Genomic DNA, 72089 nt, shown 5'->3' on the forward strand with positions numbered 1-72089 from the left:
GCACTTCCTTTGATTGCTTTTTGGCTCACGTACTCGAAGTCAAATTCAGACAAGAACATCTGCCATCGGGCTAACCTTCCAGATAGAACAGGTACACCCATCATGTACTTCAAGGGATCTAACTTGGAAATCAGCCAAGTAGTGTGGTACAACATGTATTGTCGGAGTCTTTTTGTGGCCCAGACTAAAACACAACAAACCTTCTCGATTGGAGGATATCTAACCTCGCAATCGGTGAACTTCTTGCTTAAATAGTAGATGACTCTTTCCTTCTTCCCAGATTCATCATGTTAACCTAGGACACACCCTATGGAGTTATCGAATATGGAGAGATACAAGAATAGAGGTTTGCCCGGGATATGTGACATCAGGACAGGAGAGTGAGACAAATACTCCTTTACTTTCTCAAATGCAATATGACATTTTTCATCCCACGCTCCAGCATTGTTCTTTCAGAGAAGACGGAAGATTAGATCACACTTGTCGGTTAACTAAGATATGAGTCGTGCTATATAGTTCAATCTACACCAAAAAACCTCTAACCTCTTTTTGCGTTCGTAGTGAAGGTAGACTCTGAATAGCCTTAACTTTATCAGGATCGACCTCGATGACTTTTCTACTGACCACGAAGCCTAATAGCTTCCTGGATGTTACCCCGAAGGTGCACTTGCTAGGGTTCAATCTCAGTTGGAACTTCCTCAATCTCTGGAAGAGCTTCATCAGATTCTCGACATGTTCATTCTCGATTTGTACCTTGACAATCATGTCGTTGACATAAACCTATGTATCATGTCATGGAATAGGGTCACCATAGCTCTTTGATATGTTGCCCCAACATTCTTCAGTCCGAAGGGCATCACCTTGTAGTAGAAGGTTCCCCACATTGTGACGAACGTGGTTTTCTCCATGTCTTCAGGATACACATTGATCTGGTTATATCCTAAAAATCCATCCATGAATGAAAAGAAAGCATTCCCGGTTGTATTGTCTACCAACGTGTCAATGTGAGGCAGAGGAAAACTGTCTTTAGGGCTCGCCTTGTTAAGGTCTTGGTAATCGACACACATACGAACCTTCCCGTCTTTCTTCGGAACTGGAACTATATTGGCTACCCACTCTGGATACTTAGCCACTTGAAGAAAACCGACATCAAATTGCTTCTTGACTTATTCTTTGATCTTAAGGAACATTTCTGGTCGTATCCTTCTCAGTTTCTGTTGCACAAGTTTGCATTCTGGCTTAATTGGTAGTTTATGAACTACCATATCTATGTCTAGTCCCGGCATGTCTTGATATGACTAGGCAAACACATATCTATATTCCTGAAGTAAGACTATCAGGTTTTACCTTGCTTTCGTCGAGAGAGTTATGTCGATTTTAACCTCCTTTCTGTCATCTTTAGTGCCCATATTCAAGATTTCGATCGCCTCCTCATGTGGTAGTATTTGCTTCTCTTCTCTTTCTACCATTCTCAACAATTTCGTAGGCAAGCTACACTCCTCTTCAGTGTCACATTTATCAAATTCCCCTAGACAAATGGTCGATTCAAAATCCACTTTCGGATCAAGATCATCAGTGCATACATTATCGTTATCTGGGGTCCTGAAGGAACAAAGAAGATATGTGTGTGAGAGAGGAAATATCCCACACGAAACAGTCAAAGAATTAAATTTGAAAGAGAATAGAATAGAGTACGGAAAATGAACAATGAATTCAAAAAGAGATGAAAATAAGAAAACTTGTTTACCATGGAAAGGGAAAAAATGCATCTTTTATTGAATTTAAGCAAAATGTTTATTCACCCTTATAAAAGATCACCTATTGCCCCGGGTATAGGCAAATAGGGATAGTTCGAATATTACTCTGAAAGACTCTTGTAAACCACAGGTAGTTCTTCTACCGACCAACTGCTAGGAACGAACCCAGGTGGCAGAAGGCATATCTCGGATCTATCTTCGTTGTCAACATCTTCTGTGGTCACGGCATTGATGCTTAGATCTTCCAGAGCCACTTCTAACTCAGATGTGGTGGTTTCAAACACATAACCACCTGACTTAAATGTGTAGTAAAGAGGTGGGAATGCCATGGGTTCCCGTTGAAATTCACCTCCAGTTAACTTGACTAGTCTTCTTTCTCGGTTCTTCTGGACTTCCTTCCTCTTTTCTTGGTAATTGGACTGAAAACCGAGCCCAAACTAATCTAACTTCAAAACAGGAAGGACTGGATTGATCCTTCCTTGTAGCAACTTCTCAAATCCTCTTCCAGTCTTTGCGCCTCGTCCCAAGGTTTGCTTGATTTCTATCTTGGTATATTGGGAGAGTCGGGGTTTAGGAACCCTTTTTCCTTCTGCCACGAATGTGGCATTCACGAATTCTAAGGATCAGAATGAGCACTCTACCGTTTCCTCATCTACTTCGATGTATGGGGCTACCATGGTCACACTTGTCACTATATCTTCCTCAGCATTGATAATTACTAAGGCCCCGTCAATAACAAATTTAACTTTTTGGTGCAGCGAAGAGGGTACTGTACCTGCTTGATGAATCCATGGCCTTCCCAAAAGACAGCTATAAGACGGCATGATATACATCATAAGGAACACCACATCATAGGTGGTTGGTCTGATGGTCAACGGCATCTCGATCTTACCGACTACCTCTCGTTTGGTCCCGTCAAATGCTCGGACCACGTTCTGACTGGCTCTCTTATGAGAGGTATCTATTGGCAGCCTCTTCAATGTCACCAAAGGTATCACGTTCAGGGCCGAGACGTTGCCAATCAATACACTCGGTAAAGTGTACCCCTTGCATACGTAGTAATATGCAGTGCCTTTATTCAGCCTCTTCCTCCGAATGAAATCTCATCATCTGAAAATGAGATGAGATTATCAGCTTGAATATTATTCACCAGTCATCCATCTTGCTGACTGGTATATCTTGTGGCACGAGTGTATGATTAATGACCTTCAACAGTGCTTCTCGGTGTGTCTCTGAGTTTAAAAATAGTGCTAGCATTGAAGTACGCGTAGGTAAGTTGTGGAGCTGTTCTACAATGATGTACTCGTTGTGCTTCAAGATCTTGAGGAACACTTTAGCTTCTTCCTCCTTTATAGGTTCATTGACAACTAGCACATCTTTTTTGAATGACTCAAGTGGTCTTTGCCCCACTTTGCTATCACATCCTTTTGAAGTACTCACTTGACATTCGTACTTCCATGACACCTGTCGATTGTCCTTGTATTGAAAAGGCCGAGGTGTTATGATCACCACCTTGGTTGGTGTTGTTATTGTCATATTTACCTTAGGGGTAATTATCAAAGGACTACCCCTACCAAATCTTCTGTCTGATGATTAGCTGGTGGCACAAATATATGCTTCTAAAGAATCTTGAATTTCTTCGTAAAATTCCAGCTCTTTTCGGTCCATCATGAGTTGGACTATTGATCTGAATTCTGGGCACTCTTGCACATTATGCCCCTCTTCGTTGTGGTAACTATAATGGTTATCATCTTCAATCCTTGTTGCACATGAATGGGGTGTAAGAAGCCCCGCCTTTACCATTTGGCTCCATATCCAAGCCAAATGAGTTTTAACTTACGAAACACAAGTTTTGATTCTCTTGCCATTCTCGATGGTGATTGTGTTGATTCATGTCTCCTGATGATTAGGTAAGGGATTCTGGGCGACGTTCGGTGCTCCGGAGTTGAAATGGATCCAATTTTTGTTCCACATTCGTTGTATCAGTCTCTTGAATGCGAGACAATTTTCAATTGAATACCCCTGCACACCTCCATGATATTCGCAGTGGGCGTTCTCGTCAAACCATTTCGGATAGGGGGCTTTATCAGATCCATAGGATAGGGTGACACCGTGTGAGTGTGGAAGAGTTATTGATATAACTCTTTATATGTAATGGGAATGGGATCGAACTGTTCCATTTCCCTTTCTCTTCTTGGTTCTCTCTGTGTTTGGTTAGAAGTATTGGATGGTACAACTGCAGTTGTTTTTGAACTTGAGATCGTAACACCTTTGCTAGCGTTGTAGGTGATGACATTGTTGATCTTGCGGTCCTTGTTCTTCACGGGAGGCTTTCTACTGGAGTCACCTCCCTCAATCTTTATTTGCTTTATGACTAATTCAACCATCTCACCAGCCATAACCAGATCTGAGAAACTTCCCGATGTGATTGCCACCAGGTACCCGAAGTAAGGTGTCTTCAGGGTCTATACAAATAGCTTTCTAGTTTTCTTTTTATCCAAGGGGGGATGAACTTGCACAGATAAGTCCCTCCATCTCTGTGCGTATTGTCGAAAACTTTCATTATGCTTCTTTTCCAGGCTATACAGCATAACTCGGCCTGGTCTCATATCATTGATATGTTTGTACTGCTCTAAGAAAGACTTGGCTAAGTCTTTCTATGTCTTTATATGAGTTCCGCTGATCTGGTTGTACCATCGGATAGCTGAACCGAACGAGCTCTCCTGAAAACAGTGGATCAAGAGTTGGTCATTTCCCCCGTACCCTGTCATATTCCGACATAACATAGTGATATGGGCTGAAGGACAGCTGTTCTCGTCAAACTTCTCGAACTCCGGGTCCTTAAACTTTGGTGGAATCACCAAATCTGGGACTAGGCTCAGCTCTATTGCGTCCACTCCATAATAAACATGGTCTCCTTGGACCATCTTCATCTGATCTTCCAACATTTTGATCTTTTCTTCCATCTTTTTTGCCTTATCCTCCTCATCGAAATCTGGGATATTATAATCATCCGGACGATTGTCAGGATCGGTTGTGGAAGTTTGTAAATTTGTAACAACTTTTCCTTTGGTGGCAAATGAGTCACATTGCAGTCCAGGTAAGATCCCGGATGAGATAACCACCTGTGGGGTCGGTGGTATAGCTATCCCCTCAGATGCACCTACTCCGGTTGCACTTGTCTGTTGTTGTAAGCCAGACAACTTAGCCATGATTTGATTGACTAAGGATTCCTGGCTTTTCTTAATGGACTCCATGGTATTTTGACTGTTCTGAGCCATTTTGTCCTCCAATGCTTTCTGCAGTCTTGCATGTTCTCTTTGATCTTCTCGATTTGTCTCTTTTTTGCTCGAGTATTATGCGGGTGATGCGTATCTAATGCTTGCGGTAGTAAGCTTGGTGTCTGAGACATGTTTTGTTAGTTAATACGAATGTAGAAACATGGAAAATATAAAATAAAAAAACATAAAATATATAAAATGCAAAGTATGCAATGTATGATGTATGCAATTTGGAGGCATTGATCCAGAAAAGTGTTCATTATTATAAATAATCTTTATTCAGACAAAAATGTTTTATCTTTTAAGAGACATAAAAACAAATTAAAGGTACATTCGGACTAAATCCTCTAGACCCCTAACAGCTTCTAGTAGGTTGATACGAAATACAAGTAAATATTTTGAGCAAATTATAGCCGAAGTAATAGAATGTTCGGGGCATTTTTTGGCAATATTTCGAGAGGAAATAAAGAAAAATGACTCACATTTTTTTGTTCTTGGCTTGCATGTAGTTGATGTTCTCTCCTCTTCGTTTCTGATTAAAAAAACACCAAAACCATGATTCCAAGCCTATGAATCGGGGTGTTTTCAAGATCTGCTTCCGTAGATCTAGCCCCCCGAGGCTTGTGTTTTTTGAAAAACATTCGGATTTTTAAAACAAGGGTACGAAAAGCATTTAAAAAACAAAAAAATGATTTTTTTTCCACCGATCATTTATTTAAAAGTAAATAGGTTGATTGGGTACCTTATTTCTTACCTGATCTGCATCTTACCAGTGATGTGTTGGATTTGGGAGTTGGTTACAGTCAAGGAAGGGTTAGCACCCTTGAACTGTCCTTTCGGTACTATGTAATTTCCAGTTGTCTTTATTAAGAAAATTATAAATTTAAATCAAAAAGTTAAAATGACAATCCAAAAAAACTTACCACTGATTGATTAAAAAGTGAACCCTTTAAAAAAGGTCGAGAAACACATTAGAGGAGAAAAATAATGAAAGTAAATAAATAAAACAAAGAAAACACATGAACAACGCGAATAAACAAAATGAGAAAAAATAAAAAAATAAAAGAAGTAAAAATAAACAAGGAAAATGAATAAAGCAAAGAACCCAATAATAATATAACAAATAAATAAATGAAACAACAACAAAAATAAATAAGGGGAAAAAGAAAAAAAATGAAGACCAAGAGAAAAAAATTAAAATATAAAATTACAAAAAAACAAAGAAAATCAAAAAAATAAAAAGGGTAAAATATAAGTTAAAAGTAAAATAGTAATGATAGTAGTCATAATAATAATAATATATATATATATATGTTAATGGTAAAAAAGTAAATAGTAATAATAATAGTTATATAAATACATATATATAATAACTTTAAACGAGGTATGTAAAAAATATTGAAATAAAAATAATTAATATATATATATATTAATAATAGGTATATAAAGAACGTATATGTAACAAAATAAATAATATAAATTAAAATAAAGGTCAAATTGAATTAAAAAGCAAGTTAGGTGACCAAATTAGAAGGAAATTGGATTTAAAATAGAATAAGGGGGAATAAAAGAATTGAAACAAAGGAGACTAAAAATGGGTCGAACACGGGTCAATGCGCGGACCCAACTCGGGTTAATGGGCCGAGAATATAAAACATTTTGTTTTCTTAATTTTTTATTTCTCTCATTTGAAAACAGAATGCACCCTCCCTATTCAACATTTGCTAGGGGTGTATTCGGTTCGGTTTTTTACCAAAAACTGAACCGAACCGAAATAAACGGTTTTTTAATATTTAAACCGAAACCGAAACTGAATAGTTAAAAAACCGAAAAAACCGAAACCGGTTTTTTCGGTTCGGGTTTTTTAACGGTTCGGGTTTTTCGGTTCGGTTTTTCGGTTTTTCAATGAAAAAATCACTTGAAACTATAATTTTTTTTACAAAAATTGTCTATTCGGTTCAATATGGAACAAATGGGTTCTATATGAAAAACCCGAACCGAACCGAATCAAAAAAATGAAGCCTTTAAACCGAACCGAAAACCGAACCGTTTAAAGCCAAACCGAACCGAACCGAACCGTTTTACTCGGTTCGTGTCGATTTTTCGGTTTTCTCGGTTTCGTTGCTCACCCCTAACATTTGCTCTCATCTGAACCTAGTCGTAAATTTCCAAATTCCGATAACCCTGCCGCCTCGCCGGCTGCCGTTCATAGGCGGTAAAAAATTATTGTTTTTGTTTTTCAAATGCTTTTGTACCCTTGTTTTAAAAATCCGAATATTTTTCAAAAAAACGCAAGCCTCGGGGGCTAGATCTACGGAAGTAGATCTTGAAAACGCCCCGATTCATTAGCTGAAAATCATGGTTTTGGTTTTTTTTTTAATCAGAAACGAAGATGATCGAACATCAACTACATGCAAGCCAAGAACAAAAAAAAGATGAGTCCTTTTACCTTATTTCCTCTCGAAATATTGCCAAAAAAATGCCCCGAACGTTCTGTTACTTCGGCTATAATTTGCTCAAAATATTTGCTTGTATTTCGTATCAACCGTCGCTTACAAATAGATGATTACATGTTATTTATAGCCTCAAATTTGGCTATTTTTAGAGTCTGATTTGGACTAAACTGCTCCTATTTTAGTGTTTAATCCCGAGTGAAACTCGGTTTTGTTGGTTGATAAGAGTCGTGCTAACACACACCTGTGGTGTTTGGTTTGAATGTGCGAGGAGTGGCTGTGGAAAGTGGCGGGGATGAGAAACGTGGACATGCGACGCTGTTGACCATGGCTTGTTAGGTTCTGAAAACCCTAGAGGGGTCTGCTGTGGACTGTTGGATCTCATCTAGATCCAACGACCATTGTTGCTGGCGACTGAGGCGAGAGATGGATGAGCTAGGGTTCTTGCGTGTGGGCTTGTTGGCCTAGGGTATAACGGGAGGTTGGGTATCATCTTATTTGGGCCTCTGTTGGGTCCTGTAAATGTAAACTAACACCTGAATTAATGAAAATATATATTTATAGTTGTCGCAACCGTCTTTCGGGTGGGCCCCAGAATTGGGCTTCGACTTAGAAAAATGGGTTAGGAGTTGCCACCGACCATTTATTTTATAAAAAATAGGTAGATTGGATACCTTAATTTTTACCTGATCTGCGTCTTTCCAAAGATTGTCGGATTCGAGAGTCAGTTACAGTCAAGGAAGGGTTAGCACCCTTGAACTACCATTTCGGTACTATGTAATTTCCAGTTATCTTAAATTAAGAAAATTATAATTTTGAATTAAAAGGTAAAAATACGATCCCAATTACTTACCATAGCTAGTTTTAAAGGTGTACCCTTAAGAGAGTCAAGAAATGTGTTAGATAAAGAAAATGAAAACAAATAAGATAAAGAGAATAAATAAACGTGAATAAATAAAATGAAGATAAAGAAAATAAAATAAAATAAAATAAAGAAAAGAACAATGAATAAATAAAATAAATAAGATAAAAAAAGAATTATAGTAAATAATATATATATATATGTAGCAAATGTTTAAAAAAAACCTATATCAAAGTATTAATAAAATAAAATAATATATATATATATATATATATATATATATATATATATATATATATATATTTAAACAACTCCCCCTCATCGAAAGTGGGGAAAAAATTTGCTTAGATGAGGACAAAGGGGACCCAGGTAATGATATTTTAAAGGTTAGGTTAGTGATATATATATTAATAATATATACATATAATAATATAAATAATAATAAAGACAAGAGTAAAAAATAAAAATAAAAACAATATAATATAATAATAATAATATATATATATATATATATATATATATATATATATATATATAAAGTTATAAGATATAGTACGTGAATAAAGAAATAATCAAAAAATAATTAATAATATATATATATTAATAATATGAATATAAATAAAATATAAAAAAATATACATATACATAAAATAAAATATAAATAAAAATTGGGTGGTCAAATTAAAAGAAAATCAGAATTAAAGATCAATTCAGAGCGAAATTAAGGTCAAAATTGAAGTTTTCACAAAGTAGGGGACCAAAACGAAATCTCCCATTTAATACGCAGAAACATGCGTGTCCTTCCCGAGTCTGGGTTAACCGGCGGGTCGCCAGTCTGATCCATGGGTCGAGTATTTAAGTTAAACAAAAAAAAATTAAACCTTATTCCTCTCATTTTCAAAACAAAAAGCCCCCTCATCTTATCCTTTTTCTCTCGGTGTTCTTGTTTTCTTGAAGAACACATGAACACTACCGCATATTCCAGATTCCGACCACTGTGTCACCTCGCTGACCGCCGTTGATCGGCGCTGACCGTCGGTCATTGACGATAAAAATTTAAAAAAAAAATCTTTTTTCGAAAGTTTATCTCCTCTTCTTTCCGAAAATCAAAGAAATTTTCTAAAAAAATTAGCCTCAAGGGGTAGATCTACGTTTAAAGATCTTGCAAAGTACCCCCCGTTCATCGTATTAATGGGTTTTAAACAGAAAGAAAACGAGACATGCAAGCCAAGGGAAATCGAAAGTAAGGTAAGAACAAAATGCTACCTTTATTTATTTTCGAACTTGTTACAAAAAGGCTTCGGATTTGCTTGTGATCTTGGCGTATTTTTTTGTATTTCGTAATGATATCCCCCCTTACAAATGGTGTTGATTACATGCTTTTATAGGAAAAAAATTCTATTTTTAGGTATTTGAAACCGAATAGAACACTAATGCTATTTGTTTTATTGGTGATGGATGGGTGTTCCACACGCTCACGCTTGTTGCCGAGATGTTCGGTTTGTTGCTAGGGCGAGAGGATCAGCGGGAGTTACGACGCTAGCTGGCCAGAAACATGTGGCTTGGGGAGGCTTGACCCAGAAGCAGATGTGGCGCTTGAGAGGGGCTTCGAACAAGCGACGTGCTAGGGTTTCATGATGGTTTGTTGCTACTGGGCTGAACACGTAGGTTTGGGCCTGACACAGAAATGTAAAACGTGTTAATTATACAATATATATATAATATAAATATATGGGATCATAAAAAGTGTGTCTACAGCTGCCCCTCTTTGCCCATAGTCATGTAACGGGGATAGGGCAAAGATTAAAAGACACACTTTCTATATAACATCATCCATATAGGGGTCAACCCCCATCGAATATCTTCTATTGTAGAGTTGAAATCCGATGCTGAAACTGGTTTGTCAACTTAAATCACAAAATGACTCCCTTGTTGTGAGGTTGAGTCAAAACTGGAAAATTCTGAGCACGAATCCTTCGTCGTGAAGTTGAAATCGAACTCAAAGCTTTGACCAGTAGCTCCTGGATCGTCTTCTGACTCAACATACTTTGTCGTGAAGGTGAAACTTGTCCTGAAGACTTCAGTATTGCTGTGTCATAGATGACTCCTTCGTCATTAAGTTAAGTCAATCCATTTGTGAAGTTAGAATCGTATATGGCCCCTCCGTCGTGAAGTTGAGCCTTGGAATTGGATATCCTTCATTGTGAAGTTGAAATCCAATGTAAGTTGCGTTGTTTCGAGGCCAATATCTTTTGTTGGGAAGTTTAAATTGACTCTGAAACTGGGAATTTTATTGACAGACACTCATTCTTTGAGTTGGATATCCTTCGTCGTGAAGTTGAAATCCAAGTAAGTTGTATTGCTCCGAGTCCAATATCCTCCTCCGTGAAGTTGAAATTGGTTCTGGAACTGGGAAATTGCTTGTTGACAGTCAGCTGCCCCTTCACTGTGAAGTTGAGCTTGTGCTGTCCTGAGTCTAATATCTTTCGTTGTGAAGTTGAAATTGACTTTGAATGACATTGAAAAGTTGTTTATTGACAATCAGCCGCCCCTTCGTTGTGAAGTTGAGCTTGTGTTGTCTTGAGTCCAATATCCTTCACTGTAAAGTTAAAATTGGCTCTGATATTGGGAAGCCCCTTCGTCGTGAAGTTGAGCCTCAAATGGCACGATATCCTCCATTGTGGAGTTGAAATCGTGGATATGTAGGTACGACATCCTCCGTCGTGGAGTTAAAATCGTGGATGGCCCATTCGTCATGAAGTTGAGCCTTGACTTGAATATCCTGAGCCTTGAAGTTGAAATCCAAGTAGTGTATGTTGCGGGTGGACACGATTCCCTTCGCCATGAAGTTGAAACCGTGGTTGACCCCTTTTATTATGAAGTTTGATATTCGAGCTAGATATCCTTCGTCGTGAAGTTGAAATCTACTATCGAGCAAATTGTGTCGTTTTGAGTCCAATCTCCTTCGCTACGAAGTTGAAATTGGCTCTAGATAAAACCTGCAAAGATATGCATATATGTGATGTTATAGATGCAATGCTCTTAGGTATGCCTAAAATGCATATGTAACATATGTTATTCTGGGGTTTGGATAGAAATCTCAATCCCTGGTTGTCAGTCTTGACGACTCCTGATGCTAGAATCTTAAATTTCCAATTCTTGATCTTGGATTCTTCAACATGCTTAAATCTGATGTTCAGAATGTTGAACTGTGAAGGGAATAATTGCGTGAGCAGTCTTCATTTTCTCAGTTTGTCTTCATTTCCACCAGGGTGTACTCTTACAAACCTCAACCTAAGATAATTTATTTTCCTTGCTCCAACAAATTTTGCCCCTAAAATTCGGCTTCTCTTGCCCCAGCTTCAGTCTTGAGCTTCAGAGAGATATTTGTTGATTTCCAAGACATGCTTCCAGAGAACTCATCTTGTTTGAAAATGTTTTTTTCCTTTGAATTTTCAAAATTTCGAAAAATATCAAAAGGAGTTTTGAAAAATATTGCATCCTTCTAGCTTTCACAGTTGAAGCAAATCATAAAACAAGAGTTTATTGAATATCAAAAGAATCAAATTCTCTTTTAAGCTTTGATAGCTGCAAATCTTTGACAAATATCAAGACCGAAAAGTTTTTTTAGATGTGGGTTATTTAAATTAAGGTTTGTTTCATAGATTTGGTCATCGCGAAGACCAAGGCATGCCCATCTTTCTTGATTTGGCATTTTGATCGGAGGCGAACAAAATAACACAACTAGCAAAATCAATGGCTAGACCTTTCAGAACACTTCTGTTTCAGTTCTCTGAAATCTTTCATTTGTTCAAGCTTCGTAAGCTCCTCTAACAAAGGTAGTGTAGAAATATTGGTCTAAAAATGAGATTCTTGAGTGCTCGTGTGTATTTTACTATAACATGTGTTCCTTAACTCCCTTAGTCCATTTTTACCGAAACTCCTTATTTAGATTTTCCATTAAATGGCTAGCTGGATCCATAAAGCAGGGCATTTTACCAATTGCTATAGAGGGACAGCTCAATATGTAAATACCTTTATCAGGTTAGCTGAATCTTATCCATAAAGTCGGGGCGTTTAACCAATTGCCTTAGAGGGACAGCTCAGGCTTTATTGTATAATATAATCACCTTTATCAGGCTAGCTGAATATTATCCATAAAGCCAGGGAGTTTAACCAATTGCTCTAGAGGGTCAACTCAAACTTTATTGTATATAAATAATATTATAATGTGGGTATACGTGTCCAATTTCTTAAGTTTGTTAAGAAGAACCTGTTATAGTCTAGGTGTTTTTGAAGGTAAGAAAATCTCATCGTTAGATTTCAATTCCCAAGCAACTGACCTAAACTAGATTCACCTACTTGATCATTCCATCTGAGAAGATCATGATCATCATTGAACGTCTTAAACAAAAGTATAAACCAATTAGTTTTGCAATCTCATGTGCTAGTTCCCCCATTCTGTTCGCTCCTAACACATACCTGAATACCAAAACTTTGATGGACTCTTCATGAGAAGGGAAAACTAGTTCGGTCCCTGTAAGAGAAGAACATGTAGTCTGATGTATCTTTTAAATTAGGACCAAGGGGCCTTTGTTTTGCAGGGTTCAATCTTGTCATTTGTCAAAGACTTACAACCTTAATTATTAAAAAGCTTTTAATTCAGGTGATATTCAAGGAATTTCAAGTTGTAAATTTGGTTTAACATTCAACATAAATTCATTTAAATATCCAAAAAGAGTTCAAAAATAAGTTCCAAATATGAGAAAATTCAAAAAAAAAAAATTCAAACAGGATGCCACGAAATGAAATAAGGCCTCATTTGGGTACCTTACTAGTTGGATTAGGGTTTTTATCTGCATTGGCTCCCCATTCCTCACTGGCCAGGGCTCTTTTTGATATACCCTCAGACACATTCCTCATTGGCTCCCCATTCCCCACTTCTTCGTGATTTATCAGTATTTACTTTCCTGGTTGCTGGAAATTGGGCTCAAATTTAGATCCAAAACGACTTTCCTCGGTGGTGATAGTTTTGGTTGGATCCCGAACACATATCGCAACTGTAATTGGCGTAATATTCATCAAGCCTCCTGAGTTTCCTAGAATCCCTCTTGCTTTCAGAAAATCTGATATAGGTGTTGAAGCTACGTCTATTCCACTAATTCTTAAACCCACGGGCCAATCTCGAACCATATTCATGGGAGCTCCTTTACTTGGATTTCTTTTTCGATCCTCAGGCGCCTTAGGTTTTTCGTAGGAATCCTCTGTTGAAGCAGTTTGAGGTGTATTCCTGGCTACAACTGTCCCATCCATTCTCAAACCCACAGGCCAATCCCGGATTACATTCACGGAAGCCCTCATGTTCGGATGTTCTTCGCAGGCATTCTCTGTTGAATTGACAACTTCCGAGTCTTCTACCTTGCACTTCTGGATTGCTTGTTCTAAAGGATCCTCAAAGTTTACAGGAATCTTAGCTGGGGTTCCATATTAGTTTACCCAAGGAATCTCCTTGTAGGTATATTTCTCATTCGAGCGCCACAGTGGTTGGGTATATCCCGGTGTAATCAATCCGACTGAGAGTATTTATGAACGTAATTTTTCAAGTGAAAAGTGGAAGAGAGGGAACTGAAAACCCTACACTTTGTTTTTCTTCTCATTTCATCCCCATGACGAGAGACTACTAGGTAATGACTTCATAGATAGAACTTGAGTGTCCTCTCTTGATGACTGAAAAGGGGTAGAACCTCTAATTATGAGAGGTTGATCCTTCTTGGCTTTCTTGGTCAACATTCGGTCATATTCTGTGACCCTCTTCTTTGAGTGAAACTTATCTTTCACAAGGGAAAACTCATTTTCCATAGTTGGCCTAGGGGAACCTTCTATAACCACATTTGGATTTTAGGCCGGACCTGAAATATCTGGCTCTTCAGCTTCATCACCAGCATTCATAGGATCCACTAGTGACTTCTCTCTATGGATCACAACATTTATCATATACATAAACTTGGTCATATGTTCTCTAGATTCATCCTGAAATCTTTTTGTTTGATCAATCATCTCTCGTTGGGTTTTCATGAGTTGATCTTGAATTTTCTCAATCTTACTAACACACACTAGTATCTCATTCATCGTTGTGGATCTTCAAACACACTTCATGTAATCTTCAATTTGCGTTCAAAACTTGTTTGTTCCCTTTATGAGACATCTCATGTTAGAAATGAAAAAACGAGAAAGAAAATAAAAATAATGCATAATATGCGAGAATGCATGATTCATGAAATGCTAGAGGCATGGATCCAAAAATGTGCTTGTTATTATAAATAACCCTTATTGGGGACAAAAATGTTTTATCTTTTAAGAGACAAAAATATCTTGACAGCTTCTGACATATTGACTAGTCTTCTGCCTTCGTCTGTCACCGATTGAATAACTTGTCGAATCGCTCCGGCTTCTCTGGATGAACCGTGCAAATGTTGAGTTACTTTTTGTACTGGCCCAAGAGGTCTCGAATGACTGCATTTCTGGCATTTATCTTTTGTTGAGCCTGTTCCCAACGAATACATCATTGGAGTCTTCAATTCATAGGAACTATATGAAGTTTATTTGTCTGTTTCTTGAATTCGTTAGTAAGGGTCTCCAATTTCAGCTATCGTTTTTCCATTGTTGTCTTTGAAGGGACTCCCTTCATCTTGCCCCTGCAACTTCTGCCAGTCAGTTCTTCCAAGATAGACTTTCATTGTGCTTGATGTAGACCCAGTTCATTCTGAGTCCTTTATAATGTAGTAGAGTGATGTACTCTTCAATTGTGGGCACCACGTCTTCTGGATTGAATATGACACTTAGTCGCCTTGTAGACTGCCCTCTGAATTTTCATCTCTTGTATTACAACCCCTTTGAAACCGAATAGAACACTAATGCTGTTTGTTTTATTGGTGATGAATGGGTGTTCCACACGCTCACGCTTATTGTCGAGACGTTCGGTTTGTTGCTGGGGCGAGAGGATCGGCGGGAGTTACAACACTAGCTGGCTAGAGACGTGTGGCTTGGGGAGGCTTGACCCAGAAGCAGATGCGGCGCTTGAAAGGGGCTTCGAACAAGCAACGTGCTAGGGTTTCCTGCTGGTTTGTTGCTGCTGGGCTGCACACGTGGGTTTGGGCCTGACACAGAAATGTAAAACGTGTTAATTATACAATATATATATATATAATATACATATATAAATATATGGGGTCATAAAAAGTGTCTACACTTAGATATCGACAAATTTATCTTATAGTCTTTTTATCATTTTATCAGTTTAAATTTTCTCAAAACATTTTTAGAATTTATGAAATTAAATATAAAAAAATTAATAATTTTAGAGTTTGGATATTATATCATGAGAGCAGATACGATTTCTCACATCCCGTAAATTATCTCGTATAATAACTTGAAACTGCTGTATCAAGAGTTGAAAAAAATGACAATTGGGCATCAAAATATTCCATAATGTCAATTAGGAGAATTATTGGGTAAACTACTCCAATGGTCACTAATATTTGGGTAATATTCGTTTTCACCATTAATGTTTCAAAAGTTATAAATCGGTCACTAATGTTATCGTTTGTTAAAAATTGGTCACTCGACATTAACATGCTTGACGAAAAATACATGTGGCCTATTAACAGCAGTTAACGTGCTTAATTGGATGGTATAATTACATAAATAGTATATGTTATTTATATATTCTTTCAATTTGATCCTAATTTTAATAAATTAAAATATATTTATTTTTAATTCTTATAAATAATGATATATTTTTATACAAAATAATTAAATGTTTTTTAGTTATAAAAAAATTAATGTGATGATATTATTATTATTATTGATATGATGAAAAATTGATAAGCACATAGGTCGTGAAATTGTTTAGAGAATGGACTGAACTGCATCCGAAGTGACTCGTGATGATATCATTGGCACTAAGTAAATTTTTGAAGCCCCTCCCTCTTCCATGATTTAAGAAAAAACTTAATTTCCAAGTAATTTTTTATCCAAAAATTTAATTTAATATTACTTGAAGTGATTTGAAAATATAAAATTCCAATATTCAAGCTAATAATAATATACCGACAAAAGTTCCATAACATGAAATGATAAATTTGTGAATGCACATTTATGTGTTTCCCAAAAAGATGTTATACCGAAGCAAGCGGAAATACATGAATACCAATAATGTTAAGGGGCTCTCAATAAGACGACATAAATCTATTTATGAAATATTTTCAAGCATTAGAAATCGAAACTCCTATGACTTTTTTGCAGATAGAGGCAATTGGAACTCAAAAATGAATTAGCTATAGGCACCGATTTACACCACCTAATGAATTTATCGTGATTAAAGCAATGTGGTCGTATCATCGGATATAACACGAGCTGAAAATTTGCTTTTCCTCATGTAGAAGCCAGACCTTCGGCCGATTTATTTTTATTATCTTGAATCTATCATTCGGATGGATTCAATTTGTTTCTTATTGTGGTTGAAATGAATTCTATCACGAATCTATAACGAACTAGTTCGACTTGACGATTATCGGAAGAAGAAAATCTCCATTAGTTACCCAATCTACAAAGCTCTCGGAATATTCACCGATGATATCATCACGAGTCACTTCGGATGCAGTTCGATCCATTCTTTAAACAATTTCACAACCTATGTGCTTATTAATTTTTCATCATATCAATAATAATAATTAAATTTACAATTTATGTTGTGATAAAATTTAATTTAAAAGATTTAATGACAAATTAAATTATAAGACTATTCAGAAAATGAAAGACTTAATAAAATTAATTTTAAAAAATTTAAAATTTAATAAAATTTTATGCACCGAGTGAAAAATTTTCTTCACAAACAAGATTTTAATATTAGTATTTATTTAAAAAGAATAAAAAAAGTTTGGGAAAGAAAAAAATGTTAATTTTATTAAAAAAAAGGTTAATTTTTTATTTTTATAACTAATTTTAAATTTTTGATTTCTTTTTTTAAAAAATATATCATTATTTATAAGAATTAAAAATAAATATATTTTAATTTATTAAAACTATGATCAAATTGAAATAATATATAAATAACATGGACTATTTGTGTAATTATATCATCAAGCTAAGCCTGTTAACTGCTGTTAACAAGCCACGTGTGTTTTCTGTAAAGCATGTTAAAGGCGAGTGACCAATTTATAACAAACGATAACGTTAGTGACTGATTTGTAACTTTTGAAACATCAGTGGTGAAAACGAAAACTTACCCAAACATTAGTGACCATTGGAATAGTTTACCCAGAATTATTCGATGGATATTGTTTACAAAATGTTCAGTATCTAGAGCATGACAAGTCTCGATTACTACCAAGGTTGTGAAAGCTGTTATTCTACAGCAAAAAACAATGGTCTTATTGTAAGATTCATGATGTTGTCCTAATTCGATTACAAGAACATCGCTTTATTTTATTTTTATTCTTTTGTCTATTTGACCAATACCTTTTCGTCCTCTAACAGTGACTGAACATTCTGAAGCATACGATTTTCAAGTTACTGCAAGTAGAAAATGCTCCTCCAAACCACCAAAAGCTCTTTGGAGAAACTTCTCGACGATTCCAACAAACTCGCCGACCTTTTCCTCGTGGGGCAAGTGGCCGCAATTCTTAATTACTTCAAGCTCCGAATGAGGGATGACTCGCGACAGTCTCTCGGCATTCCAAGAAGGAACGATTCGATCGGTGTCACCCGTGACAATCAGAACTAAGTTTCATTGAGACAGTAAAGAGTGAAACCACATTCTGCCTATGCATATCAACAATAAAGCCACATAGCAGACTAAAGAAGTACAAGAATATAGGATCTGCGATACCAGTAGCATTTAGATATTCATTTTTGCTAATCCATTGGCTGATTCACGAATCTTTCACAGGGCGAACATTCTTTCGAGTTCTTAACAGCTAAAACATGGATTTAAAAGAGGCCTTTTCAATTCACCATCTTTCCTGATCTTTCCTATTCAAAGTTTATAATACAGAGCAAGAAATTAGTACCAGGGCAGGAGATTTCGTGCAGTCTTTTTGACAGCGGTGGCTACGTGTCAGACTCGCCTTTCAAAAGAATCGCTGCGGTGAATTCGACAAGAGCCTTATCCCCACCCTTAGTTCTCAGTGGCTGCATAAAAAATCCAGATTTAACCACTACAACTTAAAGGCAACAGAAAATAATAAACACCAGCCATCTAAGCATTCATCCATTAATAATAACAGTATAGAGCTTAGTGTGTATCTCCTTGGTATAGCCATCTATGATGTGTTCATTGACTTGTTTAGAATCATAAAACAATCATAAAACGCCATTCTTACAGCAGCGACACCGAATTTATCAATTATGATCCTTACCTACAAAGATGATAAATAGTTCGCTTTACAGCATACAACATATCAAATCGAAAAAAAGAAAAAACCTATTAAAAACCGCTTTGTTTAAGCAACAAATAGATGAGATAAACATCATGGTTAACACATAATTGCAGGGCAGTATCAGGTTGTTTGGTACTTGTAATTTGATTTGCAAGAATTAACAAAATCCACTTTCATTGGCAAAAGCCTCTAAGCAATTCAAGCAAGGCACATAGCAAAATTTATCCACACACAAAGTCAGTACCAGCATTACACCGAGAGCAGATCGAAGAACAGAAGAAAGTGCTTCTTATACAGAGAGTTGAGCATATTTGCCATCCAAGTCATCATTTGCATTATCGCTTGTGTGACATACTTGATAAATTTGAACAGCCTTTCAAAAACTCAAACCTCGGCTTTGGTAGATTATTTGAGTCTGATCCGTCGCCTTTAGTCTCGACAACCTCATGCTTAGGAATAGAACGAGTGGCAAATTTGCTGGGGCGACAAGGATCAAAGCAGCAACTCGTTCAGGAGCTTCAAAATATGCATCAACAGCTACAAGAGAACCAGCAGAGTGCCTGGTATGCAAAAATAAAAGAGGTATTAGTGGAACTTAGAGACAGAAACAATCTCTCCTGTACAATTTATACTATTAGTACATTTTCTCAAAAGAGACAAGGATCTAAGTTGAAGAAAAGGCTTTTGTATGAATGTATCAATGGAAAACAAGAAAACAAAGACGAGAAAGACACATATGGCATACCCCACCAGAATTGCTTTCTCTGCAACCAAGAAATCATTAAAGTACAAGGTAGCAAGCACAGAAAACGCCATGGAGTAAGGATTCAGAGGTTTCACATCATTAGCTTTGGTCCCAAAAGTGTCAAGTCTTGAAGTTAAGCCGAATGCGGGTCGATCAAAGGCAAGAACTTTGGAGCCTGTGAGGTTAGCCAAACGCTTCATAACTTTGTTCCATGAGAAAACAGAAGCTCCAAAACCGTGTAGAAGAATCATAGGAAGACCAAGCTTTAAGGAAGGTGTCTGTGTCTGTGTCTGGTCTTGGGCATTGGAGTTATCTGAAGAATGCAACTCTGGGTCATGAAGCTTGTGATGAATTTCAACCCCATGAAACTCACAAAAGCAGCTGTCTGGATCAGCTAAGAGTTTTGGATCCAACAGTTCATCTTGGTCAATGCCTGCTATTCTCTTCTTTCTCTCCTTCCTCCCAATATCCACTAATTCTCCTAAGAATTTCAATAGTATGGTTCGAGACTTTACTATACGTTAGATAAACTAAAATAAACTGATTTTGAGGAAACAACAGAACTGCTTAACGACATATTTTAAGAATATCGGTTTGAAGAAGCAGCAGCAGCAGCAAAAAGAGGGAAAAAGGAAGGAAATTAACGCACCTGATGAAGAGTATTCGGCGCCGGCGCCGGAGCCGGATCCAGAGAGAGAAAAGGCATGGGTGACGGTGGTCATAAGAGTTGCACGGCGGCGACTAGAATTGGGATGAAAGGAAACGTTATACGTTTGAAGACTATGGGTGTTTCTGGTGATGGCGATTCCATTCTGTAAATGCTGAAACTGGCACTGATACCGAAACAAGTATCCTCTTGCACTCATAATTGAGGGTATGGGATCAACGATCATGGCAGAAAAAAAAACATGAAATTCGAAGGTGATTTTTTTCAAGATTCAAAAGGTAAAAGCCATTTCCAGCATTGCTTGTCAGAAGTGCAGGATACCAAATCCGGAACAATACTGGTCCATGAGTCCATGCCTAAGAAGTACATCTCATTATTTTGAAAATGTGATTAAATTTATTTTAATATGTTAAAAAAAATTATTATTTTTATATACCTATTATTTAAAAAAAATTAAAATTTTAGACCTCATTTTTTTATTTCTTAATCCGTCGCTTCTTATTAGATTTGAGGATCAAACTTTTACACCACATTGTACCCTTCCATAAAAGTATAAAACATTCACTGCAAACAGTCTATCCTTCTTTATCTTTTGACTGACCAATAATATGATTATGAATTTGTCAAACTATAAATTTCATCGCTCAATTTTGATAAAATTTCTGTTTTAATCATTAAACTCTAAACAATTCGATTTGATAATTGAACTTTTCAAAAAAAAAAATTCCTATCATTCCGCCGTTAATTAACGGCATCTTGATTAGACATTTATTTTTTAAAATATGAGAATACCTCAAAACATTATTATTTTTCAATGAGAAAATACATAGTTTCAAACTCTCTTTAATTTTTGGATAGTATAGCATATTTTTTTAAATTTAAATAAATAAGAAATAAAGAATGAGAAATTAATTATATATCATGATTTTACGTTAATGAATAATATAAATTGAATAATATAATTGTTATCTTCTAATTTATTTTAAATTTATAAGATATCTTATATTTCATTTGTCATTGACGAATCAACCATTACCATCCACTATTTTCGTCTCCAGATTTTAGTGTTGATTATTTCATTATTCAATTATCGTAAACTAACAAACAAAGTGTCGAGAACGGGCGATGAATATGAATATATGTCACGAACGACAAATACGACAGACAAACAAAAGATGTTGTGAATTAGACTTTGTGACTCTTACGGTGAGAGGAAAAGATTTTATAACTATGGTACCGGCATGACATCCGAGACCCTTAAATGCAATTATAAATATGATAAAAGTTTAATATTTAGAGATTATTTTGAGAAATTAGGAATTGTAGAAATTTTTTAGATATTAAGGATTTTAATTCTTATTTTGAGAAAATAAAAGATAATTAAATTTTGTTTTTATATTAAATGTTTAAGAAACATTTAAAATAATAGGATAATAAAATATAAAACATATATTTTAAGTTTCTAAGCTAAAAACTCTAAACACCTAAATGGAAAAAAAAATTAAGCCTAAATTGATTACGGCTCTTCTGATTAAGTAGATACTGGGTCAAATTAAACCCCGTGATTTGTTTGGTTAACTAACCAAGGCCTATGCCCGAGCAAGCACCGCGCGGCTTTCCACTACAGTTTTCCCTATAATTTAAGAACTACGCCTCAAATTACATAATCGACGGTTAAAGAAGAGGAAAAACTTTGAGAAAAAGCCGAAAGCAAGGAAATGGGGAAACAGCCGGTGAAGATGAGGGCGGTGGTATACGCGTTGTCTCCGTTCCAGCAGAAGATAATGAGTGGGCTGTGGAAGGATCTGCCGGGCAAGATCTCCCACAAGGTCTCCGAGAATTGGATCAGCGCTACTCTTCTCCTCGCCCCTCTCGTTGGAACCTACACGTAGTTTCCCTTTCTATTTATATTAACAAAATACTATTATAATATAGTTATTATCCTTTTTAATTAGGGTTTCCTGCATATTTTTCGTTTCCTTTAATTGTGGATCTATCATCTATCTGTTCTGCCTGTTAGAGTTGCTTCTATTTGTTTGATGGATTTTATTGTTGATTTCGCCGTTTTTTCTTTCTTGTATTTGGAATTCAATCGTACCCAATTGCTCTTCATCATGAGGGTGAAACCAGTGTAAAGGATAAACGTCATTTATATCAGAATATTGTTATCAACTTAATGTTATCCCTATATGATTTATTTCCAACGTTGTCGACCTAGTTCATTTGTTTATATAGGTAAAATACTGTCTCTATTCTTGTTAGACTAACATCTTAAATCAGTACACTGTCAAATTTCGAACTTTTGATTTTAGGGTTTTATTGAATGGAGAAGATAGCTACACTCTGTTGCTTGATTTGCTTCTCATTTGGTTTAAACTTTAGACAATAGAAGAGTTAGATTTGAGACGTGTTGAGTTTGTCTAAAGCAGATGAAGTGACACTTGTTTTTGAGACTCAGGAACATGCCCTCTGTATACAGCTTAAGCAGCTTCCATCTAAATAAAATTTAACGGCTTAACATGTTAACTGCCTTCACGTTCTTTGACTGTTGGTTTTCTTCTCAAAGGAACCAGAGTGAAGAAAAAGGAAAAAGAAAAGCAGATTTAACATTGATACATCCGTAGATATGGTGAATTTGAGTGTGACAAAATTGTAAACTCTAACTTCTAGTTCTTGCCACTATATGTTGTAAATGATTATCTAGATTTGAGGTGTTACACTCTTGAAGCATAAGAAAGTAGTTTGTTGTTCTGAGTTCTATTTACATTCATCGTGAACATTTCTGCAAGCATAGAATTACATCTTGTTGTACTTTGTCAGGACTGACTGCTCCCTTCAAATGTCTTATTGTGTAGCGTGGAATGAGTTACCCTTGGTTGTTCAGGGCGACAGTTTTAACATCATCTCTTTGGCATATCTGCATGACATGAGAGTATTTTGTGATCAATGTTAACCTGTGTCGGAATTGGCATACATGCATAGATTTCACATTTTGCTATACACAATCTGAATTATTGATTTCATGTGTCTTCGTAGTCTATTTATGTGTTCTGTGCAACTGGGTGCAGATATGTCCAGAACTTCAAAGAAAAGGAGAAATTGGAACACAGGTATTGAAACCACAAGAAGCCTCAATTTTATGAGAATAACTCTGAGCTTTTTCATTTTAGACCCAACCTTTTGAGGTAGGGTGCAATGGTGACCAGTGTTCTTTGATTGGGATTTGACTAATATCCAACTGTTGAGTCGTGTTTTGTTATTGATATGGAATAAATGAATTTGGATCATTTTCGGTAAAATAAATGCGGATTGTTCTTCAACTGTGTGTATGTGTATCCATCCTGACTACTACTAGTCTCTTTGGTCGGGAGAAAGTTGAATAGAAAGTAATGGAACATTTCTATCTAATGATTGGGCTTAAACCTCAAATCATGTTTTCTATATCGTGTTAATTTTGTAGTAGTTGGAATAACATAGCAACTACGAACTATACTAAAATTGTTTTAATAGAATATATGTTCAGTTTGTAGAAAGCATAATAACAAAGATTAGGCTAATTTCTCCGTTCGGAAGACATATACAAGTTGCAACAACCAACTTGCAAAAGATAAGGCTGCAACTGATGAGAAGGGGGATGTTAATAATCAGGAAAAGAAGGTAGGGCAAGAGCATGTTTAATTCAATGGAAACAAAGAGAGATTCTGAAAAATGGATTGGACGTTGAAGGCATCCATCCATGCAGTAGGTGTTAAGCAACTCATCAGGTAATTATTTAAGCCGTGTTGTCCTTCTTACCAAAATCTATGGGATTATGCATATCAATTGGTTTTCTGTGAAGCTGGTATTGCCTTCGAGATGAACCTTGATTTAATAATTTATATAAATGCTCGATTTTAATCCCACTATTTTTTTTAAAAGAGTTACTTTACAATAAAATTAATATATATAAATAAATTAATCACTATCAACTCACCTAATATCACAAAATTTTATAGGATACAATAATGAGGGGGAAGATTTTTTTTTTAAAAAATACTTTTAAATAGGTAAATGGGTACTTGAGGTATTTAAAAATAATAATGCGTCTCTCGAGTTTTTTTTGTACTCAATGCGACTCAAATTTAGAAAAAGAATCCAATGTAATTCTTTAACCAATGTTTTCAGTCATTGACAATTACGATATTGATGTGACACTTCACAATGTTAATGTAGCGGTCCACGATGCTGACATGGCAGTCCACGGTGACTGATGACGTGGTAGATGGGCTAAATTGATTTTTTTCAAGTTCAAGGGCCAAATTAATATTTTTTAAAAAATCAAGGACTTATTTGATTTTAAAAAACAAAAATATTTTAAATTTAAAATATAAAAAAACCAACAAGTTAAATATACCAGTACCATTAATTATTAGTATTATTTATTAAATAAAATTTGGTTATATTTACTTTTAAAATATTATGATTTAATTTAATTTGTTATTTTATTTTTTATTAAAATATTATTATTTAATTTTAAATTACAAGTGCTTTAGGTACCTTTTTGCCAGTATTTTGTAAAATTAATAAAATATATAAAATTAGTTTAACTTTATACTAATTTAAGTGAATGACACATATATAATTGGAGAAATTAATGAAAATATAACATCTCAGAGATTCTCTTTTATTTGTTGAAGTGAACTAAATAAATAAAAAAATATTTAAAAATGATAAAAATAGGATTATCGAATCACCAAGTGTTCCTATGCCTTAGATAAAGCTAGAACAATCGCATGTCAACTAAAAGAGATCATTGCTGGTATTGAGCGCCACCAAAAATGACAAAACTAACTTTTGTAATTTCAATAAAAAATAATAATTAAATTGAATTGAATTATAATTTTTTAAAACTAAATATAACATATTTTTATTTAATTAATAATACTAATTATTAAGGTACTTTTATATTTAACTTCCTAATATTTTATATTTAAAATTTAAAATATTTGTATTTTTTGAAAAAAATCAAGCCCTTAAACTTAAAAAAAATAATTTAGCCCTCGATCTTGAAAAAACATAATTTAGTGCATTACTCATGTCACCAGTCATGTCACCAGCTATCGTAGACTGTCACGTCATCATTATAACGGTCAACGACAGAAATCGTTGATCAAAGGGATATATTGAGTTCATTCTATAAGTTCGAGGGCCACATTGAGTACAAAAAAAAATTCAAGAACTACATTAATTTTTTAGAAAAAGTAGAAGACCTCGTATACCCTTTTGCCTTTTAAATATACTAATTTATTTTAAATTTTTTTAAGTAAAATCTTCAAAACTAGTAGAATACAACATGTAGAATTTTTAAAAAATTAACAGTAATTATGATCAAGACACTTTAATAACATTAATAAACCCTTACTTTTATATTACGCCTAAAATATATGTTCAATGCAAATTGAGTGGAAGAGTCGCTAAACCCTCTGTTGTAAAGATTAGTTCAGTTTCATAATATTTATAAATGAATAATATTAAAAAAAGAACGTAATATTTTTATATCCACAAATAAAATAAATTAGATTGGATTTGATGATTCTACAATTTATCAAGAGGTTGGTTATTTGTAATCTTGTTGATCTTTCCTGATATGAACCTTTAAATTGAATTTAGATACGTGATTTTGCGTTCGTTAATAGTTTCTCATGACATTCGACTATAATTTATGGTTTCCGACGGCTTTTCAATAGCTTAATTTCTTTTTGTGGTTCATTTACATATGTAGTTAGATTTGTTCGTATCTATTTTTTCTTTGAGTCTTTTGGTTGGATTTTTAACATTTTCCATGTATGATTTTTATATGATCTAAAATAATTAGTTTCAAATTTATAAGAAAATATCCAAATTATATTTTTGATTTACGATAATATTCTTATTTTATTTTGGATATTTTTATTTTTTTAATAATACTGGAGATTACAGTTAAAAAAAGGTAAATCACATCATTTTCATTGAAATTTATTCTCTATCCTATTTTACTCAGAGTACTTTCAATTTTTCTAATTTACTCATTGAATTTTCGAATTCCTCCTATTTTGATCTGAATCATTTTATTATTATTTTTGTATGACATGTCATTTTTTTATTTAATAAAAAATAAGTGTAAATTATACCATTCCCCACTGAACTTTACTCTCTCTCATATTTTACTCATTGTACTTTATTTTTTTCTAATTTACTCACTGAACTTTCAAACTGCTCATATTTTGATTACTCTGTATTATATTATTATTTAATATAAAAATAACTTAAAATAAACAATAAAATAATATTTTATCATTATTAAATTTTAAAAGACTTAAAATAATCACCGCTCACTGTCGACCATCGAAATAAAAAATTATTTTTATATTAAATAATAATAAAAATGTCATGTTATACAAAATTAATAATAAAATAATTCAGAGTGATCAAAACAAAAACAATTTGAAAGTTCAGTGAGTAAATTAGAAAATTGAAAGTACTATGAGTAAAATAGAAAAGAGATTAAAGTTCAGTGAGAAATGATATATTTTACCCTAAAAATAATTTAAAATAAAAAATAATATTTTTATTATTAAATATAAAAAGATTTAAAATAATCACCCTCATAATAAAATTGTTTTATTTCAAATAATAATAAAAATGTTACATCATACGAAAATAATAAAAAATAATTCAGGATAATCAAAACAAGAACATTTCAAAAGTTCAATGAATTGAAAATATAGTGAATAAAATAAGAAAATGAGTAAAATTGAATGAAGTAATGATGAATTTTACCCTAATGAAATTAAAGTTGAAATTTCTCCACCTAGGATTCTTAAGGCCGAAGCCGATCCATTTGCCCATTTGCGGTTACAACTCGGAGACGGTTGTAATCATTTCCAAATGCTAAAAATCAAAATATCTCACCTGCTCCACCATACTTATATTTCCCGCCACTTTTCTATTTAAATTCCAATTTTGAATTCAAATTTATTTTAACGATAATTATTTAAAATAAAATATTTAATGGAGATATCGTTACTTGATTTAGGATATTAAAATTTAAATTCAATAAAATAATAATTTGTAGGCCCACACAAATGGGAATAAATAAATAAATAAATAAGTTTTATTTTATAGTTTGAAATTATTATTATTTTAAAAAAAAAGCAAGAGAAGAAAAGGAAGAGGGAAATTTGAAAGAGAAGGAAGCGGCAATAATGCATAATTAGAAAAGACCCCAAAACTGGTTGTCTTTGTAATTTCAATTGTTGATGAAATTATAGAGGGAAAGCCTTGTTCCCCTCTCCTTGTCCTTTCTCTCCATTTTATCACCAGTTGTTTGTTTATATCCTCTCCAATTACTTCAAAGCTATTCTCCAAGTGTAGTTTCACAACCCTCAATTCCCTTCTTCTTTCATTCTTTCACTAAGGTCTGTGAACATATTTGCCTTTTCGCCTGAATTTATGATCAATTACTACTTGTATGTTGGCATTCATATTCTTGTACTGATTCTCTGCATCAATCTGGTTTTGGATCCATATCTAGTTATTTTAAATCGAATTTTTGTGCTGATCATTTGTTTTTTTCCGTTCTTTCTTTCTAATTTTAGTTTAGAATTCTTTCTATTTCAGTTGCTCTCTTTGGATTTTTTTTTTTGGAACTTGAAATAGAGAATGCTAAAACAAGAACTGGGCATTGGGCAAGTTAGGCAAAAACTTAAGCTTGCAACTTCCATTTTTATCCATAGTGACAGTGGAAAATATTAATATTTTTTTAAAATCTAAAATTAACCATTCTTTACAACTAATTAATTCCTCCTAAATAAGTATATTAAACTATTTCTTTGTGTTGGCATCAACAATAGAATTGATCTGTTACTCTTCTTTTGGAACTTCTTTTCCTTTGTTGTCTTTACAAGTTCATTTTTGGGAAATCTTATACAGCGTTGCTTACATTGTTTGAAGACAGATGGAAGTAAATATGAACAAGGATGATTCGAAGAACATGAAATCGTGTTGGTGGAATAGTCATCTCAATCCAGAGAATTCTGAGTGGCTGGCAGAAAATTCCAAAGGTAAGCACCCTACTTTTGATGTTTTTGCATTTATGGTTAATTATTTAAGCAGCCTAGTTTTGAAATTCTTGATTTTATAGTTAATTATTTTTTCTTCTTGGTTTAAATCTCATATGTTAAGCATATCTTCAATTGGGTTGATTATAAATTCTTGTTGGTGCACTTGATATCCAATTTAACTATAATGTAGTGACCCCATAACTTGTAAATGATGTAAGATTCTTGGCTGCAGAGATGAACCAGAACGTTAAACAAATAATGAAATTGGTGGAAAACAATATTGAAGAGCACTATCAGATTAAATCTGAGGTGTTTGTCCAAGTTCAGGAACTCCGTCGCATTTATCAGTCTCTGGCTGAGCGCTATGATCATTTGACCGGTGAATTGCGCAAAAGTGTATCATCTGGCTTCCTAACTCAAGACCCTGATGGAGGTTTGAATCAAGACTTTCCAATGGTAACACCTGATAAAAAGATGGGTATACACAAGTCTGTTCAACAAGCTTCATCTTGCAGTTCTGGCGGTGGTAGTTCTGAACTGTCATTGAAGGAAGTGACTGAATCATCTTCATTCTCATCAGATTCTGAATCCGAATCTTTCAGCTCATCTATCAACATCTACCTTACTTCGGTGATGGATGCTGATAACGGTGTAGAGCATCATAAAGTAATTGAGCAAGAAAGTGAACTCCCAACAATGAAGGTGAAGATACAGGTGGATGATGAAGAGAATGCAGATGGTATTTCAAATATGGGGGGAAACAGAAGCTATGAAGAACTGAATGAAAGACTCGTCAAGTGTGAAGAAGAGCTAAGGAATTACAATCTAAAACTCCAGATTGCAGAAGAAGAGATTATCAGGTTGAATGCAGAGCTCAAGAAGAGTGAGTCTGTTTCTGTCCTTGCTGAGAACATGGCTGTTCAACTTGAATCATTGGAGAGAGACATTAAAATGAGGGAAGCTGATATTGAGTTGGAGAAGGGAAAGACACTTGAATTACAAACACATATAGTTGAGCTTGAAACTTATGTTTCAAACTCCAACACCAAAGCTTTGAGGTTGATGGAGGAGCTTGCTGGAAGTAAAGAAAAGATCAAGGCATCAGAGGAAGAGATTGCAATGTTGAAGCATGTGGCTCAAGAAGAGATAGCAACACTGAAAGCTCAACTGGACATAGAGAGGAGGCAGGTTGTGAACTTACAGGGGCAAACTTTGAGGTACAAAAATGATCTATCTAATCTTGGTCATGAAGTTGAGGAATTAAAAGGTGCATTATGCGATGTTCAGGATAATTTCTCAATGCAAAAAGCAAGTTTTCAGTCTGAAATTTTTGGTCTGTTAGAAAAAGAGACCCTCTTAGAGGCTAGACTCAAAGAATGGGAACTAAACGGGAGAACATTGGAGGAAAAAATAAAGCAATGTGAAACAAAGAAGATGGAAATGAAAGATTTGTATGATGCTCAAGAGACCATGTTGCAAGGTCAGATCAGTCAGCTGAGGGAAGAACTTAATGACAAAGGTGTACACTTAGAAGCTCTGAACAAGGACTTAGATAAATTGAAATTGAAATATGATATGCTCATGGCCGAGAAAGATGGAGTTACTGCAGAGGTAAACACTCTTGTAGCCGAGGCTCGTTCCCGAGATTTGCATATTCAGCAGATGGAGGAGCACCTACAACAATTAAGCAGGGAACATCTGCAGCTAATTTCAGGAACAAAACAAGCTAAGAATCTAGAAGATGAATTAAAATTGAAGATAAAGGACCTTGAGAAGGAAGTGGATAGGCAGAGAATGATGATCTTAGATGTAGCTGAGGAGAAAAGAGAGGCAATAAGACAGCTCTCTTTCACTCTGGAGCACTACAGGAGTGGTTATAAAGAATTTCAGGCTTTTCTCAAGCACAAACGGCATGCAGTTATGGCTTCATGAGTTTGATTGATTTGTGTATTAGTATAGTTACAAGTCTTGGATTGTCTTTCCCCCTCTTTTGTTGAATTTTCTTTTATGAACTTGTCAATTAGATAAAACTTTATTGTCTATGGGAAGTTTTGGGTGATTATATTGGTGATCGATCATTGACAACCTCATGAGCAAGAGCTTGAATAATTGAGCCAATGACATATAGAGATTGATCGTTTGGAATTCTCAAAGCATCAAACATAAAAGAGGAAAACTTGAAGAATGTCCAAAATAAATGAATGAGAAACGATTGGTAGTTATGATATCCTAGATGAATTTTGAATTTTGAATTCAAAATCAAAAACTATATATCAACATTGGTAGTTATGATATCCTTTACTAGAAAAAGGATTAAAACAAAACATTAGGTTTAATATGTTAAAATATGCATGAAAATTAAGAAAATCTAACAACAATAAAGTAAAAACGACAAGGAAGTGGTCAGAGGAGATACCACCGCCGCTGCCATTGATGAAAAACTTGGTGAAACCGCTCAACAAATTTGTAACTGCAGCTGAGAAAACTTGGGGGGACTGCTTAGTTAACTATTGTTATTGAATAATAAGATTTGTAAATTAAGAAGTGGTTTTGAATATAAAGTATCGATATTAGTATGAAAAGAGTAAGGAAATAGATAGAAAGAAAGAATTTTCATAGAATTTGTAAAGTTGAATAAAATTGATCCAATTGAATAAAATGAAAAGTTGAATGATTAAATTAAAAAATAATAAAATTATTATAAAAATAATTTGAAGTTATACATGTGTTCTACCTTAGTTGAGGAGTATATGTGTTCAAATTTGATTATAAAAATGGTGGAGTAATAGAAGAAACATAAAAATTATGGACAAAATCACAAAATGATTAATTTTAAATTTGATTCTCAAAATTTCAAAATTTCAATTTTGAATTCAATTTTAATTGACTCGAATAATTTTAAATTTATTTTTTAAAATTGAACCGAGTTTTATTTGCGGCTTAATACAATTGCAGATGCCTAAACTATATATCAAATTAACTTTTGATGCATAAAGAATTTTTTGTGAAAAGTAAGTCCCTAATATTCTTTTTGTTATAATTTTAGGTGCCCACCGTTAAAAAAAACCGTTAAGTGACACATGCCATGTTTATATTTTTTGATTTTTTATAAAATAAAATATTATATAAAAATATTTTTTAAAATATGGACGTAAAATGTGTCATTTAACAAATTTTTTTAAAGGTGAGCACGTAAAAGCATAACAGAAAAAACATTAGACACTTATTTTTAATGAAAAATTCTTTATACATAAAAATTAATTTGAAGTATAATTTAGGTACTAAAAAAAGTATATTTAGCTTTTATTTGCTCATGATATAAGAAAGGAGTTGAATAGGAATAGCTAAAGAAATGTGTTTGGCAGTTTCCTTTTAACGTTTACATGATTCTAAAGCATGTATGTTTGTATTAACGTGACAGCAATATTCTGTTTGTGGTGGAGGTTAGTTTGACTAAACTCATTTGCCGGTCATTGGAGGCAAACACAAGTGGATCCCGCTGTTGCTGCAGACCGCTGGGTGTACTGTTCACATACAAAACAATAAAAATTGAGATGTAAACCCCTAATGTTTCATAATCATATAAATTAATCCATTTAAATATACGGTTTTTTTAATAAATACGAGATAAATATAGAACGGTATCTATTTAAATACTTTCAATCATTTTAATGAACATTCATATCTCTATATATGTAGTGCTCGAACATGAGATTTTAAGAAATAACAACAAATCTTTTAATCATTAAAGTTGTTTACATGTTATCGCAAATTGGTATTTAGTCGCTTACATGTTATCGCAAATGGTGGAAATTATAAATCGAATATAAAATTAAAATATGATCAAATTATTGAAGTTTAATTAATTTGCTTCGAATTAATTATTTAAAGAAAATTCTTTGACTTGATAAAAAATCTTGAAATTTGTAATCCTCCGCCGGGAAAACTATCTCAACTATTTCTCATCCGTAAAAGAAAATTCTATCTCTGAGTTATTTAAAACATTGAATTATTATCAAAATTTTTGGATGAAATAAATTATAATTCATTTTTTTTGAAAACATAAATTATTAAAACAACATAAAATAAAATAACAAAAAAATAATAAAAAAGAAAAAAAATAAAAATTGTTATTTTAATATATACATAAAAGCGTTCGTAATTTCAAGTTCATATTCCGTTCGAATGTCGTATCGGATTACACCACTTCGATTAAGTGATGCTTTCCAAGCCCATTCTACAAATAACGTTCTTGAAACTATTCGAGTAACATATAAAAGATAAAGAAATGTATGAAAACAAATGCAATTTGAAATCTGTGAAATAAGTATTTACAACACATTGAGCTAATAATATTTACTTAATATAATACATATAATTGCATAATATGTAAAATATATATTCAATATTAAGGACTAGAATACAAACAAGAAAACATTACAGATTAAAATACAAACAATAAAATTAAGTTCATTCAGTGATTTAAGGGACCAAAATAACACTAACATAAACTTGAAGGACCTAACAACAATTATGAACAAATCAGAACCACAATCAACATTTTAAACAGATATAAGTACTAACAATGAAAATAACCCATAAATAATGCTAAGGACTAAAATAAACTAAACCAAAAAATATGTAAGGGAAAATAACAATTAAACCAAAATGCAACAATATGCAAAGCAATGACCAAAATGACAGATTTGCAAATATTGTAACCAGAGTCCAACATTAACGAAAATAACATAATACATAAGATGAGACTTAAAGACAAACATTTAAAAGACAAGTGTTCGGAACAAAATAACACAATATTTCATTCAATGACCGAAAGGTGAAATCACAAAGGCAGAGGAACTAAAAATGTGATTATCCAATGCGCTAAAATACAACCTACCCCTATCGAAACTACGTCTTTTCACGTATGATGTATATATATATATATATATATATATATATCTACCACTTAAGCCAAAACCACCATCGTTTTCTTTCTTCTTTTGGTTAATCTGTAAGATCAATTAATGAATTTCTTTCCATCTGTTCTTCTTCGCCATTTGGCTGATATTCATCTTATCCAGAATTTTCATTGTTTTTCAACCATCTGTTTGCAGACTGTGGATGATTTTTGCTTTACTGCGAAGCACAATTGACTGTCGCACAAGTAACAGAAAAAGTTCGATCACAGCAGGTTGGACTATATCTACAGATCTGGATGAATATGGGTAGTGGAACAACTCCTAGAGTTCGATTCGTTCGATGTCCGAAATGCCAATTGCTTCTTCCCGAAGTCGAAAACGTTCCGGTATACAAGTGTGATGGATGTGACAGTTCTTGCAGGTAAGAATCCATGAAAATATTAGAATTTGAATCTTAAACCTGGTGCTACTTGATAAAGGTCTTTCACATTGGTAGGGTATAATCATGGACTATGAAGGACTACCTTCTTGATTCTGCTCCTTATTTCAGTTTTTTCCTGTTCGAAGCTAAAAACCGAAGAGCCATGGTCGAAAGCATGTCCCTCTTGCAAGAAACAGGAGCTGCTGGTTCAGATAGATTGGTTCATGTGTCTGAAAATGGAGAATCTAGCAGCTCAACACCACAGAAGGTTCACTTGAGTCAAGAAAGTGGCTCTCAATCTGGGGATAAAAAACATCCGGAAATACCGATAACAAATGTGGAAAGCTTGAAGAAAACGGATCAAATGATGGGCAGGAAAATGGTAGTGGACAGTTACAGTTGGAATCTTCAGAAGATTGCAATGTTCAGCAGCAAGGAGTTTCCATTGAATGCTTTTCACCCACTGAACTTCATCATGAGAATGAGAAGTTGATGGTAGAAGAGGCAAATGGCAAAACATTGCAGTTAGAAGGTTCTTATTCGGAATCAAAGTCTAACAACAAAATCGATTCCAATATCAAAGACCGAAGATTCGACGACCCATATGCTGCAGGAGAGAGTAATTTAACTGTTACAGCTAGTGCAGCAGCAGGGGAAGTCATGTCATCAGATAATCTTTTCTCTTCTCCGATTGAACTTATGGAGCAACCTCAGAGAAGTGAAGATCGTGTGTTCGACCATGTAAACCCTACAGAGTCCTTCAAAACTTCGGATTTTGTCAGCCCTGGCTCGAAGCTCAGTGATCCTGATCTTGGATATTTGTCTAAATCCACTACCACACGAACCTCTCATGCTTATGATGGCAGTATCTCTTCTTATGATGGAATGGATGATCAATTCCTTGACCAGCAAATACATTCATTCAAGAATAATTATAAGGCTGGTAACTATCTTGTTCCCGAAGAAACGAAAAGAAAAGATAAGTTGCCTGCCAAAGGCTTGATGAATGGTAATGCAAGAAATTTCTCATCAAATTTGTCCAATATGAAGCGTTATAGCACAGAAAAATACAGCAAGTGGCATCGAGATGAAGCAGTAGAGCCAGTATTGCATCAGCGTCCACCCGGAAGCTGGACGAAACTAGTGAGAGATGAATATCCATTTCGACATCCTTTCGCTCAAAGGGCGTCCTTGCGTGGATACGAAAACGCCGGTACTTCACGTAGATTGCATGACGATTTCCCTGAGTACAGTGAACAAGAGAACATGAAACTGTTAAGAATGGTGCGTGAACTGCAGGATCAGATTAGCAAAACATGCAATCTGACTGGAAGAAAGACCAAGGGAAGAGCTTCCATTGATGTATCTTGGAGGCAAAAGCATTGTCCTACATACCACTATCCCCAGGAAGAATTTTTTTATCCTAGGCATGAGATTGACAACTCCTGTACATTCTTCCATCCTCAAAGGTGGCCGCGTTCAGAACAGTTGCCTCCGTAGATGTTTCGAAAAGCCCAAGGATAATGTAGTACCCTAGATCGATACGACACACAATCGATCGATTTAAGGTGCAACAGGGAACGACCGAAGTGGATAACCAACTTTAAACTTACTTTCTCATGCCTAAAAACGACCATTATAACCAACTATAAAATAAATTGAAATATAATAAAAATCTTTTCACTGAGGAGTTCCAAAATAAAATATTTACACTTCAATAATATTACAGACCAACTTGACCGAACTACAACTCAATTGTACAATAATATTTACAAATATACATGCCCAATAAAAAACGTTGAGACGTACTCTGAATTTGCACTGGGTCTGGACCTTAATCTATCTACTGCTTCCCAACTACTTGATCTACTAATCTATCCACAGAAACATAGCTCAGCGCCACACTAACGGCTAAAACATATGAACTGTAATTCATTGAAAGGCTTAAACATTCAAGTCTGTTGCTTTTCTATCTGGTCTACTAATCTGTTTTGTATTATTTTAGTGAGTATACCCGTATACTCATGCTCTATTCTATGGTAGACATCATGGTGCGACTGAGGGTTCTGCATCTCGGAGCTTACACACCCCTCTAGTCTACCAAGAATGTGGCCCCCAGAATCTCTGCATCGGACACCACACTCTCGACTAGCCCACTCCTTTAGTGTCAGACCTTGCGCCCAAACTAGTCAGCTTTAAGTGCCTTGCGCACTACCTAAGGATATCCGGATTGAATCTATACTTTCGACTCTGCTATCTTTTCTAAAGGAACTTGAGTGTCTTGATCGTTTTCCCGAGCATTCAAACAAGACTAGTCTTATTTCACCCTACTTTATTCTCGTTTCAACGTTTTAATTAAACATCATTAATGTTCTCACTTGAAGTCTTATGTGAGGAAATACTGAAGTGTTGGGTACCTTAATCTAATTCCCTTAAAAACTGACATTTTTGCCCAAAACAGACTGAAAGTATCGATACTAGCCCAAGAGTATCGATACTCATGCAAAAGTTTTGATACTTTATATAACTACCGATACTTTTAAACATTATGTTATGCCCAGTTTCAAAAACTTTCTAGGAGTTTCGAAACTATGACACAAAGTTTCGATACTCTTGAAAGAGTATCAATACTTCTACCCAGAAAACACGATTTTACCCAGAAATGATGAACAAGTATCGTTACTCTACCTGCAGAAGTCATATAACAAATATGAAAAACTCTATTTCTCAATCCCAAAGACTTTAGTGAGGTTCCCAAACATGCTTAAAGTTTTATTTGATCAACAGGGATTATAATAGAAGCTTATTAACATGCTTATAACATCAAATGAACAATATACCATGGAAATTGTTAAACATAGTTTAAACTTAACTTTCTAACACATCTTAACTTTCCATGATCTACACTTGGTATGAGAAAGCTATAAGTGTGTTATCTTATTGCCTTGCTGCTAAAACACCTCTTGAATCAACTAGGATTCACCTTCTCCTTACCTTTAGCCCTGGAACTTTCTCCCACCTCTTTAGTTAAACAAAAGTAAGAAAATAGGTTACTAAACCAACTAAGCTCTTAGATTAAAGTTTGAGGTACCCTAGATAACTCAAATACACTATAACCAAACTTGGATTCATGGATCCTCCTCAAGCCTTCATAAACCTATTTTGAAAACTAATTCTAAAACTTACATAATGGAACTTAAAACAAAGTTTAAACGATGGAGAGAAACATTTTTACCATGGCTAAACAAATCTAAGATTAGATTGCTTGAAATTTGGCTCTTGTAAGGAAGAAAAAATGAAAACTAATGGAAGGAAGAGGAAGAAGAGTGGGTGGGATATTAGGGGGTTGGTTTATGTGAATTGATATTAAAAGAGGGGAAAGATATCAGCTTTAGCAAAAAGGGTAAACTACACTTTAGATCCTTTTATTATTAACTTACTTTTAAAAACACCACTTTCTTAAAGCTATTGGGCCAACCTAAACCCAATACTCTTTTTAATTGATCCAAACTATCTTAAGAAGTCTAATGGGCTCAACTATCGGGTTTTGGGATAATCCGAACTACTGACCCGGGATTTAGGGTGTTACATCATCCTTATTATAAATGATAGAGCAATCACCCCTCTAGTCCTCATAGATATTTGGAGTCTGATTTTTCTAGTTGGAGCCATGAAATTATATCTGGTATTAGAGATCAAAAGTTAAAGAGGTATTCGAGAGACAAACATTACCTGATTAGGCGACATCGTCAGCCAACTACCGGTGGAGCACCATTTATAACTTGGTATCATTGCTTCAGACCACTGGAGCCGCCGGGTGATTTTCTACTTCCAAAACGAGGTTCCATCAGCTAAGATGTGGTGGTTGTTCTAAAGAACTTACATTTTCACTTCAAAATCGAAATCATATTGTTCCTTATGAACCGGTTGGGACCAGAACGACCACTGTGCGAAGTTGAGACCTGCAGAGATGCGATGAATGCAAGAATCAAGAATATATTGAATTCCAACATCTTGCAAACCATGGTTATTCGAGAGCAGATATGTCTTACTCGATTATGATGGGAGATCCATGTAAAAGCCAAGCTCCTGGCAGGCATGGGCTGAAATTGAATAGCATTGATCCGATTCTTTTGTAATAGTAGAGAACATCAGTGAAATTGAATAGCATTGTTGCTAGATTCTTCCTTCATCCTCTCATTGCTTCTCATTTGTTCAGCTAATAATATTTAAGTGGCTTTTGGTTGGATGAAATTCCTTAGAATTGAGGGAATTGGAATCCAATTTCACCACTTTCCCATGTTTGGTTCAAGTTTTCCAAGAGAATTGGAATCCCTCGTGGGTTCAACTTTCCATCAAGGGAAAGTGAATTCCATCCAAGAATGGATGGAATTCAATTCCCTTTTTGGAGGGAATTGAAATTTGACCATACTACTCTCATTAATCTTTTGGTAACTTATTCATATATTGAATAAAAATATTTTTTTATTATTTCGGGTCGGGTTTCTAATTTATATATTCGGGTCGGGTTAAACTTTATTTTGGTCAGGTCGGGTCGGTTTTTTTAAGTGTGATATTTGGGTCGGGTCGAGTTCGGGTTTAGGGTGAAAAATACCCGACCCAAAAATATATATAATTTTACCTTATATATTTAGGAATAATTACAATAATACCTCTCTATATATATTTTTTCAATTAAGTCACTGTTTTTATTGAATAAAAATAATTTTTTATTATTTCGGGTCGGATCGGGTCGGATTTCTAATTTATATATTCGGGTCGGGTCGGATGAAACTTTATTTTGTTCGGGTCGGGTTTTTTAAGTGTGATATTCGGGTCGAGTCGGGTCGGGTTTTTTTAAGTGTGATATTCGGGTCGGGTTTGGGTTTAGGGTGAAAAAAACCGGACCGACCCAAAAAAAAAAATATAATTTTACCTTATATATTTAGGAATAATTACAATAATACCCCTCTATATATAATTTTTTTCAATTAAGTCAATGCTTTTATTGAATAAAAATAATTATTATTATTATTTTGTGTCGTGTCGGGTCGGGTTTCTAATTCATATATTGAATAAAAATAGTTTTTGGTATATTTTTTGGTAACTAATTAACATACTCCGATTGGAATGTATCGAAATATTGCTCTATCTTTTGGTAACTAATTAACATATTTTGATTGCGATGATTTTAACTTATGATGTTTATTAGCATGATTTTTATAATTTATTGAAATGAATAATCAATCAAAAAAAAATAAAAATTTAATATTTTTTAATTTTTTATAATATATTACTACATGTAAGTTGTAAAACAAACTAAAATAAAGCAAAAAAAATAAGAAGGGCAATTCTGTGATTTTACATTACTGAAATCAAATTCATCTGACATGTCTGCGAACTAAACAGAATATGTAATTAGATTCTAATTCCTGACAGATTCCAATTCCTTTACAGATTTCAATTCCCTCATAAACATTCTAATAAACCTTAGGGTTTTTCAATCAAACCAGCGGTAGTAGGAATTGTGTCAGAAAAGGAAGAAGAAAGCGTTTTATAACGATATGAGCATGCAGCTTTGCATCAAAGCAACTCAAACTGTTTCTTATCTGCTGATTTGGGAACACTTGCAAAGCTTCCCACCTCTTGCTTAGTTTATAATATTAGGATCACAATGGTACAGCTTTGGATATATTAATGAATACCATTTATTTATTCTTTTACAAATTTGAACATTACAACATTACAAACTCGTATAAGATTTGAATGAGTGTAGATATCAACTCTTTCAAGTAATGGACTTGAATATCCGTTATTCGAATTAGATTCGACAAATATTACTCGAGTTCAATTATCATGTTTTTTATTGTGACACGTGATATCATGGTTACGGATCATTGCGCTCAGAGTTGAGTATCCAAAATGTGCACAATTTCTCCCTTTATATTTACATCCCAATCATAATCTCAACAAAAAAAAATTATGAATTCAACTCAGAAATTGTGCGTATAAAGAATGCCAAAGAGATCTCATTCTTGAGACAACAAACCAGAATGTTAGACGACATTATTATTCAAATTTCACTCTGCCTCGTATGCAATCTGATCAAACAAGAAGGTTGCAAGATCTTAAAGACTCGTTCTTCTACTCGGACTCTTGTTTCTGGAAAAAAGTCTTCTTCAACCAATCAAATGGCTGGCAGACGAAGGAAAATGAAATTTTCAAACATTAGTAAGCATTCGAAAACTCATAAATAACTTTAATCTCCAACGAAAGAATCACTGTCAGGCACACTCATAAACACCCAGTTTTCCTTATTTAAAAGGGCTTAGCCATAAAAATTGCATGGAATATGTGATTAAGCAAGAAAGATTAACGAAAACGATAATAAAAACCTCGTTTTTTTAAATAAGTCGATAGTTGATGAAATATCAAAGTTTTTGAAACCTGCATTCAATATGATACTCGTATTAAATCACAACAATAGAATCAAAGATGTATTCCGAGGCAAAGATTTTAAAATGCGGCTGATTAAAAAGACGGATCCTTTTTCCTTTTGAGGAAAACCCCATATAACCAATCAAAGTGATTTTCATATGGATCTAACAGGAATACAGAAATGATTGTTCAAAAGAAAGAGAATGAAGAGATAAACCTGGACCACCCAAAGAGCAGTGGTGGTGGCAGCAACGCCCCACATGGCGGCGGCCTGGATGTCCGCAGGGTTTGGACGGCGCCTAGGCTTGAGGAACTTGAACATGGCCCCTTCACCTGCCATTTTGTTGATCAGATTTCAAAACCCTAACCTTTAGAAAATAGATGATGACGGAAATCTCGTACTCTCTGTTCTTTCGCTCTCGAAAAAAGTCGAATGTTCTAACTCCCAAGTAATTTAATGCGCAATTTTAATGATTCATTTCTCTCTCTATATATAAGCAAATGGTTGGCACCCTCCGATCGTTCTCACTTCTCATCCACGGTGGATATCAGCTCTCTTTACCTCTTCAGCCTCTTTTTTCTTTGGGATGAAGCTAACATTAGCATCTTGGGAATACTATCTTTTTATTTATGTAATTATTTATTAAAAATATTTATAAACACACGTTATATACAACATATCTTTGTTGAAGTTATTATAAACACATAGTTGTATATAAAGATGAAAATAATAATATATATTATTTTCATAACTCAATAAATATATGTTTGAAAGAATATATTTAAACATTTAAGAAATACTCATTTAGACAATGTACAATTTAAGATCCTCAGTAATAAATGGAAGATTATTCTTATTAAATGTCACGAGTTTGAATAATTATATTATATGGTCTATATATGTTATCAATAAATTAAGAAAATTTTGAACATATTTATATTATAATCGCTCAAGTGTGTGTATATATATATATAAATGATAATTAAAGACAAATATAAATATTAAAATAATATATATTTCAAATAATAATTATCTTCAAATAGCATAATAACAATAATTCAAACATTCAGAGCAAACTCGATACATATTAGACATAGCTCGTTTTCTCTGGTTTCTTAGGCGTACGTTAGCGGGCCTAACGGATCTGAGAACCCGGGTGTCTCCGGTGACTTCTCTTCATTCTTTCAGATTTCTTCTAGTCTCTGTGCTCTTTATCTTCATTATTATGGATTGGAGGAAGCTTTTCGGATGTCAATATGGACAAGAGCTTCAATATTTCCCGCCGAATGCTCGCGACTCAATCCCTATCGTCCAACCACCAAAAAAAATATACGATGTTGGAATTATCGAATGAAGTTCATCCCTTGTGGGTCAATTCCTGGGTGCTGCTCCCAATTTTTCAACAATGCAAAGAATGGTGGAAAATCTGTGGAATAACCAGTCTAAAGGTGTTCGCGTCCATGTAAGCTTCGCTGGAAGCAATCTTTACATTTTTTCTTTCAACAATGATTCTGCGATAGATTGGGTACTGCAAAATGGGCCATGGCATATATTGAATAAACCTTTAATTTTAAGGAAATGAGAGCCTAATTCTAAACGTCTTCATTTTGATCTTTCAAAAATCCATATGTGGGTTCATCTCTTCAATATTCCTCTCGAACTATTTTCGAGAGAGGGCCTTAGCTACATAGCAAGTGCTATTGGTAACCCTCTAACTATGGACTCAGTTACTGCCTCGAAATCTAGGTTAGAGTTTGCCAAAATCTGTGTAGAGATTGGTGTGAAAGATGTTATTCCTAAAACTGTTGAAGTTATCCTTGCTAATGGGTAGTCAACTACTGTATATGTTGAAGTTCCTTGGCTTCATTTTAGTTGCTTAAAATGTAACAAATTTGGGTATTCGGAGAAAGCATGTTTAGTTTCTAAAGACCCAGCTCCTGTTAACCAACAAATTTGGAGGAAAAAAAGTGACTCTATTCCTGCTGTGCAATCTTCCTCCGTTTCTCTACCTTCTGGTTCCAAAGGAAAAAACGAGATTCAATTTAAAGATAAAGAATCTTTTAATGAAACAGCTAGCACTGTATTGCCCACTTCTAATCTTGCTGCTACGATTGGCCATCATGTTTCTTTTCCTGTTTCTAATGAGGCCAGCAGTACTTCAAATTTGTTTCATTCTGATACTGCTGCAAAGGATAATCCATCTAGCTCTTCTCCTGTTAAAAATAAAGTCTGCAATTCTTCATTAATCACTTTGTCTCTAAATGTCAGCAATGAAGCTAACCCGTATGTTTTAAATGAGCCTCATCATCTTTCTAATGAGGATGGAAATACTTTGGAAATTTCACTACCTCAAATCAACTCCTCTGAAGAACAGAATACTTCTCCTTCTAGAAATGCTACCAAAGTCTCTAAAGTCCCAAAAAGAGGAAGGGTTTGTCCTCAAAAAACAAATAATAAGACTTCTTTAAAAGTATCTTCAAATAGATTCGAGGTCTTAAATTCAGTAGATGATTCCTCCCATTCCTTAGAGATTCACAGGAAAAAATCAAGGTATACTGCATTGGGAGTAGCTCTGCTAATAAAAGACCTTAAATCTAAAAAGAAAGAACAACTTGACAAGTCTAAATATGTCTCTGACAAAGTAATTGGGGGTGAACTAACCTTTACTTCTCAATGATTTTCTGTTTCTGGAACGTCAGAGGATTGAATAATCCTCTTAAACAAAATAAGGTTCTTTATAGGGTCACTCTCTTAAAAGTTGACATCATTTGTTTGTTAGAGACTGAAGTAAAACCAGAAAAAATCTGAAGATATACTAAGCCTCAAATTTAGCTCTTGGAATTGCTTCACAAATTATGACTATGCTACTAATGGTAGGACTGAGCATCACTGTTAGAGTTCTTAGAAATGGGATTCTTTTTTTTATCTCGTCCATATATGGCAGCAATAATGGTACTTAAAGGAAACATCTTTGGCATCACTTAAAAGACCTTGATTCTAGTATTGGTTCATCCCCTTGGATTCTAGGGGGTGATTTTAATACTTTTCTTCACTCTGTTGAAAGCTCTGACCATGACATCCTGGGTCATTATACTAATAATGAAATGAAAGATTTTCAAGATACAGTCCAAGACCTCCTTTTTCAGGATCACCCATTTTTTAGACCAACTTTCACATGGAGTAATAAACAGAAGGATTCATATATTGCTAGGAAATTAGACAGACTTCTTGTTAACTCTTCCTGGGTCAATTCCTTTCTTAATTCCTTTGTGGAATTCCTTGCTCCAGGTCCCTTTGACCATTGTCTGGCTCTTTGTTGGCTAAATAAAGACTCCCATACTAATCGACCCAAACCTTTCAAATTTTTTAACTTTTGGACCAAGAATCCTAACTTCCTTACTGAGATCAGAAAATCCTGGCAGCTTTCTACGTAAGGAAATCCAATGCTGTTTCTCTTCCTCAAATTAAAGAATCTTAAGACATGATTGAGAATTCTAAATAAGGTCTGCTGCAGCAATATTACGGATAGGGTAAAGCTTAAGAAAATGGAACTTGAACAAATTCAACTCTCTACCCTTAACATAACGTCTTCCATTGATTCTGAGATTATAATTCAAAGTGAGCTATCTTCTTTTGAACAGGTTGAAAATCAATTTTTAAAACAAAAGACAAAAATACAATGGCTCAAGGAGGGTGACAAATGCTCTAAGTATTTTCACTCTGTCATTGCCTCTAAGAACAAGAGAGAAACCATTAGAGTCCTTGTGAATGATCATGGCTAGGGCTGAGCAACGAAACTGAGAAAACCGAAAAACCGACACGAACCGAGTAAAATGGTTCGGTTCGGTTCGGTTTGGCTTTAAACGGTTCGGTTTTCGGTTCGGTTTAAAGGCTTCATTTTTTTGATTCGGTTCGATTCGGGTTTTCCATATGGAACCCATTTGTTCCATATTGAACCGAATAGGCAATTTTTGTAAAAAAATTATAGTTTCAAGTGATTTTTTTATTAACAAACCGATAAACCGAACCGAACCGAAAAACCCGAACCGTTAAAAAAAACGAACCGAACCGAAAAAAAACCATTTCGGTTTTTTTCAGTTTTTCAGTTGGGGAATGCTGATTCGAATGTTAAAGACACTGACCCTACTGTTTTAAAAAATATGCTTCAATTCAATATGTCTCCTGAGGCTTCAGCAGAATTGGGGAAAATATCACTGACGAGGAGATTAAGGATACTTTCTTCAGCAAAGGAAATAATAAAGCTCCTGGCCCGGATGGTTTCACACCTTTCTTCTTTAAATCTACTTGGTCAGCGATTGACGAATATGTGATTAAAGCTGTAAAATACTTCTTTCAGAACTCTTTCATTTTACCAGCCTTTAATTCTACAATAACTGCCCTGTTTCCCAAGATCACAAATCCTAGCAAGGTTAAAGATTATAAACCCATCTCCTATTGCTCGGTGGTCTATAAGGCAATTACTAAGATCCTTGTTCAAAGGCTGAAAATCATTCTTCCTGACATAATCACTCTTAACCAAACAACCTTTGTTAAGGAGAGAAATATAATCGATAATACTCTTCTTGCTCAAGATCTTGTCAAAGGCTATGGGAGAAATTCTATCTCTCCAAGGTGTGCTATCAATATTGATCTTCAAAAGGCTTTTGATTCTCTTGACTGGAGATTCCTTTCTTCCATTCTCAAAGATATTGATTTGCCTCCTTTTTTTCATTCTTGGATTGAAACTTGTTACTCTAGAGCAAAATACTCAATCTCATTCAATGGTTCATTGATTGGTTATTTCAAAGGTGAAAGAGGCCTTAGACAGGGAGATCCTTTATCCCCAATTCTCTTTGTTCTTTCCATGAGCATCATTTCCAAGCTTCTTAATCTTGTTGATGCCAGAGGACTAATCAGTTATCATCCCAAATGTAAAAAATAGGGCTCACTCATCTTACTTTTGCTGACGACCTTCTAATCTTTTGCAAGGGAAATATAGAGTCTATTGCTGGAGTTATCTCTGTTCTCAATAAATTTTATGAAATCTTTGGGCTTCAACTTAATGTGGCTAAATCTGAAATTTTTGCAGCAGGTATTTCTCCAAGGAATCTAGAAATCATCAAGATCTCTACTGGTTTTAAAATTGGCCTTTTACCAGTGATATATCTCGAGGTTCCTCTTGTTTCTAGGAAACTCTCTGTTAAGGATTTTCCCCCCATGATTGATAAGATTAGATCCATGATTCACCAATGGTCTGGGAGGCACTTAAGTTATGCTGGAAGGCTAGAACTCATTAAAACAGTCTTACAAAACATTGCTAATTTCTGGTGTCGACAGTTCCTGCTTCCCCAAACTGTTATTAATAGAATTAACCAACTATGCTCGAGATACTTATGGAGAGGCTCTGACACTTCAGCCTCAGGAGCAAGGGTAAGTTGGGGTAATTTATGCAAATCGAAGTCTGAAGGAGGGCTAGGCTTAAAGGATTTAAAATCTTGGAACAAGGTATGCTTGATTCTGCTTATTCAAAACCTGCTAGTTGGTCAAGGTTCCTTATGGATTGCTTGGACCTATGCTTATGTAATTAAATATAATGATTTTTGCCAAATGTCAACGACTGCTTCTTCTAGTTACATCGTCAAAAAACTGTTGAAACTGAAAACGAGGCCTTACCTATTCTTAATGCTGGAATAACGAATGCTAAAGGGATTTGGGAAGAAGTTCGAATCAAGCATAACAAAGTCCAGTGGCAAAAGCTAATTTGGTTTTCGCTTCACATTCCCAAATTCAGTTTTATTGCTTGGTTAGCTATCCTTGATCGGCTCCCAACTCGGGAGAGACTCTTATGTATGGGTCTCGTCACCAATGGTCAGTGTATCCTTTGTAATGACGCTCTTGAAACACGAGACCATTTATTTGCAGACTGCATAATGGTTACTGCTCTCTGGAATGGTATATTGGATCTCACCCTTAGATCCAAACCTCAAATGTCATGGGAAATTAAACTTGCTTGGGCTTATTCATCTTGGAAAGTTAAATATCTCTTAACTTCAATTCTGAAGATTGCATGGACTGCTTTTATTTACACGGTCTGGGAGGAGAGAAACAGACGCATATTCCAGGGAAAAAAACCGAACTAATGAAGACATGCTTGATTCTATAAAAGATGTTGTTGGAGCCCAACTCAGGAGTAAAGATATCAATAGTCTTGACAATATAAATATGCTTCTTTGTAACAATTGGAATATAGGTTAAGCTTTTGTTGTATAGTGGTCTTTGACCATTTTTTTTGGATTTTGTATGAACTCTTTTTGGTTATAAATGCTTACTTATCCAAAAAAAAAAAAATTTTAAATGATGATATTCTAAAAGGTAAAAAATAATACTATTTTTAAATAAAATAAAATCATTACTTAAGAAAATAAACACGAGACTTGTACATTTAGGTGAAGTTATATACTTCTGTATCAATATCCATTTAAATGAATTCGTATCATATAAATGAATTCAACCACAACTCGACCAAACAAGAAGATGGTTCATAGACATGGGTTTAAGCCGTCAAACATTTGAAATCTGAAATAAATAAAGGAAGACGTTGATCTAGAAGCAAGGGAAGGAAAGTTCAAGGAAGCTAGCCTGGCTTTATCTCATTAACTCCATTCATTTTGTTATTTTGTTTTAGTGCCTTCTTTTCTACTCATAACACTATTCCCACTTATAAAAGATAACAAAAGGTAGGGAGAGATGATGGCGTCATTATTCCATCACGCATAGACGTCAGCTACATCTTGTCAGCATTTAAAGTGAGTTTCTGTCAATGCCCCCCTTTCCTCACAGTTTCCTTTCATTTCATTCTCCCCTACCTCACCCTCCCCTTGTTCAAATCTTTTTATATATATATATTTACTGGATTAAGCGCAGCAAAAAAAAAAAAAAAATTCCCAGTTGGGTGGTGACAATACTATGGGTAGTCTTTCAGGTGGGCCTGAAAGGGCAATAGAAGAACTTGTGGAAGGCCAAGAGTATGCCAACCAGCTTCAGATTCTCTTCCCACAACCCCTCCTCTCAAGGAACTGCCCATCTCGCATCAGAACTCATCGACAAGATCTTGACATCTTTCGATCAAGCACTTGCTGTGCTGACTTCTCTTGAATCTGCCCAGTCCCATAATGAAGATTCTTGTATCGACAGCAGTAAGACAGCACCTGGCTCTATGGGCAAGAGAGGCTGTTACAAGAGAAAGTAAACATAAATTCTGTTTCTTTGTTTATGCTTTGATTCCATACATGGATTATAATAGTAATTGGAAGTGTTCGTTTTTTTATTGCAGGAGGAGTGCACAGGCATGGACGGCTGTTTCTGCTACAATGGAAGATGGTCATACTTGGAGGAAATATGGACAAAAAGAGATCCTCAATTCTAAACACCCTAGGTTTATTTCTGACTGTTCCCTTGTTAGAGGTTCTTCATTTCCTTTTAAATCATTCAATGTATCATGTGAACATTACTTGCTCAAGACAAGCATATTGGAACTAGGGGCGGATGCACTAATCCTAAGGCAAAGTGCAATTTAGTACTAATAATATATTGAAGAAAAAAAATAGTAAAATAAAATTTTTGCATCCCATAATTTTTAAAATTAAAATTTTGAATTATTGTTAAATTTATTGATTCGTCACTGATCGGAACTAACCATGTAGTCCAAATAAACAGGAGTTACTTGAGATGTAGTCGCAAGTACGATCAAGGCTGTCGAGCCATCAAACAAGTCCAAAAAATAGATGACGGCTCCCAGATGTATCGGACCACTTATATCGGAACCCACACCTGCACCAACTACGCAGTCAATGCTCCTCCCCTAATCATCACAAATTCTGAATCTTGGGAAACTGGGGCCGTCGACTCCGAGATTCTGATCAAACGCCACCACGATCAGCGATCGGATCCGACTCCAACCGGTGCAGCACTAAAACAGGAAACAAAGGAAGAGACGTCGAGTGATGTTACGGACATGTGGAAGGATTTGATTGATGGCTTTGAGTACTGCTCGGAGCCTGTTGGGATGGTGCATCCATCATGCGCAGAATTGAGTTGTCGGAATTTCGAATTGGAATTTGGGATTAAGCCTATGGAGTTTGAGAACGACTTTGGATTTGATGATAGTGATGAGTGTGTAGTGTAAATATGACTGTCATAGTCCATGTACTATTATATTATAGTGTGGAATTACAAAAAGTTAATTTCAAGGTGCGAAAGTTAAATATTTGGTTTACCATTTTATGCATTTTATTTATAATTTAATGCGTACACATCATTTTCATATCCATAGGTTAATGTCGATTTGAACCACCGCTTAAACGATGATATTTAATTAAAGCTTAAGCTGGTACTCGACAAATATGAACTTTCAAACATCCTTAGCCAAAATGACACAGGTTGCTCAATAAAAAAATGAAAAAGATGAAACAAATATTTGCAAGTTGATGTGAAATATTAGAGGGTGGATGAATTTTGGTCACTAAAATTTGAACAAAAGATAGCCTAGACACAATTAAATTATATCATATCCTACATATAATAAAGTAATATAAGTATAAATATATCTCAGATTCCATATTGTAAAATTATATCAAGTACTTTTATATGAATGACACGTCAGCGTTTAATATATAAAATAACTATTTTAAATATTAAATTGATAAAAAATAATAAAATTATTACAAATAAAGAAATAATATATTTTTAATTTAATCAAATCTGCAGCTATATATTGTAATTTGAATATTTGATGAATCAAATATAAGAACATAAGAGTACAAAACATAAAACATTAGAAATTTAAAATATTATTATAATAAAAAAACCTAAATATATATTTAATAAACATTCGATCCAATTTGCACAACAAAATTCAACTAGCCAGCAATTATATTACATGAAGTTGGAAGGGTGGATTACATGACTATAAGAGAGCAGACCAGAGTGTTGGTGGGTAATAATCAGACATCACAAACACAAATTTGGCATTTTGGTTTTGCAAAGCATTAAAACATGACAGAGGGGCCTTTTTCATGACCAATATCTCAAGCATCTGATCTGTTCCGGTGGGTGGAGTTGGATTCTACTTGACCCTCTCCTTCCTTAGCCTCTCCATTTCTTTTACCATTTGCCAATGTTCCAATGCCAGGTTCGTTTCTCCCAAACTTGAGGATATGAGGCGGCCCATCGTCAACCATCTACACATCACTCATTTTTTTTATTGCAAGTGAGAGTGGAATATTATGCAAATACATCCTGATCAAAGCCCTGTTTCTAACCTGCTAAAATCTCGACTGCCCAAGCTCCGATCTGCTTGTCTTGCAGAAACCAAATCATCTTCTACCACCTGTGATGCGAGTAAACCAAACTTATAGGGCCTCCCTTCCTTTATATAAAATGGCAAGAGGAAGTCAATTTAATTCACACCTTCTGCATCTCTGATCCAATGGAATGCGGTAATGATCTAACAGTGGCCAGGTACCATCTCCAAGCTTCCAGTGCCTCTCCAGTTGGTAATTCGGAGGATTCAAGAGAACAAGGCTGAAAAGGTACAATTACATCAGCAGGAACAATATTAGATTTCCCCTCTGAAAATATAAGTAACTGCACATCCGCCGCCATTTCCATTTTGTAGAACTGAAAGTCGTATTCCACCTGAAAAAAAGTATATTCAATGTTGAACTTGTTGCAATAATATAGAATAAAGACAAGGACTATCGGTGCAGAAACATGCACACGTGTTTAAACAAAGTAGCAGCTTACTTTTTGAAACTCTATTAGATTTTTCAGCAGCTTTACATTCTCAATTCCAATAGAGTTGAGGCTTCCTGATTTTAGTTGGGTTTCATCAACCATCAGGTGTGATCCTTCAGGTAGCTGAAGAGCTCCAGGAATCAATCTGCAATACAATACATTGTGAAACTATTAAGAAAAATGCTGGTACGTGCATACTTTCTTATTGATTGCAGGCATTAACCTTCCTTTAGCTACAGGCATATGATTAAGGATACCTGTTTGTTTGATAATCCTTTTTTGGGGCAAGAGAGGCAGTGTTCAGATGTTCCAGTGCGAGAGGCATGCAATTCGTGAAAGGTAGCAGGGTTTTGAAAGTTTGGCTAAGTCGAGTGCCAAACACAGATACACTTTCTTTGCTTAAACCTGTTAGATTTAGTGACAGCTTCCCGACAGCAACATCATCTACTCTATTGTGAACCTGTCCAACCAATATTATCAGTTTCTCAGTCTAAGATGAAAGTTGAAAGGAAGACTTTTGTCTGACAAATTGAGGAGGTGACAAGAAACTGCCACCCAGCATAATATCAAGAAAATAAAAAGATAGTTGTGGAGGAAAACATTACCTTGGACAGAAGATGCAACAACATGAAATGAGCAGCTACTCCGTCATTGCCAAGAACAGCTGTAAGATGCCTGAACAAAGCTTCCCTGATCTCTTTCACCAAATGTGGCTTTGGCTGGAAGAATGAAGATTAAAAGTCAAGGAAAAAGATGAGGAAGCATGGAAGAAACTCACTAGACACTGGAACAGCAAACTAGTCAGCATGAGGCAGAAAAATGCAGCAATCCATACTATACCTCCATTATTGGGGCGCCCAGCAGAAAGTCATGCACTGCAAGCTTTCTATGTACAAGATAGTGCAAGCGTGGGACCTGCAACAGGAAAGAATTGAAAAACTACTAATACATCTTGAACCAGAGAACACGATGAATTCAAACCAGTTCATTACAGCAAGACACTTGTAGAGCAATTGGCAAGCTAATAACTACATTTTCATCACAAAGAAACTTTAACTGACCCACTATTAAAGAATTAGTGGCCCTAAAACAAACTCCGATGATAATAAAGCCACACATGTTTCACAGCTAGGAGAAGATGATACCTTATTAGGGGGCAAATGGACCCGTGCATCATCATAGAAAATATTTGATAACTCATCATTGCCATCTTTCTCAACTGCAAGCTCTGAATCAAAAGTGAGGACACCAACAAACTCAAAAACATCATTCAGCTTCAAGTCTGACTCTGGAGAATCATATATCTGCATTTTAAAAATAGAAAACAATCAAGCTTAGTTGAAAAGAGAAAAAGGAAACCGCTATCTATAGACTATTTCAATATATCTGGATATATATTGGGAAAATGCCATTAAATCATTTACCTTTATTAGGCAAGGAAGGTCATCTTTGTCAACAAATTGAAATGTACTCATGCAGGAAGAAGTGCTTGCAGTTTTAAGATCCATAGGTTCTGATGAAGCGGAAGGAAGTCCATTTTCTCTCTAGCAAAAAATAAAAATCTGATTAGGACCATCTTCCGTCTCAATTAGGGGTTGAGCCCCCTCCATTATTTTCTATCCATTACTATACCGTTCAAGTTTAATTGCCACAAGAACGACTTAAAGTCTTAACAATTCATGAATCCTACAGAATGGTCAATGTATCAGAAATTAATGGAAAGTAGACAATGATCTCTTCAGAAGTTGATGTAAAGTTGCGGGAATATTTGGCAAGGCTCGAGAAGGTTTACAAATGTTCCTGAATCTCTTCAAAATTTGGCTCGAGTGAGAACTTATTAACTTCATGAGCATTAATGACAACTAATAGCGTACAGTGAATATGGTACCACCAATACATGCAGTTTGATGCAGCAATCTTTAAGCTCTACTGATAAAGCAAAACCAAATAACATCTCCAAAGTGTTTACTTATAATGGCTAAAATATTTCATGGATCTTAACTAAAAATTTGAGTTGGGGCTTCTTACCATCTTCTTGGCAATTGGAGAGCTTTTAACCTCTTCCTCAGAAGCCTGAAAAAAGATATATTATTCAAGTATAGAAGAGGTAAACCATAAATGCATCAAACCCAATACTAAAGGAACCAAATAAGAAGGCATTGATCTTGAGGAGTTATAAATGTGCAAACCAAGCGACTGTACTTCACCATACCAATTACCCCCCACTAGAGAACAATTAAGTGGTTCACCTAAGCAAATTTATAAACAAAATCCAAACTAGAAGAATGGTAAGTGGAGCAAGACCAACCAAATCCATGGGGACATCGTCTTCATCATTCATCCTACGCCGCTTCTCCCTGCTTTGGGATGACCGATTAGGATCCATGTCGCAAGAAGGTACAGTCCAGAAACTCTGTCCTGGAACCTGAAGATATCGATAGAATCACAACCAATGAAAAATGAGAAAATGGACAACTATCCTTAAAATACGAGTAAAAGGAGAACTTACAGGAGCACAGTAGAGCAAGCGACGTTCCCAAATACACGTATCAGAAGGGGATTCCATTGGGTATTGAGAAACATCCGTGAACTTGTTGGTCCGCCATGAAGACCCATCCTTCATTTAGCAACAGATAAGAGGAACATAAAACCCATAATTCAGATTCTTCGAAAAAAAAGAAAGAAAGGATTAAACTTTTAGAGTGGAAAAGGAACTTACCTCCCTATAAGCACCAACATAGAATTCATTTCCCAACATGTCCTGGATCATGCCACGGTAACGGACAAGACTGTTGTGCTGAACCCATCTCAGCGTCTTGGGATTAAGAATGGGAACCTGTGAAAGACCCGATTCCTGGAAGAGGAAGTGGCGGAAGAGTTCAAGGGCACCCCAATCCTTGCCGTCGAAAGCGGAGGGATGGGTTAGGTTCTCTGATCCTAACCCTATCGCCTTCTCAAATGTCAATCGGACGACACCCAGTGGGTTCGCCATGCAATCGTACGGTGGACCGCCCATTTCTCACTCTTTCTTTCTGACTGATCGATTTGCTTGACGCTACTTAGCTTCCCGCATTAAAAGGTAGAAGGTAGGTGGGTTTCCCGCCAGTTCTTCCCGCCATTTAGGCGGGGATAAAGTCCTATAGAACATGGGAAAAGCCCAAATTGAGGTGGAGTTTGGCACAGGATTTTGACTAAAACGAAGAAGGGAAATGGGCCTACGGATAGACCCATAAATAGGCGTAACCCTTGGATTGGACCATTGTTTTTGTGTTTATTTGTAACATTTATTATTAACATCTAAACAATATTTTTCAAAAAAATAATATATAAAATATATGTATATTTATTTATAATTAATAAATAACATTAATTATATATAAATATGTTTAATTATATATCTATGAATAAATTTGTGAATATGTTTATTTAATATCATGTACATATTAAAAGAAAATATATACTTTTTAGTATTTTTCTGATAACTCAGTCATCTCTTATTAGGTTAACCCTCTGTGCTAGGGTTTGCCCTTCCGTCTTTTGCACGTGTTTTTCTCTTGTCGTCTTTTGCACGTTTTTGAGTTCTGCTAAATCATTGGATTTTGTTGCTTGTGCCTAGGTTTTGTGAAGGTTTGTGATTGAAGGAACGTGGGAGATTGAAAAAGATTTGAAAAATCTGAACCTAAGTGAAGAAGAGGACGAGGCATTAATTTTTGAGAATTCACAAGACTCTAATCAGATTTCTTTTGATCATTGCATAGTGAGAGATTTTACATCGACAGTAGTTATTCAAGCGATGAGAATAACTTTGGCGAACGTCTGACATCCGATAGGGGCAATCTCAATAACGAAGTTAGGAGAGAATCGATACTTGTTTTGTTTATACCATGAAGTATATGTGAATAGAATTGCAACGGAGGGGCCTTGGTTTTTTTGTTCTCATTTGTTGACTTTGCATCGTTTACAAAAGAAGGATGACCCGAGATTGGTTCCATTAAATACAATAGATTTTTAGATGTTGATTAATGATTTACCGGTAGGATACATCTCTGAACTGGTAGCGAAGCAGTTTGGGAACTTTATTGGACGTTTGTTGAATATGACGCGAAAATCAAAGCTTTAAAACGAAGGAAGAAAATAGCTTAGCCGGATGGATCGTTTACCTATGCTAATTTTCAATATGAAAAATTAAACATATTTTTGCTTTTTGTGCTGAAAACTTGGTCATGGGGGACCTACTATAAGATGCGAGTCAAACAAGATACTCTGAATTTGGTTACCCAGTGGGACATTTCTATTCGAGCACCGGTGAGAATGAGAAATGCTCAATCAAGCCCTTGGCTAAGAGATGCATGATAACACAGGTGACGACTCGACCAAGTCTCCTAAGGATGTAGATTCCACGATATAAACTCCAAATATTAAGTCAATGACTATTTTGAAAGGATTTAAAATTTTGGGGATTAAATTGAATAAATGATAAAGTATAAGAAATAATTTAATTAAGACCAATTAGTAAGAATGGAAGAATGAAAGGGCATTTTGGTCCTTTAGAGTGAAATGAATTTAAAATTCATTTTATTAGGGATTTAAGAAAGGGAGAAAAAGGGGAAAGTTGAAAACTAAACTAAGTCATCTACTCTTCTTCTTCCCTCGTGACCATGTTCTCCTCCAAAGCCAAAGGTAAGGCTTCAGCTAGCAAGTTTTTCCTTTCGTTTTTGGTTTGTTCTTGAAACCTTAAGTGACGTGGAAGCTTAAGGAAGAGTTATAGAGGATTAAAACTAAGAAATTGATGATTTATTTGAGATTTAAGAAAATGAGTTTTTGAATGGTATATTGAAATATGAGTTTTTATTGAGGTTTATTAGTAGATTTGACTTGCCAAATAAGTAAATAAGAGATTAGAAGCCTTGGAATGGATTAAAAACATGTTAGAAAAAGTAGTATGATTATTAGTTTGAGATGTTCTTTGGAGAATTTAGATGTTATAAGAAGCTAAATGAAGGGAAGTTAGTTGGGTTAAATGATGTTAAGTTTAAGGGTATTGTTTGAGGTAAAAGTAAGAGATTTAAACGAAAATTTGGTAAAAAAATCGAGCTGAAAAATGGAAAATCTGGGTAGGGTATTGGTACTAGAAGAACAATACCGATATTATAGGTTTAAATTTTAAAAAAATTACGATGAACAGTATCGATATTGATGCAATTAGTACGATACTGATGTGGGTATCGATAATAAGAGAAAGGTATTGATACAATGGATTCTAGAATGTAGAAATGGTATCGATACTAAAAGGGAGTATCGTTACCATAGTATAGAAGTATCGGTACCATGGTAGGGGTATTGATACTATTGAGGCTGGAATTGTAAGATAGAATGGAATTGTAATAGAAATTGAAAATAATAGTATTTTTTAGTATTATTAAAGTATAAATGTTAGGGAATATACTAAAATTGGTATGATATGTGTCTTTAATGGATGCTTGTGTAGATCATAACCAAGCTCCTGAGTCAAACAAGAAAAATGGCAAAGATAAAGTTGCCTAATAGCCGGACATCATTACAGCTTATTAGTGAGGCTTATCAGGTGAGTGCATTTATAGTACTTGTATGAAAGGAGGAAGACTTGCGATGAGTCAATCTCGAATGTTTTGTTAAATGTATATTTTACAACATTTTGGTATATTTTCATAATGTATATAGAAATGATATTATGAATAAGTTTTAGAGTATGAATTGCTCTAAAATGATTGAATGGATGTTAATGTTGTGCTTTGGTTATCAATGTTACTGAAATAAATGAAAAAGTATAACGATGCATTATTGGCAGAAAGGTGTCATAAATGAAAATGCATAACGGTGCATTATTGGCAGAAATGAGCCATAAATGAAAATGCATAACGGTGCATTATTGGTAGAAAGGTGTCATAAATGAAAATGTATAGCGGTGCATTATTGGAAAAAAGGTTTCATAAATGAAAATGCATAACAATGCATTGTTGGCAGAAAGGTGTCATAAATGAAAATGCATGACGGTGCATTATTGGCAGAAAGGTGCCACTCATTGTATTCATAAAAGGTGAATGACCATTTCGGCACTTCGGTGCAATATATGTACCTTAAATTCTTATTTAACATATATTGGGAAAAATAAAGTATAATTGGGAACAAAATACAAAAAAAATAAGTATGTTGAGCATACTAAGAATGGTTTTGATGACTATATGAAAGAAGCATGTGTTTAATTGAGATGATTAACTGATTTTTATGAAGTATACGATTTAGTTTGTATTTCAATAGCTATAATATGATTATGTATGAATTTTCAGTTCAATTACATTAGTATGTCTCACTAAGTAAATACTTAACGTGTGTTTATTTCACGCGTAGGTAAAAACAAAGACTTAGCAGAGTAAGGAGTGCAACAGAGAACATCAATCCAAGGTTGACTAATTAGTAACTATAGGACAATCATGTCTTCTTTTGATAATTAGATGGCATGTATATGAATCTAAAAAAAATGCTCTGTAATGTATTTAAGTTATAATTTTGTAATAGTTTACAACGAATGTTTTACCTTATATTAAAAATGTTTTGTTTTAAATTTCGAAACAAAAGTTTATAGGTTTATAAATAAGAAAATGTTTTTAAAAGTCATTTTACAGTTGTGACTTATCTACGAGAACATATACGGGAAATGGGTGTTACACATGAAGTCATGAGTGTAGAAAACTTTCACTTCTATAACGAGTATCTCGAAGCTGAGCAACAGTCAAGATGGTGATATGGCATTGGTTGAGGAAGAGGATCCTCTACGAAAACAATACCATGTAAAAAGACAAAGGAGTATGATATTCACTTTGAAAGTTTTTGGGGAAATGGACAGTGGAGTGAATGATAGACCGACAGGCCCGAATAACCTGGCCAGTCGGACGCAATGAAACTTTTAAGTTGTTTTAGGTTTCGTTTTTAAGAGAAAATTTAGGGTTGAGTGAGAGTTGGTTCTAGGTTGTTTAACGGTTCAAGGGAAATGTGTTGAGGGCTTCATCGGACATCGTTGGAGCCTCATCGGTGCCGTTCACAGTGGTTCTCTTCCACCCATGAACAAAGAAAAAAAAGAAACAAAAGATGGAGATAAGGAAAAAAGAGAAAATGGCGTGAGAGTGGAGGAAACAAATGAAAATTAGGATTTCAAATCTTATAACTAGGCTTATATGAAAAACCCAAAATGACGCCGTTTAGAAAGATTAGGGATTCCTTGTGGAGTATTTGGTCCAACTCCGTGAGAGTTCATAATGGTTTTGTAAAATTCAAGTTTAGTCACTAAATAGAAGTTTTTATGTTTATGTTTGAGCTTTAGAGTTTGTTATTTTTACATTTTAGTCATCATATGTTTAATGGTTATGATTTGGATAATTGTTGACCAAGACCATCAATTTATAAATTATTATATTTTAGTCATTCATTTTGTTGTATATTCATTTTGGCCACTATTTATTGTTTAGTTATTTAATGAAATATTAAAGTTAAACGTTTCAATTTCCACTTTATATTTTTGTGTTGTTTCGATTTGGTCCTTATATTGCTATATGCATATTTTTTTATAAATGGAATATGTAATATATATTTATTGTTTTAAATGATATTTTCAATATTTATTAATATATAGTATTAAATATATAATATAATTATATATGTATTTTTAAATTTTTTCATATATTTATATATTAATATAAAAGATATCCAAAAACAAAATATATAGAATTTAATACCTATTTTTATAAAAAATCATCAGTGTTAATATTGTAAATTATACGATAATTGTTGCTAATTATTCGACTAACCTAGGGAAGACCTCCAAATACCTGGGTATCTTTCTGAGGGTTATTCGAATAAAATGTGTTTAACATTATAATTTGTTACCTATTAAATTAATTAAATATACGTTATTATTTTTTGATGAAATATTTTATTTTATTTTTATTATTAAATATATAATTATTTGTATTTATATATATTTTAATATTATATATATTAATAATAAATATAAATTTTCATTTTTGTTTATGTTATGTATCTATTTTTTTCATTGCTTAGTTATTTTATTTACTTATCTATGTTTAGTTTTATTTATTTGTCATGATTGACATCTCATCCATTTTATACATGTCCTTTATTCCTGCTACATTCATACTTCATATATTTGTTTTCTCGTTTTCAAGAATTATCAAAGGTAATGTTGTTTTACTTCGTGTATTAACGAAATTACGTCCAACATAATTGGATTTCAATTTCTGTTAATTCACGTAGTGAGAGGACATCCTTCTCAAATAGAGCCGAGTGAATTAAATCATTTTTATCGAGTAAAATATTTTTAATAATAAATTCACTCATTTATAAAATTTATCAAAATAAAAGGATCATAACTTAAATTTAAAGTTCAAATATGTATAGTTCAAATATTTTTAATAATAAATTCACATATAATTGAGGGTATCAATTCTGGGCGCTGTGGGGGCTCCCCTTCTGCACGCGTAATCGACTCTCGAACCCATAATTTTTTTTTCTAGTTATACACAAATCAATTTTGTCTTTTTAAATATTTTTTTAAAATTTTTAAAAGATATTTTTAGGTATTCGACCTTCCTAACTGTCGCGTTCGTCTTTCGGGTGGACCCGAAATTGGGCTTCAACTTGGATTAAACGAATTGGAGTCGTCATCGATCATTTATTTTAAAACAAATGGGTTGATCGGATACCATATTTCTTACATGATCTGCGTCTTTCCAAAGATGTGTCGGATTCGGGAGTCGAATACAGTCAAGGAAGGGTTAGCACCCTTGAACTGCCCTTTCGGTACTACATAATTTCCAGTTGTCTTAAATTAAGAAAATTGTAATTTAAAATTAAAAGGTAAAAATATGATCCCACTTACTTACCTTAGATAGTTTTAAAGGTGTACCCTTAAGAGAGCCAAGAAACGTGTTAGATAAAAAGGTAAGAAATAAATAAATTAAATAAAAGATAAGATAAAGAAAGCAAAGATAAAATAGTAAGTAATATAAAAATATATAAAAAAAAAGAAAAAGAAGAAAAAATATATAAATAAAATAAATAAATAAAATAATAATAAAAAGTAAAAATAATATATATATATATATATATATATATAATAAAAACATAAAAATAGTAAATATATATATAAATTAATAAAACAGATAATAAAAAATAACATATATATATATATGTAATCTAAAAAAATAAAAATATATACTAAAGTAAAAAAAATGCATAAAATGTAAAAAAATATTACATGAAAAAAAGAAAAGAAAAATAACAAAGCAATTAAATAAAATGAGTAATAAGGAAAATGTGTGTATAAATAAAGTTAAATAAATAAAATAATAATAATTAAAACGTAAATGTAAGGGACCGAATCAAAAGGAAAAACAAATCGATGTGCAAATTTTGAAGAAAAAAAATTGATTTAGGGGGGAGAATTAAATATTTAAAAATAAGAACACGCCTCGGGGGTAGATATAGGTTCAAAACTTCGAAACCCACCCCTTTTTGGTCATCGACGCAACCCACATTTTGGGTTATTCGAACCAAATCTCAACAAAAATAACATGCACATGCAAGAAATGAACGAATCAAGGTAAAAAAGATACTACCTTTTATTTCCTTTTCGAATCGTTTACAATAGCTTTGCCTTCGTATTTTTTCGTACTTTCCTCTGTATTTTGTATGTAAATCGTATGTTACAATAGTGAGTTACAATGGCTATTTATAATGCTTGTGAAACCTATTTTTAGGAGTTTGAATCATAGTAAAACTCTATCAAATTTTTAGGAGTTTGAATCCTAGTAAAACTCTATCATATTTTTAGGAGTTTGAATCCTAGTAAAACTCTCCTATTGTTAGGAGTTTGAATCATACTAAAACTCTAACGTTTGTTTTTTAAATCCCACTAAATCGGGGTTGTTGAGAGTATTGTACCCGGACAAAAAGGTGTGTTGACAGCTGCCCCTCTTTGCCCATAGTCGTGTAACGGGGATAGGGCAAAGATTAAAAGACACGCTTTTCGTTCGGTGGAGTTGAAAATTGACTCTGATGTTTCAATAACCCCTTGTAAAATTGAGTTGCGGATGACTCTTCCGTCGTGAAGTCGAGTTCATCTTGAAATGATATGAAATTGAAGTCGTAGTTCGGAATCTGAATCAACACGTGGCTTCTCGTTGCCCTTCGGTCTTCTTCTCGGTTTAAATACCTTGGATCGGAATCGAACTCAGAAATCTTTGTTGACAGATAACCGTTATTGCCTTGAGCTATACTGTAAATGATGTGCCCTCGAAGCTGAGTGTAATCGAACTCGAAGGTCTTGAGTTTCAAGAGAAACATTTTCAAAGGTTTTTTTGTGTTTCAAGAGAAACAATTTCAAAGGTTTTTTTCGTGTTTCAAGATAAACTGTCTCAAGGGAGGCAAAATTTTGTTTCAAGAGAAACATATTCAAAGATTGGTGTTTCAAGAGAAACTGTCTCAAGAGAGACAAAACTTTGTTTCAAGGTAAATTGTCTCAAGAGAGACAAAATTTGTTTCAAGAGAGACTGTATCAAGAGAGACAAAACCTAGCTCCAAAAGAAACTGTCTCAAGGGAGATGCAATTTGTTTCAAGGAAAACAAATTCAAAGATTTTGTTTCAAGGGAAACTGTCTCAAGAGAGACAAAATTTGTTTCAAGGGAAACTGTCTCAAGAGAGATAAAACTTTGTTTTGGGTAAATTAGTCTCAAGCGAGACGACCCATTGTTTCGAGAGAAACAATCTCAAAGGCGATCGATAATATGCATGTTCCTGAAGATAAATGTTGCTGGTGGGTACGATTCCCTTCGTCGTGAAGTTGAAACCATGGATGGCCCCTTCATTGTGAAGTTGAGCCTTGAATTAGATATCCTTCGTCGTGAAGTTGAAATCCAATGAATGTTGTTGGTGAACATGATTTCATTCGTCGTGAAGTTGAAATCGTGGATGGCCCCTTCGTTGTGAAGTTAATCCTTAACTTGAATATCCTTCGCTGTGAAGTTGAAATCCAAGTATTGAATGTTGTTTGGAGTTGGATATCCTTTGTCATGAAGTTAAAATCCAATCTCGAGCAAATTGTGTCGCTTTGAGTTCAATATCCTTCGTTGTGAAGTTGAAATTGACTCTGAACGAGACTCGAAAAGTTATTTTGTCGTCAGACAGTCGCCCCTTCACTGTAAGGTCGAGAAAACACCCTCAACTTTTGAATGTGTTTCTGAATCAAGTATCTTTCGTCTTGAAGTTTACACTTGACTCAAAAAGCTGCAAAAAATTATGTATGCTAAAAATGAAAAATGTGATGTCTAAGATGCATGCAACATGAATTAATTATTTTTATCTACTGGATGGAGCCTCATTCTTTGTTTGCTTGTTCCTGTATGTGGAGGAAAGGCTTTTAGAATATCTGATAATTCGCATCAGGATGTTGAATCCCTAAAGATGCCCCAATATTCGATATTGAATCTTCAAAGATACCCCCATTGTTCCTCGTTTCTTGCTTCAGCATTGATTCTAAGCTTGAGTTTTGTGTCTGAGAGCCATATGTCATTTACCAAGATCCACTCTAGAGAGATTGTCTTGTTTAAAAAAATGTTTTTCTTTCTCTTTTATTTTCAAAGTTCTGAAAATATCAATTAAAAGAGTTTCGAAAAATGTTTAATCAAAAGTTTTGAAAATATTGCACATTTCACGGTTTTACAATTGAGACGAATCATAAAAATAGAGTTCATTGGATATCAAAGAATTAATTACATTGTTAATCCTTTAATAAATTATAGCTATTTGACAAGTGCCAAGATCAAAGCTATCTTTGGGAAATTGGTAAAAAAAAAGTCTCAGGTTATTGTGTTTGGTCAAAGGTTTGGCATTTTTGTTTATTTGATGCTCAAAGGTTTGATGGGGTAGCTTGTATGGTCCTTTACTGGAAGTGTTCTCCGACTCCAAAGTTTCATGGTCACGCTCGGATTGTGCGATGCCTTATCAAGGAATTTGTACGATCGCCTCAGCTGCACAATTTTTATATTCGAGCCGCCTTTTTAGGTTTTCAACTCGAATCCTCCTTTGGTTTCAAGACGTCATTCAAAATTTATGTCTTGAACCCCCTTTGTTATTTTTCTCTATCATGCATCAAAGATTTTAAAAAACTTTTTGCAAATAAAGATTAATCCTGACGGGCGAGATGGAATCTGAAGATAGTAGCTTCTGTTTAGAAATCCATGTATGATTAGAAGGAACTTTTAAGGCACGTAATGCAGGCCATGGTTCATGGTTATGAAAGAAAAGGATAAATAAGCACAAACAAGTGTTTCAGGGTATTAAACCAAGGATCAATTCATTATGATGCCTTCAATTATGTCTTACTCAATTTGAATATGCTCGTATGCGTTTCTCTTGATTTTCTCTGGATATTCCATGATCTTCGAGTGAAGTGATTCTGGAATGATTGTGCTTGATCAATCTCATAATTTAAATCTTGACGCATCATTTGAATCGAGTGAATCTTTGCATATGCGTATTGTCTTATTTTTTCTTCACTTTTTTCTTTATTTTTCTTTATTTTTCCTTCTTTTTTTCTCTTTTTCCCTTTTTGTTCTGATTAAATCTTCGCACTTGGCATTTGGTATCTCCTTTGGATTGATGTCTTCACTCACGTAAGCAGATTTCTTCCACCTTGCCCCCCAGTGTGGAGGGTGATCCTTGGTTAGGGTTAAATAAGAAGAAAAATATTATAGGCTCAAAAGGGGACACAAGGGATATATATTTTATCCTGTTGTGAATGGATGAAGAAAGAAAATCGTTCATCATTTCATACATGAAAGTTTTCACAGAAGAGGTATCCTCAGGGGGATAGATTTTTAGGATTAATTTTATTCACATGAAAACAGTGTAATTAATGCATGATAGAATTATTTCAAATGAATTCTTCTTTCTGCTTCTTGCTCCCAACATGTCTTAATGTTCAGGCTCCCTGCGAGATGCCCCAAGTTGTGTCTTAGAAGAATGCTCATGTTCAAAAGAACAACTCAATGCCTTGGGTTTTAATGGTATAAAAAAGTCAATTTTGAGTCTAAAGAGACAATGGTGTGACTTTATTGACTCAAAGAAAGGTTCAAATTTTTTAAAGGGTGATAATGTCAAAATCTGGTCTTTTGGTAATGACCATGAGTTATTTTGGGTAAAGAATCAAGGTATTTTATTTTAGGGTTTAAGACAGGATAAGAAAGGTATAATCTTGTCATATGTCAAAAATCTATAATTCTTGAAGAATTAAAAGAATATTCAATTCATTTAATATTCGAAGAACTAAAGATTAAAATTTGTTCAATTATTCCACCTTAGAAAGTAGCATAAATTCAGTCGTTTAAAAGATTAAGCAAACATGAAAGATAAAAAATGTGTTCAAACAGAATAATGCTCTCAGTGCAAATGGTAGATGCAATGCCCCCTTTCTCGATTGTCCATGCCCCTGAATCCCTTAGGTTTTGAATATTGCGCTTCAATGCCTTATTGTTCTTAGAGGAATGTTTGGAGCTTCCTAAGTGGTAATTGTACACAGCTTCAACATCATAACCCTTAGGACATGTGGACTTTTTTTCTCAGATCATCCTGGCAGGCTTGGCACTACAATCAGCTGATCAGGCTCCCACTGTACTGATTTCAGTTATTTTAATTGTTAAAATCTTTCTTCCATGTGGTGTCACGTGATTAAGAACACTACATCGAATCCTCCATGAAGAAATTTCATGTTTATGAAAATGCTTAAAAATGAAATGTAGATGCAAAAATGCATGAAATGCTCGAGGCATTGATCCAAAAACATACATGTTATTATAAATAATCCCTATTGGGGACAAAAGTGTTTTATCTTTTAAGAGACAAAAATATCCTGACAGCTTATGACAGGTTGACTAGTCTTCTGCCTTCGTCTGTCACCGGTCGAATAACCTGTCGAACCGCTCCAACTTCTCTGGTTAAACCATGCAAGTGACGAGCTGCTATTTTTACTTATTCCCAAAAATATCGAATGATTGCATCTCTGGCTTTCATCATTTGCTGAGCATGTTCTCTAACGGTAACGCCATTGGAGCCCTCTATCGATAGGAGTTATCCAAAGTTTATTTGCATGTTTCTTGAATTCGTCAGCAATGACCTCTAATTTCAACTATCACTTTGTCATCTTGTTCTTACTGTCTTTGAAAAGACTCTCCAGATCAGCAACCTTCATCTTGCCCCTGCAACCTTTGCTAACCCAAAGTTGATTTTTGATGTGCTTGGTGTAAAACTCGGATTGTGGGCACCACGTCTTCTGGATTGAATGTAAAACATAGTCTCCTTGTAGACTATCCTCTGCATTTTCATCTCATGTATTACAACCCCTTTGTCCATTAAAGCAAACTATTTATGTTTAACAAACATGTTTTTTGGATCAACACCTCTTGCGAATGATGTAAATGATGAAAAATGAAAAAAAAACAAAAACAAAAATGAAGGGAAAAAGTTAGCGAGACAAGGATAATAAAAAAATGATGAAAATGAAAAGTCCTACCCCACATGATATCTACCCAACATGCTTATTATTCATATTCGTACATGATCTCTATCCCGTATGCTAATTTCAAACAAATCTTAACCGCATATTTGTCTAGTTCACATGCTTTGAATAGAAAGTAAAGTAAGAAATAATTCAGACATCCTAGGGTTTGAAATGAGGTTTTGGGGTGGGATCTAATTCCCTGTATTCTCCCGGTTTAGGCTCTAAAAAGGTACCCGAGTTATCCTTGCTGGTGCCCCCTTGGGCTTGCCAGACCCTTAGTCCTAAGCCCATTACAAGCTTGCGTGGACTAAGTTAAACTCGAGAGGAAACATTCCCTTATGCTCGCACGGTGAATAAATTCACACGAAGGCGTCTCTTTCACCCCCACTTAAAACGAGTTTGGAGCTCAGGTTTAGAGCCTTAGATGAAAAACAAGTTTTGACAAGCTGAAATCATTGAGAAAACCGTCAGTACAACTATTTATTCGAAAAATATAATCAGAAGTAAGTAATAAGGATCGAAAAATTACCTTAAAATTTAAACTTACCATTTTCATTAAAATGACAACTGGAAATTACCTTAGCCTGACTCACTTACCTGTCCCCAGTGGAGTCGCCAAGCTGTCGCAGCCGTCTTTCGGGTGGGCCTGGAATTGGGCTTTGTTGAGTTAATCGATTGATGGAATCGGCCAAGAGGGGGTGAATTGACAATTAAAATTTTGGTGGAAGCTTTTGCAAAAAATTGAAAGAATTTGCACAACGATTTAAAGTGGTTCGACTTTCTCAACCAAAGTCTATGTCTACTACCTTAGCTATCCACACTAAGGATTTTCCAACAAATTCACTAATTTTTTCTTTTTTTGAGGAAAAAGAGTAACCTTACAACTTCCTCAAGAATTATACCCCAATTTTTGAGCACACTTTTTTCCAAAGAGAAATACACAAATTTGCAAACTTACAAGGAAAACCTCACAAGACAATATGTTTGCACAATTCTAGAACAAGATTCTCTATTGATTCTTCTTTATTGTTGTTGATCAATGGCTTCTAAACTTGTTTAAATACTCCTTCAAATGATTTTGAACGTTGGGGATGATTAGTGGAGTCAATAGAGCTGTTTAAGTGTGAAAACAATTAATTAAATCAGTTGGGAGCATCAGGCATCGATGCATAACAAGGTGCATCGGTGCATCAAGTGTAAAATTCAAATATTTTGATCGTTGGAACACTTAGTGCATCGATGCACTAAGCATGCATCGATGCATAAAATGCATTCCATGTTTTGAAAAAGCCCAAGTGCATCGATGCATGGTGTGTGCATCAATGCATAAAATGCATTCGATGTTTTCATTAAAACTCGAGTGCATCGATGCATGGAGAGTGCATCGGTGCATTAATTGCATTTGATGTTCAATTTATTCATTGGTGCATCGATGCATGGATTGGTGCATCGATGCATCCCTTTGAAAATTTGATTTTAGGCTTGATTTTGGTTCAAAATACTTTGTGAAAATTGTTTCAAAAATATATTAAGTATAAAACACAATTTTACACATTTAGTAAGGTTTGAAATTGATCTTGAAAGACTTGAAGTAATAATTTGATATTCGAGTAATTAAATCGAATATACTTAGAAAATTATTTGTAAAATCTTAAAATTCATTTAACTTAATTTGTTATATCGAAACATCAAAATGTTTTCAACAGTCTCCCCCTTTTTGATATAACAAAACATTTGTGTAATTTTAAGATTTTCTTTGAAATTTTTTTTTGAAATTACTCTCCCTTACTATACCCCCTTCTCCCCATAACATTTAAAATTTCTCCCACTTTTTGTTAAATAAAAAAGACTCTAAAATATTTTTAAACAAGGTTTTGAAAAACTTAGCCAAATGATTAATTTAAAGATTAAGCTACAAAGATCACAATCAAAAGAGAGATTAGCATAGTTTCATAATCAATATTCATAGTCAAATGTGAAATGACATAATTGGTCATAATGTAACTAATATATATGATGCAAAAATTAATAAACATTAAGCTCAAAATTCAAACCAAACCAAATATATATAAAATAAGTTCAAACATTCAATCATCCATGTTTTTAGAATCGGAAGGTATTCGAAGTCAATATCAATCATGGCTTGAAGAGAAGGAATACGTTCTTCCCGGATTCTATAAGATTGGAAATAATTTATATACCTATGGTACAAGTCGTCTCTACGACATTCAGGCATATTAAAACAGAGTCCTATAAGACTATTAGGTGGAGGAGGAACGTGATTAGGAGTTCAGGTAGAATGACTAGAAGAAGTCCTAGGATGTTTAGGGATTGACATGGTTAACGAACGAAATAAGGAATATAACCTGCAAATTTTTAAACACATGTATGCAAAATAATCAATCCCAAAACTCAATTGAGTCCGCAATAATTCAAGGTTCTCTAAACCGAATCCTAATGGGCATAGTTTTGAAAAACTATTTAGAAAACAATATTTGAAAATTATAATATGTATAGTTTTTCATGAAAACAACGTAATTAAATCAAAAACATCAAATTTAAAAATTAAATTTAGAATTTCATTTTTTTTATTTATTTCGAAATTTCAAAAACTTCTTTGAAAATTTGTGAGTTTTTGATGAAATTAGTTGTAAAATCTAGTTTGTATTCATCAAACAATCAATGCCCGATATAATGTTCATCCTAGAACTAATTAAAACTAGTCCTAAGATCAAAAATCAATATAATAGAAGTTTTTGAAATATTACCTTGAAAATTTTGGATTTGAGAGGATTGTGATGTTGTTTTGCACAATTTGATGATAAAAGCAGGACTTTGAGATGAAATGAGGATGAATTCCGATTAAAAATGATGATTTTGGAGTAAGAGGAGAATTCAGAGAGAGTAAGAGAGGCATGCGGCTGATGAGGGTGTAGTTTTAGGGTTTGAAACAAATGAGAAAATAAACCTTTTAAACCCAAAACCCGACGGATGCATCGATGCATGGCAGTGTGCATCGATGCACATTGAAGGCGTGCATTAGTGCACCTTCACGGTGTATCGATGCACATTCAAAGGGATGCATCAATGCACTGTTAAGTGTATCAATGCATGAAGCACAAAAATGTCAAAATCCGTTTTAAAACACTCAGAATGCTAAATTAATTAACTCTAGTGGTATTGGCAACACATATATTGAAAATTAATCATGTTCAATCAATCAATTAATTCTTAAACTACATTTGAACATAAAATTAATTTTCACCAAAAAATATAAACTCCCCCTAACTAATAGCAATGAATGCAATAAAAAATTACTATTATAAGCATTTTTCATTTATTCTTAAAAGTGCTAAAATTATATTAAACACTAAGTGAAGATAGGTCAGTTAAACCTAATTTTCTCCTAAGTGTCCAAAATCTTTCTTTGTCTAAAGGTTTTGTAAAGATATCTGCTAATTGGTGTAAAGTATCAACAAATTCTAGAACTACATCTTCCTTAGCGACATGGTCTCTAATGAAGTGATGTCTAATTTCAATATGCTTAGTTCTAGAGTGTTGGATGGGATTTTTAGTGAGACAAATAGCACTAGTATTGTCATACTTGATAGGAATAGTACCTACTTCAATTCCATAATAAAAAAGTTATTGTTTCATCCATAAAACTTGTGCACAACAACTAGTAGCTGAAATGTATTATGCTTCAGTGGTAGATAATGCAACACAATTTTGTTTTTTTGAAAACCAAAGAAATCAACATATTTCCAAGGAATTAGCAAGTACCAGAGGTGCTTTTCCTATCTAATTTGCATCATCCGTAATCCGTATCAGAAAAGGCATGCAAGCTAAAGCTAGAGTCTCTAGGATACCAAAGTCTTAATCTAGGAGTGTCCTTAAGGTATCTAAAGATTCTCTTAACAGCTAGTAAATGTGATTCCTTAGGGCATGATTGAAATCTAGCACATAAGCAAACACTAAACATAATGTCCGGTCTACTTGCAGTTAGATAAAGCAAAGATCCATTCATTGACCTATATAATTTAACATCCACACATTTACCGCCTTCATCTATGTCAAGCTTTGTTGATGAGCTCATTGGAGTGTCATGAGGTTTCCCATTTTCCAGTCCAAACTTATTGAGCATATCTTTGAAGTACTTAGCTTTATTGATGAACATGCTATATTTTCTTTGCTTGATTTGGAGTCTCAAGAAAAATGAGAGCTCCCCCATCATGCTCATCTCGAATTCACTTTGCATTAGCTTAGAAAATTCTTGGCAAAGAACATCGTTAGTAGAACCAAATATTATATCATCAACATAAATTTGAACTACTAATAAATCTTTACCTTTATGCTTTAAAAACAATGTAGTGTCAACCTTCCCTTTGGAAAAACCTTTTTTAATTAAAAAATTTGACAATCTTTCATACCAAGCTCTAGGGGCTTGTTTTAAACCATAAAATGCTTTTGTAAATTTAAGAACATGATTTGGAAATTTTAAATCTTCAAAACCAGGAGGTTGTTCCACATGCATTTTTTCTTTTATAAAACCATTTAAAAATGCACTTTTAACATCCATTTGATATAATTTAAATTCATGAAAACATGCAAATGCTAATAACATTCTAATTGCTTCCATCCTAGCTACGGAGCGTATTTAATTCATGAAAACATGCCTTGTTTCTCACTATATTCCACTCTCATCAAGCTTATTCCTAAATACCCATCTAGTACCTACAGTAGATTTATTACTAGGCCTTTCAACTAATGTCCATACTTTACTTCTCTCAAATTCAAATTGATTTAACTCTTCTTGCATAGCCATAATCCAATGTTCATCATTTAATGCTTCTTTAATATTCTTAGGCTCTATGCATGAGATAAATGCAACATAATTACAAATATTTCTAAGAGAAGATCGAGTTGTTACCCCTTTGGATGGATCACCTATAATCTCACCATCCTTGACATAGTTGTATTCCCTTGGGTAAGATACTTCCCTTTATTCAATGGTTGGATTATCGAGAGGATCTTGAGTTTTCTCATCTTTCGTTTCTTCATTTGATGATGGTTCTCCAACATCATGTCCAACGTCATTTATATTTATAATGCCTACATCATAATTCACACAAGAATCCTTCCTCGGAAGGGGATTATCATCGAAAAAAACATGTATAGACTCTTCTACAACTAAAATTCTTTTATTAAATACTCGATAAGCTTTAGAATTTAAGGAATAACCCAGAAAAATTCCTTCATCACTTTTAGCATCAAATTTGCCAAGGTTTTCTTTACTGTTGTCTAAAACAAAACATTTACATCCAAAAGGATGAAAATAGCTAATGTTAGGCTTTTTATTTTTGAAAATTTCATATGGAGTTTTCTTTAAAACCGGCCTAATCATTACTCGATTTACAACAGAACAAGCGGTATTTGTGGCTTCAACCCAAAAATATTTTGGCAAATTGTTTTCATAAAGCATGGTTCTAGCCATTTCTTCTAAAGTTTGATTTTTTTTCTCAACAACTCCATTTTGTTGAGGGGTTCTAGGTGCTGAAAAATTATGGCTAATACCATTAGAATTACAAAACTCAGTAAATCCAAGATTTTTAAATTCAGTGCCATGATCACTCCTAACACTAGTTATAGAGTAACCTTTTTCGTTTTAGATTATTTTTGAAAATGTAATGAAATGTTCTAATGCTTCATCTTTAGTACTTAAAAATAGAACCCAAGTATATCTAGAATAGTCATCTACCAAGACAAATGCATATTGTTTTCCACCCAAGCTAGTAGTTCTAGTTGGCCCAAAAAGATCTATATGGATCAATTGTAATACTCTACTAGTTGATACATCATTAATGGATTTAAAAGAAACTCGATTTTGTTTTCCTTTAGCACAAGCATCACAAATTTTATCATTATCAAATTTTAGTATAGGCAACCCTCGAACTAAATCTCCTTGAATTAGCCGTTGGAAAACACTCATACTAGCATGTCCTAGTCTCCTATGGCATAACTAACTATCATCCTCATCCTTAGCAAATAGGAATAAATTAGTCATATCAATAAAGTCTAAAAGCACCATGTATATGTTTCCTATTCTATGACCAACAACCATAATCCGATTAGATGCAATGTCAATGACTTTACAACCATTAATATCAAACATTACATTGAATCCCTTATCACACAATTGACTAATACTCAATAGATTATGCTTTAATCCATTCACATATAAAACATTCTTAATTTGTATGGAAGAGGTATTACCTATAGTACTTATACCTTCAATGTGACCTTTTGAATCATCACCAAAAGTCACTTCTCCTCCATTTTTTGGCGTTGAGCTCTATGAACCGGCTTTTGTCTCCGGTCATGTGTCTTGAGCATCCAATATCAAGGTACCATGAGTTTGAATTTATTTCCCGTGCCTTGTAGCAATGCTCCTTTTACTACAAACATAGATTAATTTTTGATTTTTGGTACCCAAATTCTTTTGGGTCTATATTCATTAGTTTCCAAAATCCTAGTCCCCTTAGGTATCCATTTGTGTAGGATATCCTTATCTTTAGTAGTAATGAGTCCTTTAGGAACCCATATGCTTCTAACGATTTTTCCATTAGAGGTTCTTCGGGGACCTCTATGATTTTAGTTTTTGAAACTTTTTCTAACAAAGTTGGTTTTTGAATTTCCCCTTTTTTCAAAACGTTTTGTTCCAACTTTATCAAAAGAAGTTTTAAGATCATCAATTTTCTTTTGATGATCATCATTGACCTTTGAAAGTAAATTTTGCAAATCTAAATGTTTCTTTTCAAACTCTTCTAGTTTGATTTGCAAATCACTAATTTTACTTTCAAAATCATTGTTGGTCTTGGATATGAGCTTATTTTCATTTTTCAATTTTGAAACATCATTTTTATATTTTAAAAACAATTTCTCATAATCCGAAGCTAACCCATTATATTCCTCTAATAACTCATCATAAGATAAATCATCTAATTCAAATGAGTTAGAGGTTACCTTAGAATCTTCCCCGAATGCCATCAAGCACAATTTTGCTACTTCTTGTTCCTCTTCATTGGAACCTTCTTCATCGCTCCATGTAGCCACATGAGCCTTGTTCTTATTCTTTGATTGACCATTTCTCTTCAATTGTAGGCAATCATATTTGACATGCCCCGGCTTTTTGCATTCATAGCAAATGATAGGGTTATTCTCTTTTGGTTCATTTTTGGGGGCCTTCATTTCGTTTGAATTTTCTTCCTCGGTAAGGTCTCATCATTTTTCTGAACCATTTGGCAAACAATGCCATTTCCTCATCATCGTCATCTTCATCAGAATCACTCTAATCTTTTATGGATTTGAGAGCAACTCTAATGTTTTTCTTCTTCTCATTCTCTTTTGGTGTCGCGTTAATCTTATCGAGGTCCACCTCATCTTCAAGCATCATTTCATGAGTGAGGAGGGAACCGATTAGCTCTTCAAGAGTTAAGGACTTCAGGTTCTTAGCCTCGATGATTGCCGTCTTCTTGGATTGCCACGATTTTAGAAGTGAGCAAACTAACTTCCTCACAAGCTTTTCATTTGGAATGATCTCTCCATATGATTTGAGACC

The 72089-nt window shown here is 34.3% G+C and overlaps 3 protein-coding genes and 2 pseudogenes across 5 annotated transcripts; 3 read left to right on the plus strand and 2 right to left on the minus strand.

Moving 5' to 3' along the window:
* Window positions 1-18949: 18949 nt before the first annotated feature.
* Window positions 18950-20419, minus strand: LOC120128667 (annotated as a pseudogene).
* On the minus strand, window positions 19999-52919 carry LOC120128943 (mini-chromosome maintenance complex-binding protein-like). 2 transcript variants are annotated; one of them, XM_039146548.1, is made up of 15 exons: window positions 52582-52919; window positions 52372-52479; window positions 52171-52287; window positions 51891-51935; window positions 51287-51406; window positions 51008-51166; window positions 50703-50777; window positions 50468-50581; window positions 50120-50322; window positions 49872-50007; window positions 49536-49763; window positions 49388-49455; window positions 49179-49306; window positions 32242-32254; window positions 19999-20009 (listed from the first exon to the last, which is right to left on the minus strand). In XM_039146548.1, exons 1-13 carry the CDS (start codon window positions 52876-52878, stop codon window positions 49192-49194), a joined length of 1785 nt encoding a protein of 594 aa, XP_039002479.1. In that variant the 5' UTR covers window positions 52879-52919; the 3' UTR covers window positions 19999-20009; window positions 32242-32254; window positions 49179-49191. The 2 variants fall into 2 exon arrangements, with proteins under 2 accessions (XP_039002479.1, XP_039002478.1); XM_039146547.1 differs by lacking the exons at window positions 19999-20009; window positions 32242-32254 and having other exon boundaries at window positions 48981-49306.
* Window positions 21847-23498, plus strand: LOC120128945 (cytochrome b-c1 complex subunit 8-like). Its single transcript, XM_039146549.1, has 2 exons — window positions 21847-22092; window positions 23273-23498. Exons 1-2 carry the CDS (start codon window positions 21923-21925, stop codon window positions 23319-23321), a joined length of 219 nt encoding a protein of 72 aa, XP_039002480.1. The 5' UTR covers window positions 21847-21922; the 3' UTR covers window positions 23322-23498.
* LOC120128942 (protein NETWORKED 4A-like) lies at window positions 27584-30352 on the plus strand. Of its 2 annotated transcripts, none has more exons than XM_039146545.1 (3): window positions 27584-27640; window positions 28180-28285; window positions 28518-30352. In XM_039146545.1, exons 2-3 carry the CDS (start codon window positions 28180-28182, stop codon window positions 30215-30217), a joined length of 1806 nt encoding a protein of 601 aa, XP_039002476.1. In that variant the 5' UTR covers window positions 27584-27640; the 3' UTR covers window positions 30218-30352. The 2 variants fall into 2 exon arrangements, with proteins under 2 accessions (XP_039002476.1, XP_039002477.1); XM_039146546.1 differs by having other exon boundaries at window positions 27626-27640; window positions 28176-28285.
* On the plus strand, window positions 47034-48274 carry LOC120128669 (annotated as a pseudogene).
* Window positions 52920-72089: the final 19170 nt, after the last annotated feature.

Source organism: Hibiscus syriacus, unplaced genomic scaffold, assembly GCF_006381635.1.
Source record: "Hibiscus syriacus cultivar Baekdansim isolate YM2019G1 unplaced genomic scaffold, ASM638163v2 tig00110482_pilon, whole genome shotgun sequence".
NCBI classification, from domain to species: Eukaryota; Viridiplantae; Streptophyta; class Magnoliopsida; order Malvales; family Malvaceae; genus Hibiscus; species Hibiscus syriacus.

Bases quoted from the DNA above. Each gene is read 5' to 3' on its own strand.
- LOC120128943 (XM_039146548.1), bottom strand. From the start codon at position 52,878: ATGGGCGGTCCACCGTACGATTGCATGGCGAACCCACTGGGTGTCGTC. The intron at 50,778-51,007 runs GTATCATCTTCT...TTCCTGTTGCAG, and splicing joins TCCATTTGCCCCCTAATAAG to GTCCCACGCTTGCACTATCT. The intron at 50,323-50,467 runs GTAATGTTTTCC...TTGGTTGGACAG, and splicing joins TGTTGCATCTTCTGTCCAAG to GTTCACAATAGAGTAGATGA.
- LOC120128945 (XM_039146549.1), top strand. From the start codon at position 21,923: ATGGGGAAACAGCCGGTGAAGATGAGGGCGGTGGTATACGCGTTGTCT. The intron at 22,093-23,272 runs GTAGTTTCCCTT...AACTGGGTGCAG, and splicing joins CCTCTCGTTGGAACCTACAC to ATATGTCCAGAACTTCAAAG.
- LOC120128942 (XM_039146545.1), top strand. From the start codon at position 28,180: ATGGAAGTAAATATGAACAAGGATGATTCGAAGAACATGAAATCGTGT. The intron at 28,286-28,517 runs GTAAGCACCCTA...TCTTGGCTGCAG, and splicing joins GCTGGCAGAAAATTCCAAAG to AGATGAACCAGAACGTTAAA.